At 43.1% G+C, this 72,089-nt stretch overlaps 1 protein-coding gene across 3 annotated transcripts; it reads right to left on the bottom strand.

Annotated features, from left to right (window-relative positions):
* Positions 1 to 15,689: 15,689 nt before the first annotated feature.
* On the bottom strand, positions 15,690 to 62,102 carry PUM3 (pumilio RNA binding family member 3). Of its 3 annotated transcripts, none has more exons than XM_019799525.2 (18): positions 61,955 to 62,102; positions 56,720 to 56,811; positions 55,171 to 55,389; positions 53,085 to 53,220; positions 52,415 to 52,490; positions 50,057 to 50,150; positions 49,731 to 49,797; positions 48,372 to 48,546; positions 47,070 to 47,173; positions 46,003 to 46,081; positions 43,814 to 43,912; positions 42,865 to 42,918; positions 39,413 to 39,493; positions 31,682 to 31,824; positions 23,758 to 23,980; positions 22,142 to 22,229; positions 19,736 to 19,838; positions 15,690 to 15,973 (listed from the first exon to the last, which is right to left on the bottom strand). In XM_019799525.2, exons 2-18 carry the CDS (start codon positions 56,802 to 56,804, stop codon positions 15,841 to 15,843), a joined length of 1,959 nt encoding a protein of 652 aa, XP_019655084.2. In that variant the 5' UTR covers positions 56,805 to 56,811; positions 61,955 to 62,102; the 3' UTR covers positions 15,690 to 15,840. The 3 variants fall into 3 exon arrangements, with proteins under 3 accessions (XP_019655084.2, XP_019655083.2, XP_034502745.1); XM_019799524.2 differs by having other exon boundaries at positions 62,055 to 62,074; XM_034646854.1 differs by lacking the exon at positions 61,955 to 62,102 and having other exon boundaries at positions 19,736 to 19,826.
* Between the last annotated feature and the right edge of the window lie 9,987 nt (positions 62,103 to 72,089).

Raw genomic sequence — 72,089 nt, 5'->3', positions numbered from 1 at the left:
TGCTTCTATTTGGAAACGAGCATCAGCTGGCTGACACCTTTTAGGAAGAGTCAATAAATCTCCTGGGGTTTTAGGCACTAAAAGGTTGCAAACTAACGTAATTACACCTAAAGTGCTATACAGAAAAGCTAGTTCGCGATGTCAGAAGTATTTTCCGAACAGTAAAAACAGGATTCTCCTACAAATACGTAACGCGTTGAAGGTTGGTGGAACCCACTAGCGAGACAAAAAGCGAGGTGGTAAAGCTATATGCGTACCGATGGGGCTCAGGACGTACACAGAGAGTGTGAAAGCTGCCAGGCGTCGGAGAACCTGCAGGTGCAGGGGGACTTTGGGATCTTCCGGTCCTTAGACCCTCAGGTGAGAGGCGCCCTCCTACCCCTGAAGGAAAAGCAGCACCCTCAGCTCTAAAGTGCCGGGACGCCCAGAGAAATCGGACTGCGCAGGCCTTGCTTTTCCCCCAGTTGACTACGCTCTCCCTTTTGTTCTACTCTTATTTTCCCCGATTCTCCTCTCAGCAAGCCCAGCATGAAAACGCTCAGGTTTAACGGCTTCTTTGGGTCTCCAATCCCCATGAAGGCTCCCGTGCCATGTAGAACTTAAAATAAATTTGTGTGCTTTTCTCCTGTAATCTGTCTTTTGCTACACGAGCTCCAGCTTAGAAGGGTAACTTAGAACTCAGAAGGATAGAGGAAAAATTTTTCCTCTAATACAAATACATACGTATACACACATATATATCCACACATATACGTTCAATGAACGACCAGTAGGATAAGATTGCAAAGTTAGATCAACACTAACGGCAATAAAACTACTCTCTTGAATGGTCTCCACCTTGGACAAATTGTTTGCAGCATGTTGGCTTCTACTTTTTATGAACCACCTTTCCAGAATCTGAGCTTGAATTAACAAAATATTATGTCAAAGTTACATCTCACTCAAAAAGTCAAAAACTGTGATTTTAGTAGATAAAGCTCTAGTAGGTCTTTAAATGTGGCAAATCTTTTTGCCCTATTTCTAGGCTTTTGCTAATTGCGCCTAATGCAGTTTTTGCCTCTGGATACTGCAACCCTGTGACCTGGTCACAGAACTAGGCAAGGAAACCTCAACACCACAGATTTACAGGCACCTTCAACACGCATCATCTCCCGTGCTTCCGACCCCAGCCCTCCGAGATTTTCAGATATTTTTATTCTTTTTTTTTTTTTTTTTAATAATTAATTTTATTTTATTATATTATGTTAATCACCATACAGTACATCCCCTGATTCTGATGTAAAGTTTGATGCTTCATTAGTTGCGTATAACACCCAGTGCACCATGCAATACGTGCCCTCCTTACTACCCATCACCAGTCTATCCCCTTCCCCCACCCCCTCCCCTCTGAAGTCTTCAGTTTGTTTCTCATAGTCCATAGTCTCTCATGTTTCATTCCCCCTTCTGATTACCCCCCTTTTCTTTATCCCTTTCTTCCCCTACCGATCATCCTAGTTCTTATGTTCCATAGATGAGAGAAATCATATGATAATTGTCTTTCTCTGCTTGACTTATTTCACTTAGCATTATCTCCTCCAGTGCCGTCCATGTTGCAGCAAATGTTGAGAATTCGTTCTTTCTGATAGCTGAGTAATATTCCATTGTATATATGGACCACAGCTTCTTAATCCAGTCATCTGTTGAAGGGCATCTCGGCTCCTTCCATGATTTGGCTATTGTGGACAATGCAGCTATGAACATTGGGGTGCATATGGCCCTTCTCTTTACTACGTCTGTATCTTTGGGGTAAACACCCAGTAGTGCAATGGCTGGGTCATAGGGTAGTTCAATTTTTAACTTTTTAAGGGACCTCCACACTGTTTTCCAGAGTGGCTGTACCAACTTGCATTCCCACCAACAATGTAGGAGGGATCCCCTTTCTCCACATCCTCTCCAACAATTGTTGTTTCTTGCCTTGTCTATCTTTGCCATTCTAACTGGCGTAAGGTGGTATCTCAGTGTGGTTTTGATTTGAATTTCCCTGATGGCTAATGATTTTGAACATTTTTTCATGTGTCTGTTAGCCATTTGTATGTCTTCATTGGAAAAGTGTCTGTTCATATCTTCTGCCCATTTTATGATTTGTTTATTTGTTTCTCGTGTATTGAGTTTGAGAAGTTCTTTGTAGATCTTGGATACCAGTCCTTTATCTGTGGTGTCCTTTGCAAATATATTCTCCCATTCCGTGGGCTGTCTCTTAGTTTTTTTGACTGTTTCCTTGGCTGTGCAGAAGCTCTTTATCCTGATAAAGTCCCATAAGTTCATTTTATCTTTTATTTCTCTTGCCTTTGGAGATGTGTCGTGAAAAAGGTTGCTCTGGCCGATGTCATAGAAGTTGTTGCCTATGTTCTCCTCTAGAATTTTGATGGATTCCTGTCTCACATTGAGGTCTTTCATCCATTTGGAGTTTATTTTTGTGTATGGTGTGAGAGAGTGGTCAAGTTTCATTCTTTTGCATGTAGCTGTCCAATTTTCCCAGCACCATTTATTGAAGAGACTGTCTTTTTTCCACCGGATGTTTTTTCCTGCTTTATCAAAGATTAGTTGCCCAAAGAGCCGAGGGTCCATTTCTGGGTTCTCTATTCTGTTCCATTGGTCGATGTGTCTGTTTTTGTGCCAGTACCATGCTGTCTTTGTGATCACAGCTTTGTAGTACAGCTCGAAATCCGGCATTGTGATGCCCCCAGCTTTGTTTTTCCTTTTCAACAGTTCCTTGGAGATTCGGGGCCTTTTCTGGTTCCATACAAATTTAAGGACTATTTGTTCCAGTTCTTTGAAAAATGTCCTCGGTATTTTGATCGGGATAGCATTGAAAGTGTAGATTGCTCTGGGTAGTATGGACATTTTAACTATGTTAATTCTTCCAATCCATGAGCATGGAATATTTTTCCATCTTTTTATGTCTTCCTCAATATCTTTCAAAAGTGATCTATAGTTTCTAGCATATAGGTCCTTTACGTCTCTGGTTAAGTTAATTCCAAGGTAACGCATGGTTTTTGGTGTTATTGTAAATGGGATGGATTCCCTAATTTCTCTTTCTTCAGTCTCGTTATTCGTGTATAGAAATGCAACTGATTTCTGGGCATTGATTTTGTATCCTGCCACCTTACTGAATTGTTCTATAACTTCTAATAGTTTGGGAGTGGATTCCTTTGGGTTTTCCATATAGAGTATCATGTCATCTGCAAAGAGAGACAGTTTGACTTCTTCTTTGCCGATTTGGATACCTTTGATCCCTTTTTGTCTTCTGATTGCTGTTGCAAGGACTTCTAGTACTATGTTGAATAATAGTGGCGAGAGTGGGCATCCTTGTCGTGTTCCTGATCTTAAGGGAAAGGCTTCCAGCTTTTCCCCATTGAGAATAATGCTTGCAGTAGGCTTTTCATAGATGGCTTTTATGAGATTGAGAAATGTACCCTCTATTCCTACACTCTGAAGGGTTTTAATCAGGAAAGGATGCTGTATTTTGTCAAATGCTTTTTCTGCATCAATTGAGAGGATCATATGGTTCTTGAGTCTTTTCTTGTTGATATGATGTATCACATTGATTGATTTGCGAGTGTTGAACCATGCTTGCATCCCAGGTATGAATCCCACTTGGTCATGATGGATAATCCTTTTAATGTACTGTTGGATTCTATTAGCAAGGATCTTGTTGAGGATTTTGGCATCCATATTCATTAGAGAAATCGGTCTGTAATTCTCCTTTTTGAGGGGGTCTTTGCCTGGTTTGGGGATCAAGGTAATATTAGCCTCATAGAATGAGTTTGGTAGCTTTCCTTCTGTTTCTATTTTTTGAAATAGCTTTAGGAGAATAGGTATTATTTCTTCTTTGAATGTTTGGTAGAATTCCCCAGGAAAACCGTCTGGGCCTGGAGTTTTATTATTTGGAAGGTTGTTTATCACTGACTCAATTTCTTCATAGTTAATTGGCCTATTTAAGAAATCTATTTCTTCCTGTTTCAGTCTTGGTAGTTTATAGGTTTCCAGGAAGGCCTCCATCTCTTCCAGATTGTTTAGTTTTTTGGCATATAGCTGTTGATAAAAGTTTCTAATAATCCTTGCAATTTCAATGGTGCTGGTCGTGACCTCTCCCTTTTCAGTCATAATTTTAATAATCTCAGTCCTTTCTCTTTGTTTTTGGACAAGTTTTGCCAGTGGTCTATCAATTTTATGGATTCTCTCAAAGAACCAGCTTCTAGTCCTGTTGATCTGCTCTACTGTGGTTCTGGTCTCTAATTCATTGATTTCTGCTCTAATCTTGGTCAACTCCTTCCTTGTCAGTGGGTTAGGCCTGTCCCTCTGTTGCTGTTCCAGTTTCTTGAGGTGAGAATATAGAAACTGCATTTTAGATTTTTCTATTCTTTTGAGTGAGGCTTGGATGGCTATGTATTTCCCCCTTAGGACTGCCTTTGCAGTATCCCATAGGTTTTGGACCGTTGTGTATTCATTCTCGTTGGTCTCCATAAATTGTTTAATTTGTTTTTTGATTTCCTGGTTTATCGAGTCATTCTTGAGCAGGATGGTTCTTAGCCTCCAAGTGTTTGAGTTTCTTCCAGGTTTTTCCTTGTGGTTGAGTTCCAATTTCAGAGCGTTGTGGTCTGAGAATATGCAGGGGATAATTTCAATCTTTTGGTATTGGCTGAGACCTGTTTTGTGTCCCAGAGCATGATCTATTCTTGAGAATGTTCCATGGGCATTTGAATAGAATGAGTATTCTTTGGTTCTGGGGTGTAGTGTTCTATATATATCTATGAGGTCCAACTCGTCGAGTATGGCATTCAAAGCCTTTGATTCTTTGCTTAGTTTTTGCCAGGGTGTTCTGTCTATTTCTGATAGTGGGGTGTTGAGGTCCCCTACTATTACTGTGTTCTTATCTATATGTCTCTTTATTTTGGTTAAGAGTTGGCTTGTGTATCTTGCTGCTCCCCTGTTGGGGGCATATATATTAATAATTGTCATATCCACTTGTTGAATACTTCCTTTAAGAATAATATAGTGCCCTTCTGTATCTCTCTCTATGGCCTCTAGTTTAAAATCCAGTCTATCTGATATGAGAATTGCTACTCCAGCTTTCTTTTGAGGTCCATTTGCGTGGAAGATGGTACTCCATCCCCTTACTCTAAGTCTGAATGCATCTTTGGGTTCAAAATGAGTCTCTTGTAGACAGCAAATGGATGGGTCATGTCTTTTTATCCAATCTGCAACCCTGTGGCGTTTTATGGGAGAGTTTAAGCCATTTAGATTGATAGAGATTATTGACAGATATGATTTTAATGATGCCATTTCTCTTTAAAGTCTTTGTATCGGTTGTGACTTGCTGCTCTGTATCACTCTTGGGGCCTTTTTACCTTTATAGAGCCCCCCTTAATATCTCCTGTAGGGCTGGTTTCGTGGTTACGAAATTGGTTAATGATTGGCGATTTTGGAACGTCTTTATTTCTCCATCAATTCTGAATGACAGCTTTGCTGGATAAAGGATCCTTGGCTGCATGTTTTTCTCTGAAAGAGCTTTAAAAATGCCCCCCCAAGCCTTTCTCTCATTCCAGGTCTCTGTAGACAGGTCTGACGTAATCCTGATACCTTTGCCTTGGTACGTGAGAAATTTCTTTGCCCTGGCCGCTTTCAATACTGTATCCTTGGATCTAATATTTGCGAATTGCACTATGACATGCCGTGGCGTAGGTTTGTCCTGGTTGAGCTTGGATGGGGTCCTCTCTGCCTCTTGGACACGAATGCTTGTTTCCCTTGCTAGATTAGGGAAGTTTTCAGCTACAATTTGTTCAAATATCTCTTCTAGACCTCTGTTTTTCTCCACCCCTTCAGGGATGCCGATGATTCTGACATTGGATCGTTTCATAGAGTCAGTAATCTCCCGTAATCTACATTCGTGGGCGTGGATTTTTTTAAGACCAGCTTCTATTTTCGTTTTTTCTTCTACTAACCCATCCTCCAATTCGCTAACGCGTTCCTCTGCCTCGGTGACCCTGGCCGTCAGAGCCTCTAGTTTTGACTGTATTTGGCCCATAGAATTTTTAATTTCTGTCAGATTCGCTCTCATTTCTGCCCTTAGGGATTCTATATTCTCAGCAACGCTTTCTCTGATGCTTTTTTCAAGTTTACTCATCATCTTGACCATTGTTGCTCTGAATTCCATTTCTGATAATTGGGATACATCCATATGTATTAATTCTGTGGCCGAGGCCAATTCTGTGGCAGAGGCCACAGACTCATTATCTTTTCTTTGCTGGGGGGGACTTCTCCTTCTCGTCATTCTGATGAAGAGAGATTGCAGGGTTGTCCAGAGCCCAAGTGTTGACTGGGACCCAGGCCGTGCGCCCTTGTTTTATAGAGATCTTAGGGATGTGGGCTTCTTCCTTAAAGAGTTTATTTATTTATTTGAGAGAGAGAGAGACAGTCAGCAAGAAAGGGAACCCAAGCAGAGGAGTGGGAGAGGAAGAAGCAGGTTCCCGGTGGAGAAGCCCGATGAGGGACTCCTTTCCGGAACGTTGTAAACACACCCTAATCCGAAGACAGGTGCTTGGTGACTGCGCCACTCAGGCGCTCCGGGTTGTGGGCTTCTTGATTTTTCAGCCTGCCTTCTGGGGGAGGGGCCTGCCTGCCGGTACTCAGAAAACCCTGTTTGGGTAGAGTCTCTGTGTCCCTTGCGAGGGGGGATGGGGATGGGCACCCTGTGAGCCGGTATTTCCGGGCTTTTGTTCTCTGGCGGCTTTCCCTGGCGGTTTGCTATGCCTCTTCTGAGAGAGCAGCAGCGGCTGAAATTCAGCCTCTGTCTCAGAACAGAGGGATCGCGGATCGTTCTCCACTGATGTTCTGGCCACTTTAACTCTGTTTCTGTTGGTGCTGCTCAACCCTGCAGCATCCCGGGCTGTGCGCCCCACACCCGGCGTCCCAGCCCTCACTTCCAGGGCCGGCACGTCTCTGTCCTTTGTGTTTCCAACCCCGCCAGCCGCCAGCCGCCCCGCGCGGGCTCCCGGAGCTCCCCGTCTCAGTCTGGTGTCTCACGGGTGCTGACCGCGAGTCCGCCTGCTCCCCCGTGCAGGTGGCCCTCCAGCCGCCAGCCGCCCCGCGGACGCTCCCGGAGCTCCCGGTCTCAGCCTCGATCCAGTGAGCACACCGGAGCTCCGGAGCTCCGTGAGATGCTTGGTGGTGCACGCTCCCGGCTCACGGACTCAGTCTGCCGTTTCCAGAGTGCGGGTCCGCGGTCCGCCCGCTCCCCGGTGCAGGTGGCCCGCCAGCCGCCCTGCGCGCGCGCTCCTGGAGCTCGCGTTCTAAGTCTGTTGTCTCGCGGGTGCCGTCCGCGAGTCCGCCTGCTCCCCCGTGCAGGTGGCCCGCCAACCGCCAGCCGTCCCGCGTGCGCTCCCGGAGCTCCCTTCTCAGCCTGCTGTCTCAAGCGTGCGGGTCCGCGGTCTGTCCGCTCCCCCTTGCAGGTGGCTACCGCTTCCCGGCGCCCTGACACGGCGGCTCCCTCCCCCTTCTGTTTAGCTTCCGATATCTGTGCGCGGTTTCACGGCTCCCCGCTTCGTACCTCGATACTCAGCGCTGGAGATGTTCATTTGTAGAGATCCAGATGTATCTTCCTGCGTCTCAGGCTGATTCCGTGGATATTCCCTGCTGGTCTGGTACCTATCCAGCTCAACTCAGGGGACCGGCTGAAAAAGGGGTCCCCTACTCCTCCGCCATCTTTAATCCTCTCCAGATATTTTTATTCTTACAGCTAAGCGAACAATGGCTCATAAAAATTGTGACTTACCCACTTTTCTTGGTCAGAGCCGGGACCCAGCTTCAAAGGCGGACCTTCTGAAACCAAACATCTCGGTGGTACTGCCCGCAACACCCCCTCACACTTGTAGGGAATCTTGGTTTAAAAAGTCTTTGTAAATTGAGGGAACAGGTGGCCCGTGTTATAGATGAGCCACTGAGGACCGAGATCACCTGCTCTCAAACGGCAGCAGCCATACGGGGCCCAGGTGCTCCACACAAGCCCGTGGAGTCAGCCACGCTGGCTCCGGGCACTGATGCCTGCTCCCGCTCTGGACACCAAGACTCCTAGACAAGCTGAAATGCCCCCACATCTCTGCTCTACCCAGGCCTAGTGGCCCTGCCAAGTGACCTTAAATTCCTCTTTTCCCGAGCTAACAAAGTCCCTTTCCAACCTGTCTAGCTCGTAGCCTCCTCGTGGAGCAGGCTGATAGACCGGAAGGTGCTGGCCACTGGCAACAGCTAAAGCTGCTGTTCCTACCAGGGTTATTTGCATTTTAAAAGGAGCTGATTTGAGCTCCTGCTTTCTTGTCCTCTGCCTAATGTGTGGGCAGTAGAGATCACTGAGCCTTGCACCATCTTACCCCAGGCACTAGCTACAAATGGAATGATGGCTTACACCTTTGACTACTTTGTTTTTGAGATTTTGAGAGCGAGTGAGTGCGTGGGCGCATGGGCCGGGGGAGGAGTCTGACTCAGGGCCCATCCCAGGACCCTGGGATCATGAGCCAAGCCAAACGCAGACGCTTAACCAGCTGAGCCACCCAGATGCCCCACCTTTGACTACTTTCTTACTGTACATCACTGTTTTAAATTATAAGATACGAACCTAAAAATGGTAATGAATTCATGGATGTTTCTATGTGATTTTTTAGCCAATATATAACTAAAGCATTATTCTGCATTTTGGGGCAAGGGGTGCTGAAATGTTCGATGTTGAATGTGTCAAAGATGGGAACTTTGATTTCCAAGTCATGAGTTTGAGAGTCCTCACAGGGGCTTTTCCAGCAATCCCCAAATGCTATGATCCTACCTGCCCCCGTGGAAGCCTGGCCCTGAGCAAGCCTCAGCTCTGTGTCAGGCCCAGCTGTAGGTCCTTTACCAAATGTAAGCTTATTTTCAGGACTTAACTACCAGCTTCACGTTCGTGTATTTAAACATCTATCCTATCTCCCCATCCTCCCAGCCCCTTGTCACCACCCTTGTTTTTACTAGGGTGGCTTTGCTGATTTCACGTGTGAGAGCATACAGTATTTCTTTGTTGTCTGACATTATCTCATTCGGCATTAATGCCTTCAAGATCCATTCACGCTTTTGCAAATGGCAGGATTTTCTTCTGGTGGCTGAATTATATTCCAACTTATGTATGTATACATATACATACACACACACACCATATCTTCTTTATATATTGATGGACACTTGGTTTCTATGCCTTGGCTATTGCAAATAATGCTGCAATGAACTAAAACATGCTATGGTGAGACAGGCAACAGTCCTGTACTATAAGCATCAAACTTGCTAAGAGACTAGATATTTCTCACTAAAAAAACAGTAATTGTGTGACTGATAGAGGTGTTAGCTAATGCTACAAAGCCATTCACACTGTAACATAAATTTGTCAACTGACATGTTTACACCTTAAACTTATACAATGCTACATGTCAGTTTAAAAATGTTTTAAAGCAAAAAAAAAAAAAAAGCCCACATATATAAGCTCATTTAATTCCCACCTGTGTGCATGATCTTTTTATAAATGAAGAAACTGAAGCATATTGGCTATGGATCTTCTCCAAGGATGCCCAGCGGAGAGAGCCAGGCTTCCAACCACAGCGCGGTTCTAGGCTGGTGCCCCTGCCACGGTGCTCTACTGCCTCTTCTACTGTTAAGATTTTCGTTTTCAAAAGGGGTGTACTTTGTGTGCAAGCACAGAGCAGAAGACACCTCACCCTAGCCCTGTTCACCTGTAGGAGTCCAGCAATCAACAAAAGCGTGGAAGAAGGGAAAAGCAACTACAGAAAAGCGGGAACAGGGGGTACCTGGGTGGCTCAGTGAGTTAAGCGTCTGCCTTCAGCTCAGGTCATGATTTTAGGGTCCTGGGATCGAGCCCTGCGTCAGGCTCCCTGCTCAGCTCCTCCCTCAGCCCCTCCCCACCGCTCGTGCTTGCTCGCTAATAAATAAAATCTTAAAAAGAGAAAAGCAGGCTTACACAGAGAGGGAGGAAAAGATGAACACTGTATTTTACCGTCTGTACTAGGTAGGCCCCGACGCTAAGAGCCACCAGTACTTTATGTATCGCTAAGAAAGCTGCCTGTTAAAAATGACCAGGCTAAGACGCCATCAACTGCAAGACACATCCTTTCAGCTTGTTCACCCGTGGACAAAACATGCATTGTTAGAACTGAAGGAACAGAGTAAGCTCCAAGCGAGGCAGCACCGGGCGGCCAACTAAGGACTTGCCATCCCAGGGACCATGGCCAAGGGAACGGTGCTGATTTGGGAGACCTGGGTCACCTGCACCTGGTAGAGGCAGGACCGTGAAATGTGGGAGGGGAACCCCAGGGGTGCCAGCTGAAAACATAAGCCCACCAGGTTACTAACACAATCAGACACAGTGGATTCCAACAGTTCGATATTTGGAACTAGACTGAGGAATTAAGCAATAAAGACGGAGCAGAGTTGTGGATTTGGCAAGAAAAATAAAACCCGATTTGTCTTTTTCCCCCATGTCGCTTTCTTGCTGTCACACACCCGTCTCTAAGAAGCCTGGTCTGTCTTTCCACCACTGCACACTGCTGAACGTCACGGCGAGTCGTGTCTTTCTGGTAGGTGTATCAGCAAAAATATGCGTTCCAAATGCAGAAGGATTTCTATCTAAAAGCCAAGTCTGTTTCCAAGCATCTGGAAGTCATTTAAAATACCTGAATTATTCATTATGCTTAATTATAGTCATCAAGAGCACACAGTCAGATGATTCTCATAACCTTACTAGACTCCTATCACCTCCCATTCAAGTGGTCATCACCCCGCGGGCACAACTAAGCGCTGATTATTTTCCCTCAAGACATAATTAATTCTCCTCAGAACGAGAGAGCACGGACCAAACTTTCTCATCACCCCATTTTTGCAGCTCTGTCCACTTAGATTCAGCAGTGGGCATGAATCCATGTTTAAAGATTGGGTAAAACATTTCGATAAAAGATTCTACACACTATTCCTCTGTAGGGAGGGGAGTGGACACGGCAGCATATCTGGCGAGGCCGTCTGGGGTGCGGACACCTGCACAGCATCGGCGTCTGCTTGCACACTTCTGCTCCTGTTCAGAAAAGTCATGGGAGTCGTGGGAGGTAATAGCAAGCTTTCTCTCCTGGGTAAGAAAGTGAAATTAAAAGCTTTAGGAATTCACCAGGGAAAAGGTTAGGGAATTTGGGTCACTTCGGTGGTGGCGGTTTCATACTGAGGTGAGAAAAGACGGATTCGTTGGCTAGGGCAGCCACAGCAGATACCACAGACGGGGTGCCTTCAACAACAGAACCTTATCTCCTCTCGGTACTGGAGGCCAGAGGTCCAAGATCAAGGGGTCAGCAAGGCGGGTTCCATCCAGAGGCTTCCCTCCCTGGCTGGTGGACACCGTCCTGTCTTCGTGTGGTCTTTGTGGGTTGTGTCCTCATCTCTTTGTAAGGACACCAGTCATATTGGATAGGGTTCACCCCTATGACTTCATTCTACTTAACTCTTTAAAGGTTCTGTCTCCAAATACGGCACATTCTGAAGCACTGGCGGGTGGGGCGGGGTTAGAATTTCAACACAAACTCAAAGGAGAATTCAGCCTGTACCAGGTGCAAATTATAAACTTGTTTCCTTAGGTTCAGCAAGATCAGAAGTGAGAAAGGAGCTCAAGAAGATTTTTGTATTTGTTTAGCTCATTAGTTTTGGTACAGAATGTTTATGGTTAGGGGCTCAGTATTAATTGCTGTTTTTGAGAACTTGTGCTCTCTTATTCTAAAAATGCACGCATACCCTCACCTTTCCAAGACTCGAGTGATTAACCTGCTATAATTAAGATGTAGTCTTTTCAAAACTTCTTTGAAAATAATAACACGAGTGCCATCTCACGTAAGAGCCAATCCTCTGACGGAGAGAGCACGGGGGAAGCCATTTCCTGCAGGGGTCCTTATTCCACCAGGCGACGGCACAGAGCCCCAGGCTTAAAAGGAAAACAAGGCTCTTCCTTGCAGGCAAGGTCTGATCCTGGGGAAAAGCATGGGGTTGGTGCAATCTGAAAACTGCAAAAAGCTGTATTTGGAAATTAAAGACATTCTCAAATCAAGCTCTTTCCACAAGAAAATAAACCCTCCAGCCAGCCCGGTTGCTTTCAGTTTGGTTAGAACCATTTGTAGATTTCTGCTAAGAATAAATATGGTCCAAACTCAGAAGAACAGAAAGCAGTGGAGGAGGGGACAGGGCAGGGCAAGGTGAATGCCAAGTTCATGTCGGGGAGCAAGCCAATTGTCACTGTGATATATGCAAAATGCCAGCAGTCTGAGGGTCTAGGTGCTGGGGAGAGGCCTGGGATGGAAAACAGGGAGACTACCCCAAACTGGTTTACTGCCACTCCGTATCTTGGCAAAAGGCCAACAGTGTATTCTCTGGACTTGCATCAGCTCAGTTCCTCCAGGTTCAGGGCCCAGGAACGAGAGAGCATGAGGGAGAGGCACTGTCCTTACTGTGAGTGGGAGGGTGAGTTCAAATCTGCACACTGAGCGCTAAGCAGCTGGAATACTGGCTGCCAGGTGGACTTCTCTCCGGGGCACTGAAGGGCCCCAGACGAAAGGCCTACAGATCGTGACATCCGGAGGACTTCTGTGAAACAGCGGCTTCCACACCTGTGCAGCGAACCCTCCCCAGGAGAGGAGGAAACAACTGCCCCTCTCTCATCAGTTTCCAGTGTCTGAAATAGAGAGCCAGAGATCTCTCTAGCAAAGCCTCAAACATAGGAAAGAAACCAAGATAAGCAAAAGTGCAGATAACAGAAGAGAGACAAAGCAAAGTAAAACAAAACGAAGTAAAATAAACATCAAACACAACATCCCGAGACACGAGAGAGAGTTCATCCAAGGCACAAAATAAGGACACTTCAGTGGAAGGGCTGGCAGAGGAAGGAGAGCAAATATGCCACTCATTTCTGGCCAAAACAACAAAAAGCCAAAGAAGTAAAAATTAGAGGATCAAACCAAGCATTCAAATCGCAGTTAACAGGAGTTCCAAAGAAGAAAGAAATCAGAAAAGAAAAAAAAAAGTCAGAGGAACAACGCAAATTCAACTCCCAGAATGGAAGAGCTAAAGTTTTCTACAACGTTTCCAAGTGCCCAGCATGAAGCATGGAAAACAGACACGCGTCATATACCCACGCACAATTTCCTGCAAGGTAAGGCAGCTGGGGATTAAAAAAAGTGCAACCTTCCCCAGAAGCCCTGCCCCCCTCAAAGGCCACATCTAAAAAAAACCAATAAGGTTGGCATTCAGCTTCCACAGCAACTTTACATCAAACAAAATATTGACCAATGTCTTTAAAATTGAGGCAAAATTAATTTCAAACCAGAATTCTATATCCAGCTGAACTAGGTACCCAGGTGTAAAAGGGGGTGAATGAAGACATGCGGACTTTCAAATTTTATCTCCTCTGCATTCTTTCACAGGAAGTTATTAGAGATGTGCCTCATTCAAGAGGGTGTTAAGTAAGAAAAAGAAATCCTGGAAACGGGCTTTCCATGGGAGAAATGGAGGGAAGGCCCAGGATGATGGTAGTGGTTGTACATCAGTTCCTCAGGACATCCCGAAAGCCAGCTGGCTCCGGGGGGGGGGGGGGGGGGGGTGGTGTCTAAGGGAAAAACAGGAACGCCAGCTGACTCAGTGCGTTAGCGTGGAAATTAAGATTCAGAGATGGTCAGGTCAGCACACTTTCGGCAGCCAGTTTCTGAAGCTCCAACTCAAAACGGCCCGATAAACGGGCTTCCTGTCTCACATAACCGCACGCCCAGTAGCAGGGCAGCTCCAGGCGTTGATTTACCCCGCTGCTCGACTTCCCACCTTGGGCTCAGCCGTCATCAGCACACTGTCTTCTACCACAGCTGCAAGACAGCCCAGCAGCTCTAAGCGCCCAGTCTGCACATCCGACGTTGGCTGGCAGGAGAGGGACTCTTCCTCAGGGATTATGGTCTAAGAAAACTTTTCCAGGAACACCACTTCCAAGGTTCACTGGCCAGGCTCCGTAAGATCCACCACTGACTTTATAAAGATATTTATGTATCTGAGAGAGACAAGAGAGCAGAAGAAGGGCAAGGGGCAGAGGGAGAGGGAGAAGCAGACTCCCTGCTGAGCAGGAAGCCCAATATGGGGCTCGATCCCAGGACCCTGGGATCATGACCTGAGAGGAAGGCAGCTGCTCAACCAACCGAGCCACCCAGATGTCCCCCCCCCCCGCCGCCCCCGACCACCGTGGTGAAAAAGTCTTAATCTCTATTTTCCTAAACAGAAAAAAGAAAATGCCAACAACTAATAGATTAAACAAACAAAACCCACAACAAACCCAAATCTGCATTTAAAAACTACACAGAGCTGAAAAGAACTGGAAGACATTACTTCTGGGCAGGGCAAAGCAGGGGTGCAGAGGAATGGGCAAAAGAAGGGCTGATCCTTTGGTTGTGCTCTAATTTTAAAATGATGTATGGTACTTTGTTCAGTCTCCTAGATGGAACAAATAGTAGGGCTTTTTCTCCACTTTCTGAATGTGCCCTTTATATGAAAAGCACACAATGTATTCGTCAAACAAAAGCAAGCTGTGATGTGGCCTTTCCCGCATGCACCTCCTCGCCCCATCCCACCTCCACCCTGAGACCAGGTGGCAGGATCCTGCCAAAGGCCAGTTCCAGGTATCAGCTTTTGTTCCCTGGGCAGGTTCAATGTTTCCGGCAGGACAGTGGGGAGGGTGGAATGCATCTTGTATGGGGAGGTAGTCATGGGCCCCCTCATCGCGTCAGGTAAGGCAAAACAGCTCTCCTGGAACGCAGTGCCAGACCCGAGAGGGTGTCCTGTCCTGCAGGCCACTTAGAGACAGCCCCAAGGAGTCTACAGACCATTCCACACTGGGCTGTTAACCACCAAGCAGTTTTAAAATTCAAGCATCCTACTCATGCTTAAATTTAAACTTCTGCACTGTTAACAAATTTGCATCTCCTTTCTTCTAACGCAAACCCTGTAAAGCCTTCAACTATTTCAGGAAAAGTCTAGAGGGAGAAAGTCTTACCACAGGGAGTTATCTACTTGGAAGGCCTAGCTTCAAAAATAGGGAGATTCCCCCAGTGACCTTGACCTTAACACCACTGTGATGCCCTCATTTCTGTAGCACATTCCCCCCTAGCACTCACCTTACTTGAATGCCTTTCTTTCAGACTAAATCTAACCTGGAACCCAAACCCTAAGGCAGCTGGGAAGGGGGCGGCTCTGGCTGCAGGGCATCCTCTCTCCCTGTAGCCATTAAGGCCCCAAGGCTACTGGAAGTTCCCCCAAGCAAAACTATTCAGTGTCACCTCGCGGCTCCCACCACAGACTACTACCCTGGGCTCCTTTTTGCTATACCCTCCCTTCCTTCAAGGTCCTCAAGTCCCACCTCCTCCATGAAGCCTTCTCAGACTACTGCTTCTGAAGACGTCTTCTCTTCTGAATCAACTCATGCTTCCTACTTGGTATGTATTTGGTTGGTCCCACCGTCTAGGATGGTTAAACCTCTTACGTTACTGCCTCACATCTGATTTGCTCACTACTCAGTATGATAGAGGACTTGGCTGGGATTAAAAAAAAAATGACCATTTTTAGAAAATGTTTTATAAATAGGCTCTTATACAAAAAAGAAACATATACAGAGCACCCAGATTCCGAAGAGGGTGGACCCGAGCCCTTCTTTTCCACACTGGGAAAAGAAGCCAGGAAAAATGATTCTCTCGTTTTTAAGTGTGTCCACTATGCAGCCAGTTTTTCAAGTAGCATTTCTATTCCTTTGCTGGTGCTTTTGTTTTTCTCCAGTGTGGGAATGAGGCCTTTCAGTCCAGCCTTGACTTTGTGTGCAACGTCTTGATCGGAACTCTGGAGAAGGCTGAAGAGAGAAGACAAAGATTAGCAAACAAAAAAATCATGTTTAATAAAAACCCCTTATCATCTGCAATTACAATCGCCACGCAAGGTATAAACAACTCACTGACTTGTGAGACAAGTCTTGTAATGGGAAGCACATCTTCTGAATTCCCCCGCTGAAAGATGGGGGCTGGGAGCCTATGTTCTGAAACGTTTTCTGATCTTGCTGAGAGTCTCTTTCCAGCGCAGGAGCAAGTCCGCTCCGTACAGAACTGGTCCGACATGCACTGTGTTACCTGAGGACTAACACCCTGCCTCAGAAAGATTCCCTGCATGTGTTCTGTCTCCCCTTCCCCACCCCGGTGAACTCAAGAGAACAGAAACCTTTACTTCCTGATTTCACGGCAGCACACGCGCACAGCACGTGGCCGGGAAGTGCTGAGTTACCGAATGAGCACGAGCACAGGGGTGCACACAGGAGAGGAGGAGGGCCCGCTAGGGAAGCGGGGAAGAGCCGGCCCCCTGCCGGCCACCTCAACTCTGTAGCTGACACATGGGAAGGGGTGAGCAGCTCTCCCTTGGAGCCTAATGGCCCAGATCTGAGAGCTGCCTCTGCCACTCGGGAACTGCACAAGCAGGAGCACGCTCTTTAAATTCCCTCAGACTGTTTGCTGACCGATAAACGGGATCAACGACACAATCCACCTTATTCTACGCAGAGAGAGTTTTTGAGGCTCAAATGATCTCGTACCTAAAGCACCTAGACAGAGCCTGACCCTTAGTAAGCACTCAATAAACGTGAGCCATTAAGACAGACAAGTCGGCTCTGCTTTCTGAAACCTTGCTAGAAAGCTCTATCCCCGCAAATGAATGGAGTCCTGGAGGCTTGTAACAGGAAGGCCCCTTTCTCTTTAAACAGGGGCTGAGACACAGGGGCCTGACTGCAGGACGCTGGGGCTGGATCTCCTGGATTCCCCCTTGAGGCTGCCCTCTGAAACACATCCGAAAACCAAATCACATGGCATTTCCCAGAGTCCCTGGTCCTAAGAACGTCCATCACGTGCACAGAGCGGAGGGCGGGTTAGCAGCACCAGGCAGCAGCCCGCTGTTTTGTGCGAGACAAGCAACAAGTACGGCCGGCCAGCTGCAAAGCCGAGAGAGAGTTGTTACAAGTCCCTGTTAGAAGGTAGTTTTTATTTTCTATACCAGCGAAGCACAGTCACATAATCCACAGCAGTAATAAAGGTTAGTATTTGCTGAACATACGTGCTGGATGTACTGCTAAGCGCGCTGGAACCCACCATCTAGCGTGGCCTGTGCGACAACTTGTGATTACCCCAAAGCCAGCTTCACAACCAAGAAAACTAAGTTTCACAGAAGCTGAATAATTTGCCCAAGACCACACAGTGAGCTGGGACTGGAACACAGGCAGCGAGTCCAGAGCCCATGATGACCTCTAAATGCTGGAGAATTCTGCTTCCCTGAGTCATTTTTCAGGCTGCATACAAGGCTGAAACTCTTTTTTTTACCCAGGATGCCTTTTCACTTATTGTAAAAAAGATTTATGGGGGAAAAACACTGCACGAATTTGAAATAAAATATAAAGCAGCAGAGACTTTTACCAAACAAGTCAAGCACACACGACAGTACTCTACAACCGCCCGACACTGACTATTGTATCGATGCACCGGTGTTCCACCTCTGAGCAGTGTTCCACCAGAAACCTGCAGTGTCCTTCTGATGTTTGAGATCCGCCCAAATGGAGCTATGATCGATGAGCAAGCTTTACAAATTAATTGCATGGCATGGCTGAAATTTTTAGTTAATTGTTAATGAAAGGATATGTCAGTAGTATGTGTTAACACTCTAAATGCCTGGTAAAAAAACAAAACAAAACAAAAAAACCTCACATTAAATAAGTCCATTTTTCAGAGAAAGGATTCTGGCTATTCAACATCACCTGGAAAATTAGCTAATTTCAATGAGAAATGAACAAAATGACCTGCACCACCCACATATCTGGCGATCCTGATCTGCCCAAAGAAATGAACGCCCGTAAGGAGTGTGTCTGAGTCTATGTGCTCCAAGTCAAATCATATACTGACTAAAGACTTGTAACATTTACAAATAATGTAGATTAAATTGCATGGGGTGTTGCCCGTGAAACACTGTGGGAAATTCAAATTTAAGATTGGTGTCTCTTTTTCCAAACCTCAGTAACACAGCAGGGAAAAAAAAATCGACAGTGATTGCTTCCCCAAAACAAACAGATCTATTTTAAATGGACGTTGCTAATAGAAGGGTTTCGCATCCAGGAACACAACGCACAGAAACTGACTTCTTGAGGACCTGTGAATTATAAACTCGACATAACTCCGTCTGGAGAATAATAAACAAGTGGAGCACATGCCTTGATTCACAAATCATCAGTTTTCTACCATTTTAATTAGAATAAACAATTAGCTTGCAGACTTCACTAGCAAATGCCTTCAGAATCCTTTTAAGAGTACTTGAAAATCACGAAAGAAAATTGCATGTAAAGTCAGTCATGATTTAAAAAGGAACTTTGTCACCGTTTTCAGAGGGACAAGGCTAATCCATTAAAAATAATGCAATTAAAATTTTGGTCAAAACCATAAATGTGGTGAGACCATCAAATGATACAAATACTGTATGATCTCTCTTATATGTGGCATCTTTTTTTAAAAAATATTATCTATTTATTTGAGAGAGACAGAGCACATGAGTGGGAGGGGGGGCAGAGGGAAAGGGACAAGCAGACATCCCCCTGAGCAGCAAGCCTGACATGGGGGTCCATCCCAGCACTCCAGGATCAGAATCTGAGCTGAAGGCAGGCACTTAACCAACGGAGTCATCCAGGTGCCCCTCTTACACATGGAATCTAACGAAAAAAACAAAAAAACAAAAAAAATCCCAAACCGACCAAGGTCGTAAATACAGAGAACAGATCGGTAGCTGCCAGAGGCAGAAGTACACATGTGGGGGGGAGAGGGTCCGGGAGGAAGGTGTGGATAGGGATACAGGAGATCAAAAGGCAAAAAAATAAAAAATTAAAAAAAAAAATTATAAAAATTTTAAAGAGGGAAAACAAACCAAAACAAAAAGTGATGTGGTCTCTTCTGCATCTGTTCTCAGGATGGTGGAAATGGGCTGCAACAGGCTTAGAGCTTAGGACCAGGGTAGGAGTTGTGATATTAGCCGAACTAATGGCTTATTATTTCACATAATATGTATTTTAAGCCAAACAAATGCTAAATGCAATAGGTGAACTAGTTGCTATAGATCTTTTTTTGAGATACGCAATTAATAACGGCAAAAATAAAGCTCCAGAACACATGCACGTGGCAAGTCCTATGAATTACAGAATTTATAGCAGGGATCCATAATCTGGGGAAAAAGGAGGCAGTGAAAGGGATCTCTACAAATTAATCACATGTAAAGGGCTTTCCTGAGAGGGCAAGAGAAAGAATACGATCACATTTTGGTTGAAACCATAAATGGGGTGAAACACCAAATGAGACCTTGTAAATGGCACAACTTCACAATCCTTGGATCTGGAAGACGGCGGACGAGTAAGGACCGACTGGAAGAGTTTCACTCGGCTTCTACTATTTGGTACACTTGTCTAGACCCTGAGTGACTATGAGGAATACTGAACGATCAGGAACAGAGATCGGAAGCAAGAAAGAAGGTGAAGGAAGCGTCTTCTGCGTGACCAGGCACTCAGGAGGGCCGTGCACAGAAAGGCACGCACCATACGTACCTGGAAAGAATAATGGCACCACGGTTGACGCTGGCCCAGGACTTCAGGTTCTTCATACCAACATGCTCGACAAGTGTTTTTGCAAAACAACCTGAAAAACATACTGAAACTCCGTGAACATTATACAAGATTTAAACTCCCCATCTCCGTCCCAACTGCCCTTAAATCTGCAAAGATGTTTTAATAAAAAAGTGAATAAAAAGAGTTTTCACTCAACCTCCCTTTCACACTAAAAGTTCCAGCTCTGATTTATTTAATGTCTTTTTAATATAGCTATTTCTTTCAACTGTGGTCCAAGTCTTAAACTATGTTTAGCAGTAATTACTCAAGACAAACAATGAGTTCTTATAAAATGCTCACTTGCTCGGGTTTGCATCGCTTCGTATTCTTTAACCCTGACGTGAAAGGTCTTCAGGAAGTCAGTGTTTGACAGCAACACCTCATGCCTGGATGGAATCAAGGTCTCCCTCCTGGGAAATGCTCACTTTGGAAGGTGCCATGAAGAACACTAGTGGTCAGGTGACTGTTCGGCAGCCACCTGGTAATTTCTCTCCACAGAGCTGGACATTCACCCATCAAAAATATTATTCATCTTTTGTTATTTTTTTGTGTGTTATTATCAGATTCCCAAGTTCTTGGTATATAATCTTCAATTCACAGTGCCATTTAAGTGTGACTAATTCTTGGACAACGGAGAAACTCTGAAAACTAGGATTTGGTGCAGATGAAGTGTGGACAACCTATCTTGAAAGCAAGTATCTTGGGTGGGTAGCATGTATAATCCACCCAAAAATACCCAACTGTGAGGACCCTTTAACAGCCAAGGGGCCTCTGGCTACGCAGCTCTACGCCACACGCTAAAGAAGGACCGTAATCAGCTAGTGAGGCAGGCAGTGTTTTCCAAAGGTGAGCACAAGAGTATTTCTAGAATGCTGCACATCCCCACCCCCAGCTGGAGGTGGAATCAATGTCTTCTTTTGAATGCTGGTGGGCCTTTGTGACTGACCTAACCAAGGGAGTGTGGAAAGAGTTTCATTCAATAACTTCTGAGGTTAAATCATAAAAGCACCGAGCACCTGCTTTCTTCTCTTAAAACCCAACCATGGGCTGGGGACTGAGGCTGTTGGACTGAGCCACTGCCAGCCATCGTCTAAGTGGATACTCCGACCCCAAAGAGAGCAGCCCCAAAGGACTGTAAGCAAAACCAGACTTCACCAAACCCTGATCTGATGTTGTTCGAGAACCACCAAGCTTTGAGGTGGTTTGTTACACAGCAACAGAAAACCAAGACAGCTCTAGCCACACTGGTTCAGTGCTACACGAATCTGATACACACGTGAGGTCCCTACAGGCATGTTTTAGGGCTGTCAGTGTAATTAATTAAGGAAAAATATCACTAGAAAATTCTTTGGATTTTTAAAAGCAAGCCAGCCAACTTTTCTGACACGAACTCAGCTCAACTGTGCACCAACTTCTTAATAATGAAAAATGACTTACTACGTTATTTTTTCTTCAACATTTGTTACAAGAAGCTTTCTCCTTCACAAAAAGTTTGCATTGAAAACCAGCCCCAAGTGTTTATTCTTAAAGGCAGAGTGAGAAGTGACAGCTCGACTGCCAGATTGATTGCCTCACTAGCCATTAGAACTGCAACTTGCCTCAAGACATAAATTCATGATCTGTCACTTTTCTCGGACACAATGACAGAAAGCCCAAACTGTTTGAACTCAGTGCAGGGAGATGTCCTTAGCAGCTAAAATGCTGGATGGAGCTCGAATTTAGTAACAGAAGGTCTGGTCAAAGACAGGGCCGAGAAAGGAATGGTATGCAACTTTTCAATTCAATTCAAAGATGCTGTCTCCTCCTCTTGAGAGCTGAGTTTCCACAGAGCAGCTGTGAGGGGTGTGAAAAACCACAAAGGCCAAGGACTGGCTTGCTCTGTGGTCACATGTATTTCCATGCCAAACAGGCATCAGTTCAAGATTCTGATGAGGACAATTTTCTTCTGCTTATCCCTTCCTCCACCCTAGAGATAGATATCCTGCTTTTCAACTGGGGTAGTGACACTCACAAATGTCTTCCAACCCCAGCTCTCACCCCCGCCAAGGAACAGAATGGCATTTTAGGGCCCTGGCTGTACCAGGTCAGAAGTCTGAGGTCGCAAGGGAGGAGAGGCAGTGAGGGAGGGTGGGAAAGAGAAAGGAAATTAAAGGACTCCAGGACATAAACTTCCAGCACTTACTAAAGCATTATCTGTAAGCACTAAATCATTTCTTGTCCTAGACACAATTTCTAAACACTCAACAAATTTCATCTGAACATAAATGGTGGGCATCATGTTCAGGGCTGCCAGGGATTAGGAAATTCCACAGATGATGCAAGAAAAGTTCATGTTTTACAGTCTACCTTCTCTTCCACTTTCCTTCATCTTCTCATCTTGTTCTATTAACCACTTCAGAACTAGATGTCCCGCGGGATGCTCTGCAACATGAAGCTGGAAGGAAAACACAGAGAGCTGTTTTCAGCCACGCCCTGGCCTACCATCCGTCTTCAACCACGCACAGGTGAGGACACGGCCACGTGGGAACTTCCACAGTGCTGAGGAGGTCTTTACCGAGAATGACCATGCATACCCGGATCTGGTCCAATCCCCAGACTGACACGCAGAGGGATGGTTATTAAGGTAGCCACTGAAAAGCACTCAAGCCAGGCTCCGGAGCTCCCCACTGAACAGCACCAGCCCAGTGCCCGTGTCAAGATCATGCCGGCCACCATTCAGGTTGCAATATGCAGTCCGGGGCACAAATAAACCTATGGGACCAAACGTTACAGCAGAGAAACACGGAAAGCTGGTGCTGAATGATGTTTAAATATGAACTGGTCTCCCACACCAAGGATCTCTCCTTATGGAGAATGGAGACAACATCCCATCTTCTAGGGAGAAAACTCATCATGGGTACATCTTCCCAGCTTGATAATCTGCTCTGCTCTATGAGGGCAGGTACAGGGCTTCAGGAAGGCCCATGGGCTACATCAGCACACAGCAGGCTCCGCACACACGTCTGGTCACCAGGCTTACGACCTAGTGCAGGACAAAGGCCCTGCACGGTTGGCCTTCTGCCCTCCTCTCTTCCTTCTGCCAACTGATCTCCTATCCTGAGCCCTGGAGCCTTCTGTTCTCAACCACGCCAAGCCGCTTTCTTCCTTCGGACTGCCTACAATCCTCTGGTCTCGGCAGAGCTTTCACTGCCTCGGGGAAGCCTTCCTGGGGACAGGCTGGCTTCCGTTCTCATACAGTCCCACAGAACCCACAGGCTTCCCTCACAGCGCTTATCTCAATCCTAACTTAGGTAATTATACGTGTACCTGTTCACTTAAATATTGTGCTCAACAGAATGGTAAGCTCTGGGGGGTGGGGACAGTGCTGATCACTGCCTCGCACAAATCAGGTACGTGAATCAATGAACTTCAGATGTAAGGCAGAATTATTCAAGGGCCAAAAACATAGGCAGGCGCTATCAGAAAGAGCATTTTTTTAATGAGAGGGAATTGGGGAAGACTTCCATGAGAAGGATTCTGGGGTCCTTGCAGGATGAGTGAGGCCTTCTGCACGGACAGCACAGCAAAATGGAGACACGGGTAGCATCCAGGCTGAGGGAAGCATCTAGGCTGAGGGAAGCAACATTTGCAAATGCAGAGAAGTGCCAAAACCCAAAGCAAAATCAAAATAGAATTAAGAGCATAGAATATGCTAGAAAGGCAGTCTGGGGCCAATCGTGGACAACAGAGAGCCACATTAAGAAGATTCTGTTTCTCCTCTTCTGTAGGTAGTATGAAGTCATGGGAACATTTTGCGAAAGTGTTGTAATGGCACCGGATTTTGAATTCACAACAATCAGATGTGCTGTCAGGATGGGGTGAGGTGAGACAATTAGCGTTCGAATTCCTTTACAGCAACATTCTCAGTGATGGGGGTTTTTGCAACATCGCCGCTTTCCACCTGTCTTGCAAGAGCACGTTACCTCTCCGTCCTTGCCACCTGGGTGGAGCTCTGCCGCTGCTAAGCTGGCGATGGCATTCATGGCAGGCTGAACGTCCCCAGTGGCGGCTCCCAGAATGTCAGACACCAACACACACGCGGACTTATCCAGCACCAGTTCTTGGGCGTGTCCTTGCAGGTAGCTTAACAAAGCGGGAGAGATGGCCTCTAAGAGCTCTCGTCGGCGGATCGCTGTATCCTTCTTACTGCAGGAACATGGTGAATGAGGCGTTAAGGTAAGATGAAAGGCAAAGGAAATACAGCAATCTTATTACCACAAAACCCTCTAAGGCTTAAAACAGTCTTTGTCAAACGTACTGCAATCGTCTGTCCTTACTGTGCATGCAGGCAATAAGCAATTTAAGGGTGGGATACCTCTCTTCCATCTTTGTGACCCCAGCATCTGAATAGTGCCTGGCACAGAACAAGCACTCGGTAAGTGAACCTTGCCTTACGTAACACCACAACAGCCCAAACCAATCCAAAATCCAAACAGCAGCAACAATTATAACACAGGATTAGACCACTTTATGGACTCTACTCTCTAGCATACTTCACTATGTGATACCAGGAGCTTCAAGTGAAACTGACTTCCGGGGAGGATGGTGGGGTAGGAGGACCCCTCCGCCCATGGATACCACTAGGTAACACCCACATCAGTGTAAATAACCCAGAGAACGACCACAGGATCAGCACAACAGACTCTCCATAGCTAAATGTAGAGAAGAGGCCTTATGGATGAGGGCAGGAAGGGTAGAGGCACTTTGGGAGCAAAAAGGACCTCCAGGACTGTGGAAGGAATACAGCGGGTGTGGAGAAGGGAGGGAAATAGACCCTCATATCAGGCACCCCATGCACGGGGTGCCTGTGTGGGGAAGACGACTCCCCATAACATTTGGCTTTGAAATTCAGCAGGGCATAATTTCATGAGTTCTTACAATCAGTGGGGCTTAACACCTGGAATTTTAGAAAATTAGCATGCTTGACTTGGGAGAACTGGAAGGGTGGGAGGAAATGGGAGTCCCTGCCTTAAGGAGATAGCACAGCAAACAGCTCTGTGGAGACACAGCCCAGAAGCCAGCAGTTTAAAAAGCATCTGGAGTATACGGGAGTGCAATCTGTTTACTATTCTCACAGCCTGTGATGGAGGGGCAGGGACCCTTGGGAGACTTCTACAGGAACAAAGAAGAGTGGTCACTTCCCTTCCCTGTCCCCCAGCCAAGATACATGGACACCTGTGGGTACCCTGCCTGGACAACACTCTCCGCCTGATTTGCTAATAGCGTGCCCCACCCCTGAGCACATCTGCAGCACAGCCCCTCCAGCTAGGCCTCAGCTCCAGGGCCCCTCCCACAGGAGAGCAGCGCCAACCTTGCTAACACCGCATTCTCTGGCAGACCTCCCTCCTCCAATGCGCCCTTGGCCAGAGACCATCCAAAGCAGCTCGGCAAGCTGACAGGGGCCAGCACCACTCGAAAGCAACTCCTGGCCCGGGGAGAGGGGAAGTGAACCACATACACCAGCCCAAAGCAGCTCCAGCAGTGTCTGGGGCAGAGAGCTGGTCTGACTGCAGGCTCTGACCACCAACAAAAGTTTCTAAGCGGACAACACCGCAGTTTGGTGCCACTGCATCTCTGGCAAACACCTGGTGTGCCTCAACTCAAGTCCAAGGCGGCCCCCCACTGGCCCACTAACAACACAGGGACCAAACACCGCCCACGACAGGGAAAGAGAGCCCCTGCACCTAAGTGGAATGAAGGAAAAAGTGGCTCGGCCACAACAGTAGCGTGCACATAGCACACAGACTAGGCACCCCCGAGGGCCAGGTTCTGGGGACCAGGGGACACCTCACTGCAGGACACTACAGGACCTCTGCCTCATAAGGCCACTACCATCAAGGGCAGGAGACATAGCTGACTTTCCTAACACACAGAAACAGACACAGTGGGGCGCCTGGGTGGCACAGCGGTTAAGCGTCTGCCTTCGGCTCAGGGCGTGATCCCGGCATTATGGGATCGAGCCCCACATCAGGCTCTTCTGCTATGAGCCTGCTTCTTCCTCTCCCACTCCCCCTGCTTGTGTTCCCTCTCTCGCTGACTGTCTCTATCTCTGTCAAATAAATAAATAAAATCTTTAAAAAAAAAAAAAAAAAAGAAACAGACACAGAGAGTTAGACAAAATGAGGACTGTGTCTCAAATGAAAGAACAGGACCCAAATCAGCAAGAGGCCTAAATGAAACAGAGGTAATAATACACCCGATAGAGAATTTCTAGTAATGGTCATAAAGATACTCACCGGACTTGAGAAGAGTGGAAAAGCTCAGTGAGATCCTCAACAAAGAGACAGAAAACACAAAGGAACCAATCAGATATGAAGAGTATAGTAACTGAAATTAAAAATATGCTGGATGGAATAAATAGTAGACTACTATTCTACTAACAGAATAGATCAGTGACCTGGAGGACAGAGTCATGGAAAGCAATCAAGCTGAAACAAGAGAGAGAAGAAACAATAATAAAAAATGAAAACAGATTTAAGGGAACTCAGTGACATCATCAAGCATAATAGTATTCACATTATAGGGATCCTGGAAAAAGAAGAGAGAGAAAAGGGGCAGAAGACTTACTTGAAGCAGTAACAGCTGAAAAATTTTCCAAATCTAGGAAAGAAAACATACCCAGACCCAGGAGGTACAGACAGCTCCCAACAAAATCAAACCAAGGAGGTCCACACCAAGACAAGTAACAATTCAAATGATGAAAAGTAGTGATAAAGAGAGAATTTTAAAAGCAGCAAGAGAAAAGAAAACATTTATATACAAGGGAAATCCCCAAGGCTAGCAGCAGACTTTCCAGCAGAAACTTGACAGGCCAGAAGCAAGGGGCATGATACATTCAAAGTGCACAAAGAAAAAAACCTGCAACCAAGAAAATTACTCAACAAGGTTATCATTCAGAATAGAAGGAGAGAGAGTTTCCCGGGCACCACTAAGCCAGGCCTATAAGAAATGTTAGAGTGGACTCTAAGTGGACCATAAGCAGAATTAAGTAAAGTAGGAAGCATAAAAGTAGTAACATTATGTAAATCTATAAAAATCAGTCAAGGGAGTCACAAAATAAAAGGATGGAAAGTATAACACCATATACCTAAAATGAGAGGGGGAGGAGAAAGCTACCAATTTAGCACTTTTAGAATGGGTTCGAACGAAGTGACTATCAACTTAACATGGACTGCTGTATGCATAAGATGTCATATATAAACCTAATGATAACCAAAATTCAAAAAACCAGTAATAGATATGAACTGAATAAAGAAAAAGGAATCCACGTGTATCACTAACCAAAACCAGCAAACTGTGAAAGACAAGAGCAAGAGAAGGAACCGAAAACTATAAAAAACCATAAAATTAGTAACAAAAGGCAGTAAGTACATATCGATCAATATTTACTATGAATGTAAATGGACTAAACACTCCAATAAAAACACACAGGTTGACAGAATGTATAAAAAAAGACCCATCTAAATGTTGCCTACAAGACTCATTTCAGACCTAAAGACATGCACAATGCTAGTGAAGGGATGGAGAAACATCTAGCATGCAGATGGAAGTAAAAAGATAGCTGGGGTGGCAATACTGAGATCGGACAAAACAGACTTTAACACAAAGACTGCAACAAGAGACAGATGAGGATACTGCATCATTATTAAGGGGACAATCTAACAAGAAGATATAACGATTGTAAATATTCATGCACCCAATGTGGGAGCACCCAAATACACAAAGCAGTTAATAACAGACAGAAAGGAAGTAATTAATAGGAATACAACAATAATACAATAATACAACATTAGGGGACCTTAACACCCCCCTTACATCAATGGACAGATCATGTGAACAGAAAATCAACAAGGAAACAGTGGCTACGAATGACACATTGCACCAGAGGGATGTAACAGACGTAACAGATACATTCAGAACATTCCAATCTAAAACAGTAGAATATACATTCTTTTCAAGTTCATATGGAACATTCTACAAAGTAGATCACATATTAGTTCACAAAACAAATCTCAACAAATTCAGAAAGAATCACGTCATATTATGTATCTTTTCTGACCACAATGCTATGAAAGTAGGAATCAACCACAAGAAAAAATCTGCAAAGAACACAAATACATGGAAGTTAAATAACATGCTACTAAACAATGAATGGGTCAACCAAAAAATCAAAGAGGAAATGAAAAAATGCTAGGAGACAAATTAAAATGAAGACACAAGTGGTGCTAAGCGGTAAATACATAGCAATAGCGACCTGCCTCAAGAAGCAAGAAACACCTCAGATAATCTAACCTTACCCGTAAGAGAGCTAGAAAAAGAAGAACAATGAAACCCAAAACCAGTAGAAGGAAGGAAATAACGAAGATCAGAGCAGAAATAAACAAAATAGAAACTAAAAAACCCCAATAGGACAGATCAATGAAACCAGGAGCTGGTTCTTTGAAAAGATGAACAAATTGATAAACATTTAGCCAGACTTATAAAAAAAAGAGAGGGCTCGGCGCGCCTGGGTGGCTCAGTTGTTAAGCGTCTGCCTGCGGCTCGGGTCATGAGTCCAGCATTCTGGGATTGAGCCCTGCATTGGGCTCCCTGCTCAGCGGGAAGCCTGCTTCTCCCTCTCCCACTCCCCCTGCTTGTGTTCCCTCTCTCGCTGCCTCTCTGTCAAATAAATAAATAAAATCTTAAAAAAAAGAGAGGGCTCAAACAAACAAAATCAGAAATTAAAGACGAGAAGTAACAACCCACACCACAGAAATACAAAGGATTACAAACGAATCTTATGAAAAATTAAATGCCCACAAATTGGACAACCTATAAAAAAGGGATAAATTCCTAGAAACATATAACGTCCACAAACTAAATCCGGAAGAAACAGGAAATTTGAACAGGCTGACTACCAGCAATGAAACTGAAAGAGTAATAAAAAAATTTCCAACAAACAAAAGTCCAGGATCAGACGGCTTCACCAGTGAATTCTATCAACATTTAATTAAGCGTTAATACCTATTCTTTTCAAACTATTCCAAAAAATGGAAGGAAAGCTTCTAAATTCATTCTATAAGGCCAGCATTACCCTGATACCAAACCAGACAAAGGCAACTACAAAAAAGAAAGAGAATCACAGGCCAATCTCTCTGATGAACACAGACGCAAAAATCCTCAACAAAATATTAGCAAACCAAATCCATTAATACATTAAAAAAAACCATCCACCACAATCAACTGGGATTTATTCTTGGATGCAAGGGTGGTTCAATATTCACAAATCAATCAACATGACACATCACACCAACAAGAGAAAGGATAAAAACCATATGATCACTTCATTAAATGCAGAAAAAGCATCTGACAAAGCACAACATCCATTCATGATACAGCCCTCAACGCGGTAGGTTTAGAGAGAACACACCACAACACAGCAAAGCCCATATATTAAAAACCCACAGCTAACATCACCTTCAATGACAAAAAACTGAGAGCTTTCCCCTAAGATCAGGAACAAGACAAGGATGTCCACTCTCAGCGCTTTCATTCAGCCGAGTATTGGAAGTGCTAGCCACTGCAATCAGACAGCATCGAGAAATAAAAGGAATCCAAATAAGTAAGGAAGAAGAAAAACTTTCACTATTGGCAGATGACATACTATACAGAGTAAACCCTAAAGATTCCACCAAAAATCTACTAGACCTGATAAATGAATTCAGTAAGGTTGCAGGATACAAAATCAATATACAGAAATCCACTGCATTTCTATACACTAATAATGAAGTAACAGAAAGAAAAATTAAGAAAACAATTCCGTTTACAATTGCACCAAAAGAAGAAAATACTTAGGAATAAACTTAAACAAGGATGTGAAACACCTGTCTGAAAACTGTAAAACACTGAAGAAAGAAACTGACGGTGACACAAACTGAATGGAAACATATTTTGTGCTCGTGAACTGGAAGAACAAAGTCCACACTCCCCAAAGCAATCTATAGATTTCATGCAATCCCTATCAAAATACCAACAGCATTTTCCCCAGAACTTGAACAAATAATCCTCAAATTTGTATGGAACTACAAAAGACCCTGAATAGCCAAAGTGATCTTAAGAAAGAACACAACTGGAGGTATGGCAATCCCAGATTTCAAGATAAACTACAAAGCTGTAGTAATTAAAACAGTAAAATATTGGCATAAAAACAGACACATAGACCAATGGAAAAGAACAGACAGCCGAGAAATAAACCCTCAATTAATCTTCAACAAAAGATTGTGAGGCAAGAATATGCAATGGGAAAGGGACAGTCTCTTCAACAAAGGTGTTGGGAAAAGTGGACGGCTACATGCAAAAGAATGAAACTGGACCACTTTCTTACACCATACACAAAAATAAACTCAAAATAGATTAAGGACCTGTGAGACCTGAAATCATAAAAATCCAAGAAGAGAACACAGGCAGTAATTTCTCTGACATTGTCCATAGCAACTTTTTTCTAAATATGTCTCCTGAGGCAAAGGAAAGGAAAGCAAAAATAAACTAAAAATAAAAAGCTACTGCACAGCAAAGGAAACAATCAACAAAACTCAAAGACAATCTACCGATCGAGAGAAGATATTTGCAAGTGACATCTGATAATGGGTTAGTATCCAAAATATATAAAGAACTGACAAAACTCAACACCAGAAAATCAAAGAATCCAATTAAAAAATGGGCAGAAGATATGAATGGACATTTCCCCAAAGAAGCCATCCAAGTGGCCAACAGACACATGAAAAGATGCTCAGCATCACTCAGCATCAGGGAAATACAAATCAAAACCACAACGAGATACCACCTCATTATCTGTCAAGATCAATAACATAAGAAACAACAAGTGTTGGTGAGGATGTGGAGAAAAAGGAGCCCTCGTGAACTGCTGGTGGGAATGCAAACTGGTGCAGCCACTGTGGAAAACAGTACGGAGGTTCCTCAGAAAATTACAAATGGAATCACCTCATGATCCAGTGATCGCACTACTAGGTATTTACCCAAAGAATATGAAAACGTGAACTTGAAAAGATACATGCACCCTTATGTTTACAGCAGCATTTTTTACGACAGCTGAATTATGAAAGCAGTCCAAGTGTCCATCCATTGATGAATGAATAAAGAAGAGGTGGTATATATGTAAAGGAATATTATTCAGCCATAAAAAAAGAATGCGAGCTTGCCATCTTCAACAGCATGGATGGCTCTCCAGGGTAGAAGGCTAAGCGAAATAAGTCAGTCAGAGAAACATAAATACCGTATGATTTCGCTCACATGTAGAATTTAAGAAACCAAATGAACAAAGAAAAAAAAAGACAAAGCGAAAACCACTCTTAACTCGAGAGAATAAACTGTTACCAGAGGGGAGGTGGGGGGGGGGATGGGTATAACAGGTGAAGTGAATTAAAAAGCACACTTAACGCGATGAGCACTGAGTAATGTACAGAACTGTTCAATCAATACATTGTAACCTGAAGCTAATGTAACACTGTATGTTAACAACACCAGAGTTAAAAAAAAAACACAAAACAACCTTAAAAACATTCCTATAGTTTAAACTGAACAAATAAAGAGAGCAAAATCAAACCAAACTGCATACACTGAGCACCTACTATGTGCCAGGCACCCAGAGGCATTCTTTTGGGACGATACTTTTATTTCTTTTTCCAGATAAAAAGAATCTGTCAAAATTACAGGCTTAAAAATGGGATTTACCTTCTGAGTTTTAGAGAAGCAGCACGATAGAGGGTATGCGTGCATGAACAGATTTCTGGAAACAAGCTACTTACGTAGCAGAGGAGCAAAGGGCTCCAGCGCCTCGATTCTTCTTACCTGTGTGCGTTGCCATCTCCTTTCTGCAGGACCTCAATGATCTCTCGCACCGTATGTGCAGGATCTCTGGGGCTCAGCAGGTACAACAGGACCTTCCTCCCATATTTGTCATTTACTATGTTAGGCAAGGAACTAATAATTTCCTGGAAAATTAAGAAACAAAAAACTGAACCTATGTGCTTAAAATAACGTACACTTGAAATCTGAAGGGTACAGAAGGCTCCACGCTTAACTATTTTCTCCCACGCACTTAATAGAAAATGTGGAGCTGATTTTGAAATCTTGTCCTTAAAGCACAAAGACTGACGCTCAGAACACAGAACTGATCCTGGATTGTGACCAGCATTACTGAACAAGCCGTTTATAGAACTGACCGAGCTCAAGGACTTAAAAAACCTTTACAGGAGCTCTCTTCCTTTACTGTGACCAATAGTTCTCAGGCCACTGTTACTAGGAACGTGGCTTGCTGGGGTCACCGAGCAGATATAATTTGCAGCTGCTCTCCACATAGAATCAGCATCGATAAAGAACATTGTTATTAGAATCTCCCCACTGAGATGTATGTAAAGAGAGAGAAAGGAACTCTGTTATATGAACAAGCGAATAAAGGCTTTTAAAGTTAGTTGCTTATTCATGGCAAACGAAGGCTGTTTAAGTATTGCATTGAAAACAAAAATAGGGGGAAGGGGAATCACGGAGCAGTTACAAATAATTACACTCTATGACATTTCCAATCAACTTCCCAAGAACAATAATCTCCTTTTCTAGTTTGTGTGAATTGAAGTAACAAAGGGAATGTCATCCCCACCCCAACTAAGCTCCTGTGTAAATGTGCTGATATTTCCAGACAGAGAAGTCACGGTTTAAAAATTCCTTTATTCCTAATAGAGAATCTGCAACAGAAAAAATCGTCTGTTTTTCCCCTCTAACATTCCTAATTCTTGCAACAAGCCCAAGAGATACTCAAGGCCCTACATGTTTGCGTGGCACAGGCCCTGCAGAACTGGCTGGGGCCACGGAAAGTCAGTGGCAGGGCTCTGACTAGTCTTGGTCCCCTGACTCCATGGAAAGGAATTCCCCATGAGATAACATATACTCATATGTGCTCTTTTCTTAAATAACCGTTGATTACAAAGAGATTAATAATTTAATGCAAGGAGCCAAGTTAAAAATGAAGTTGGTCATCGAAGAGATCCCAATACGACAAAATCTGTGACCCCAAGGTTGGTGAGATGCAACCCCAGAATCCATACATCAGTTCTCTTTTTTCAAATCCCAACCTTCCCATATTGTCTGCATGAAAGTATATCGTGCTTCCTAAAATTAGTCATAGCCGCTAACACTTGATAAGCACTGAGAGGCACCAGACCCAGTGCAGAGAGGAGGACGCCCAGCAGCCCAAATACCATGACGATGCCATGACAGAGGGCTACAGTTCCTTTCATTTTACTAATAAGCAGCCCGAGGTAATTTAGATAGGTAAAGTGACTTGTAGATGTGAAAGGTCACTTATCCGTGACATGGCCAACCCAGGGCAGGATTGCTTCTTTGCATGATTCTAAGCCCCACCGTACTCCTACTTTTGAAGAAGTTTAAGGTCACACATGAAGATCTCCTCATACAACATAAAGGTTTTCAGAGAAGAGATGCAAAAGATGTAACCGCCTCGAAATGAATATGGATTTCAACCACCCGGGGAAAAAAAGCACTTCAAATTTCAGTAAGAAAGGAAGACACAAAAAAGTGTCCATGCCTTATCACGAGGGAGGGAGCTCTTTCGTAATCTCAAGGTAAACATGTCTCAAAGTGGGCCCAGGATATGTATTTTTGATAATGAAGCATTTAGTACCACAAACATAGGCTACCTTTAGTGTGGCTTTTCCGACTTAAGGTTTAACCAACTCCTAAAAGACAGATGCTTTAATTTGTTGAAAGGAGAGAGCGAAAATGATATAAAGCTTAAGTCAATTTCTACGATCATTAACCCGCCCCCACCAACGCTGCTGTCCTTAAAGAAAACCAGTCTGGGGTATAGTATCTTTAGAGCAATTGCTTTTTTGAAAAGCAAAAAACCAAAAAATCAAAAAACAGAACAAAACCAACGAAACAAAACCTTAGGGGAGTATGCAGTAAAGAGCTATAAATGGCTGCTGTTTATTTCTAATTAACGTGTTTTTCCTTTGGTGTGAAGAGGAAAAGGGGAGGCATGAAGCCAGCAGTGTATTCCTCAACGTACTTAACCTTCTCTGCGGAGGCTACACTTAAGGGCTAGTACAATGCACACGGCTTGGGCAGAAAGGGCTTCACCTCAACACAAGAAGCTAGGGCTTCCAAAATACACACAAAACCCAAGCACAAATACTACTTAGGACTAGTCCCCAATTTTACTGAGCTTTTCCTTCCTTAAGTTTGTCATTAAGAAATTTAGAATCTAAACTTATGTTCTAAATGTAAGGTTTTTAAGAGAGTGCAATGTTTATAAACTAACAATCATATGAAACTAAAAAAAATCTTTAAAGATGTGGTATCATTAGGGGCGCCTGGGTGGCTCAGTTGGTGAAGCTGACTCTTATTTTTGGCTTGGGTCATGATCTCAGGGGCATCGGATGCAGCCAGGTGTCGGGCTCCCCGTGGGGCTCTGCGCTGGGTGCGGAGCCTGCTCGGGATTCTCTCTCCCTCTGCCCCTCCCCACCTTAAAATTCTTAATTCTCCCCATCTCACTCTCACCCAGCTTTCCTACCATCAAAAACATTCATCTTAAAAACAATAAAATAGTATGAGCATGGCTGTATTTTGGAGTACTAATTCATTTCTCTTTAACCTGGATTACAGAGAAAGAGGAGAGAGACTTCTAGATGATCCCCCTAAAACACTAATGAGTATAATAACATGTAGACACAGGTAAGGGGTAGCTATGGTACAGGTGACTGCGTGCTGGCTTTGATCTTTGGGTTCAAGCTGTATAGCCTTTGGCAAATCAGTTAACCTCCCTGCCTACCGACTCTCTCACCTGTAGAAGGAAATGAAAGACCTGCCTCACTTGTGGGCCGTGGGTCGTTACCAGGAGCAAATGAGAAACTTCACACTGCAAACTGAAAAATGCCATAAACTAATTATGTTCATATTAAAGACACACCTCTCAATTTACAGGCTCTTCAACTAGGGAGATTAAGGAAAGCTGCTGGGGTCATGATTTTCGCATCTTTGCGAGCGAGAGAACCCTAACAACAAAGGTTCGATTTTAACGGTTTTCGACTCAGCTATCCCTCTTGCAAGAATTAACAGAGAAAATCCCAAGCCCCATTTGTTGTGACTTCTCTGTGTGCTTCACTCCAGAGCAGGCGTGTGGACCGAAGCAGAGCTCAGGAAGAATAAAACCCCTCCCTCCAAAGACACGTGTGTCCAGTTCTGACCTCCCTGTGTTAGACCCTTATGAGATCCACAGGCACGCTTGTTTTGCCAACCCTCTTTTAAAAACGAAAAGTAAAGGTGACGGTAAAGGGTGTCCGCTGGAAGCAAGGTCGAGCACACGTCTTGCCCTTGCGGTGGAAGGACGGCTTGCAGAGAGGAGCGCACAACACCGAGAACAGAGCGCGTGCTGCGCAGCCTCTCCGCGGGGCCGTGCGTGGGGCCAGAAAGAGATGCACACCGGCCTCAACCTGCGAGAGCCAATATCTACAGGGACAGGCACGAGAAATGTAATAAAAAGTGAAAACTGCCAATGAGAGGTAAAGAATGGAGAAGGGCAAAAGGAAGATCACTAGGCAAGGACCGCAGCCCCTTTAGTGTTTCTTTTAAAACTACGGTGATTCTGTCAAAGTACACCTCTTTGACTTTAATCAAACAACTGGCAGATGGAGTTTAATGAGTGTCATTTCAGTTTGGCAAGATGAAAAAGTTCTGGAGGTTGGCTCCACAACAGTGTGCTTACACTCGATACTACCAAACTTAAAAATGCTGGGAGTTTCTCTCTCAATCCCTTTCACCAAGTTGTCCATCACCCTCCCCCTCCTCTCTGGCAACCACCAGGCTGCTCTCTGTATTGATGAGCGTTTCTCTCATGTTTGTTTATCTTGTGTTACAAAATGAGTAAGTCACAGGGCTGTAAAGTACGGCATAGGGAACCGAGTCAGCAATACTGTAATAACCTTATATGGTGACCCATGGTGGCTGCATTTATTGTGGTGAGCACAGAGTAATGATGTAATTGTCCAATCACTATGCTGTACAACTGTAACTAATAAAATAGCATATGCCAATTTTACTGCAATAAAAAAAAAGTGTGCAGAAAAAGAGGGAAAGGTTAAGATGGTAAATTTTATATCGTGTGTACTTTACCACAATTCAAACAAAAACAAAACCAGGAGACTCTATCACCGTGGAGCTCAAACTCCTTGAAGCTGGCGGCTCCCACCCTGGACAGGGAGCTCCAGCCTCTCCTTCCCACACAGCCCACCCCCCACACCAGGCGGCCTCCTCATGCACCTGCCTGGAGCCCGGGGCCATCGTGATCAACTGCTGAATGAATGGATGGCAAAGACAAAGTAGAGGAGCTTCGGGGACCGGGAGACCAGGGCCGGCGGGGAGATCAGAGAACACGATCTGGAGACTCAACTGGCACTTGTCCGTAAAAGAGAGAAGGCGGCAACGTGTTGATTAGGCTATGATTTCAACCTGACATTTCAGGAAACCCAGTTGCTCCGAGCAGAATGCTTAGCAACACGAAGCCATCTTGGCTATTTTAAAAAGCACCGCATAACGCAACAGGTTCTGTAGCGGCTGGGTGGGAAATACGGCACGTGCCTCTATATAAACATATGGGCAGCGGACCTGGCAACTATCGATTGCGCTAAGTAAATGCCTTAGGAAAACAAGGAGATATACGAGAATGCTCACAAAATGTGAACAGCAAAAAATAATGAAAATTTCAATGTTTTAAAAACTAAACCATCTAAGTCTCTATCAACAGAAAAAGGGTAAAATAATTTACGGTACACTCATAGTAGAAAACTATCTGGCACTGCAAGTCAGTGATTTAGAACAGGGTGGGCCAACCATGGCCCATGGGTCAAATCCAACCTGCAGCTTGTTTCCACACGTCCTATGAGATAAGATTGGTTTTCATATTTTAAAGGGTCACTAAAAGCAAACAAACAAAACATAAAAACCAAAAATAGGCAACAGAGATCATATAATGGCTCAAAAAGCCTAAAGTAATTACAATCTGGCCTTTAAAAAAAAGAAAAAAGAAAAAAAAGACTTGCCGAGCCCAAAGAATCTCACAAACATAAGGCCCAAAGCAAAAAGCAAGCTGCAGAAGAAAACATACAAGACATCGCTTACACAGAATTTGTAAACCTGCAGAACAGTACCATACTCATCTACACATAGCAAAAGGATAAAGAAATGTATGCAAACAATAAATAACAAAATTCATCACAGTGGGTATGGGGGGGATGGGCAATTGGGGACAGGTACACACAAAGCTTGAACTTGAAGTGTTTGCCAAGTTTTAGTTGTCAGATGGTGGGAAGCTGGGTGTTTGCTGTATTATTCTTAGTACCTCTCTGTACATTTAAAAGATAATATATTTTAAAGTACACAGCAATACTTAATCACTTTCAAACAGCAACTGGTCAGTGTACTGTTTTCCTTTTTAGAGGAACACTGCTGTCAAAGCAGATGCATCATACCAACAATCCCAGGGGTAAATGGATCAAATTTTATAAGCATGTTTATTCTGGAAAGTCAAGTGGGTGGGAAGAGATGACGGCTCAGCTGACCAGGCTGTGATTTCGACCTGACATTTCAGAAAGCCTGGTTACCCTGAACAGAATGCTTATTAGCAACGCTATGCTTCCGTGGGCATTTTTAAAAAGCACTGAATACGACAACAGGTTTTGTGGTGGTGGAAAATACGCAAGAGCATTTGGCATTCCCGGATTTTATCACGAGCTATGTAGTTTGATGATACACAGAACCTGCTGAGCGTTTTGTCCGTTAGAAGCAAGAGTCCCGCACATCAGGCCCCTCTCAGGGAGAGCTGCCCGAAGCATGAGAAAGTCATTAGGAATGTGGCTCAAGTAGTTGTGGGAATCAAACCGATAAGCACGAGGAATTAAAACTGTTTCAGCGGCAACTTTACGTGGGATGAACGTGTGGAAAAAATGAATCCAGCAGACAATAGTGGCAAATCCTGAAGGAAGTCTGGTCTCTCTTGAAATCCATTTGGAACACTTATGCAAATTTCAGTTGTCGTGAAAATATTAAACAAAAGCAAACTCTCAATAGCGCAGCCTGTTTCCATTTTCATGAAACAACTTTATTCATTTTGCCAATTTATGGCCTCACATCTCTGTCACCAGAATGAAAAACAATCATTATTGATTGGAGTCAAAAGGGTAATAAAGTCACAAGGAACATGCCAAAATACTCTGTCTGTGACTTGGAAGTCTTGCCAACTTGTTTCTTCCCACAATCCCATCCCAAAGAAAGTCATCGCAATCTTAAAACAGTCAAGGGGAAAGTCGGAACATGACAGCGAGGGCATGAGAAATTCACACACACTGGGACCCACGGCTGGCACCTAACCCTGCCCCAGCCGGCTTGTTTTCCCACCACACCAGCTCCGCTCTTCCAGAAAGGCTGCAAAGAGAGGCCAGAGCACCCCCAAGTGCCAACAGGTAAAGTCTCTTTCTGACCACCTACATGGCTTCTCCTAGCTCATGGGGTGGGAAAGTAGTTTTGTCAACTAAGATTTCCCAAAGGGCCTCATCTGTGGGCATCCAACCAAGGTCTGCGTCGTGCCTGGATGAATGATTTAAGTCTGTGCAGGTCGCATGGTTTTAAGACTGTTTCTAACTTTGGTCACTGCTACCAATATTGCAAATGCTTATCCACACCACCGCAACCTCCATCACAAAGCCTGTGCCCCTTGCACACTAGAAAGAGAGGAAGGGAAGAAAGGATCACATATGCAGAAGTCAGAAATGGAGGCAAGCACTGAAGAATGCAGTTTTCACTCTGAAGTGCTTTTACCAAAAGTTAAACGGTTTTTCTGAGGGCCCACTTAGGGTTAAAGGACCTGCATTTAATTATTACCCCTCTGCCGTCACTGTGCCACGCTCAAAGGAATTGCTGAAATGAAAAAAGGAAGCTGGTCTGTTAACTTTAGTAAGAATATTTAATAGGACTCGGAAAAAGCTTTCGCGAAAGCTCTACGGAGTATCACAACTGAGTGAGTTTTACCAGTGTTTCTTTTCCAGCTCCATGCAGCACTGACGCGATGATGAACTAGGGAATTGTGCGGAGGTAGTTTCGCCAAAGGGAGAAGGAGAGAAAGGACACCCTCTGCCTGTGAGCCCCTGAGTAACTGCAGGATTACTACGGCATGAATTTCTGATCACACCTGAACACTGCACTGCTCATTTTTCATTTAGCACATCATGTGGTCAAAAAGCCATGTGATCCTAATGTAACCAGTCTTTTGCAAATTTAAAATAATATTAATCATTAATATCAAGTTACAAGATTGTGGTTTATATAGGGAAAAAGCAAATGCCCCCAAATAGAACTGAGACAACCGAAAAAAACAAAAAAAACCCCAAAACCCCAAAATACCAGTGGAAAGCACACTTCAACATCTTTACATACACAGGTGTAAAATCAAACAGACATGGCTGTAAGCGATGTATCAATTTAACAATAGGCAAGATCATCAGAATTACTTACTGATATGATTATCTGCTTCACAAGCTTAGTATCATCGATACAATCGAACGCCGCCAGTAAGACCAAATGGGAGTACTGGCCCTGTAAGAAATGGAAGCCAGGGGAGGTGAGAAAAATGGACCGCTTCTCCCTTTTACTCCCCACAGGGAGGCGCTTTATAAAGGTTACCAACCTGACAACTGTCTAACATAATACAAACAAGACAGATGAAAGCCATTCAAAGGAATTTCCCCTCTTATCAGGACCTAGTTAATTATATTCTAGGTTGATTTAAAAAAGAACAAAGAAAAACAAAAGCGCATTCTTCAATATCAAATAGCCGAGGCTCATTTTTTTTAACTAACCAGGATATAACACCTCTCAAAAACAGGTATCCTGTTAATAAATAACTTCTTGAAAATTACACTAAAAAAATTCAAGTGTAAGTGAAAAAAAACCCCTAAGAATGTAAAACTTTTAATGTTGAAAAATAAAGTATATAAACTCAGATATAATCACATATATGATACAAAATATACATAACACGTGTACAAAGAAAATGATGGAAGGAAAACACTGTAATGTAATAGTCTCCTCTGGGTTAAAGGATTATAAACGATTTTTCAATTTTTTGGTATATTGTCTAATTTCTTTAAAATAATCCTATATAATCAGAATAGAAATACTAAAATAATAAACTAAAAGAATATACTTAGATACTGACTATAAGATAAAAGTAACTGCTTTTAAAAAGTATGGCAGCACGGGATCAAAAAATATATGTTATGACTTTCACAACGGTCATCTCTTGAAGCAAAAGAATTACTTCTGTGATGCTGACATTGTTCTAAAGTTTAAGAACTACTTTACAACAGAAGAGAAGAAAATGTGTTTTCAGAGCTTGTGGCACTGTATCCTGGATAACGACCGCAATCTTTTACTTTGAGAGGGTATCTGACTTCTGGTAACACTCATTCAGAGGCAGGTCTAAAGAACATGGCAGGTAATAATGTTTCAATTAGAAACAAACTGGAGAAAAATAACAAAGGTCTAACATTCTTACCATATAACCAAAGCTCTACTAAAAAGGGGCAAAGAACATGAAGAGTCAGTTCACAGAAAAAAAGGGACAAGTAGCTTTAAGCATATGAAATAATACTCATTAATTAAGGACAATAATTAATGCAATGAAATAGTACTTTCCACCTATCATCTAGGCAAAAGTGAAAACCCCTGCTAATATACTAATTTGGCAAAGGTCTGGGGAAAAAGCAGGCACACTTCTTGTCCTTGGTGAGAATGTACTGTAGTTCAACTTCTTTGAAGAGCAACTGATACTTATAAACATTTAAAATGCATGTGTTTTCTGATCTAACAATTCCATTTCTAGGGATCTATCTTACAGACGTGCTTCCACAAATGCACAAAGGAGTACTTGAGTACTATTTGAAATAAGAAAAAACTAGAAACTATCCAAGTGCCCAACAGTAGGGACTGGTTTAAGTGAATTATGTAAGTCAGACAATGAAACATTATCTAGTCATTAAAAAGAATGAGGTAGGGGCGCCTGGGTGGCACAGCGGTTAAGCGTCTGCCTTTGGCTCAGGGCGTGATCCTGGCGTTGTGGGATCGAGCCCCATCAGGCTCTTCCGCTATGAGCCTGCTTCTTCCTCTCCCACTCCCCCTGCCTGTGTTCCCTCTCTCGCTGGCTGTCTCTATCTCTGTCGAATAAATAAATAAAATCTTAAAAAAAAAAAAAAAAGAATGAGGTAGATAAAATGTAAGTATACTGAAATAAAACGACCCCTGAGGTGGACTGCGAGAAGGAACTGATATAGAGAACACGTGCAGAGTACACAACCACTGGTCTCTGATTTTTTTAAGTGCCACATGCAGGAACATGCCCAAACAAAAAATATCTCTGGGTGAACACAAGAGAAACTGGAACAGAATTTAAGTGAGAAAAAGACAATTCTACAATTTCAGCTGGAGCTTTTAATACACTTTTCGGCAACTGATAGAACTAGCCAATGATAAATCAGTAAAGAAAACACTGATGGGATGAACAGCACTATCGACCACCCTGATTTAATTGACATTTGCAGAGTATCACTCCCACCAATTCCACAAAATAAGTTCTTCTCAAGATACTGCAATAGACCATATGTCGGGCCACAAAATTAGTCTTTAAAAATTTAAAAGGATCGAGATAATAAGAGTATGTCAAGAATCCCCAATACTTGGAAATGTAAACATTTCTAAATAACCATAAACTAAATCCATGGGTTGTTCTTAGTTTATCTCCCCTTTTTGGAGGCAAGGCCTTGAGTGGTAAAAGGCACTGCGTTGTTAATTTCTTGTTACCGTCATAATGCCTTGCTGGAATCAGGTTCTCAGAAACAAAAAAATAAAAACAAAAACTGTTTATACAACTAAACTGTAAAATTAAAACAATCTAATTTTATTATTTAATGATGTCTTTTACTATTAACACTTGGCAGAATTTTCTATTAACATTCTATTTTTATTCATTTCTAATTTAAAATATTCAAATTACAATGTTATACAGAAAATTTACTTAATGGTGAATAATGAATAATAAAATCTTGTCATACGCTGGAAACAACTCCCTAGAGAATCTCTTCTTTCATTTTGTTACAGAAAAGTGAGCCACCTTCCACATGGCCTTCCATGCTCTCCCCCGTCTCCCGCCCTACAGAACACAACAGGTATGTATCTGGTCACCCAGCACTGACTCCTGCGTGTTTGAAGCAGCACTGACTAAATCAAGTATTCACCAGATGCTAGCAGTTCTCACTGGATTTTTCACAGGAAACAGTTGTTATCACCAGTTTTAGTTCCCCAGTAAATGAGAAGCTTAAACATACAAAGTGACTCAAAAATGAAAACACATTTACTACTTCATGTACAATACCAGAAGTACTATGGAAAACTCTTTCGTATTTAAATACACAGAAATACTATTTTTTTGAGGCAATTAATCCCTCAGAAACATCTTTTCGTATCCCCTATCATTTCATCTGGAGAGCTGTTACAGCATCTCCAAAGGATCCCAAAGAACTATACAACTTAACAACTAGAATTTTCTCTGCTGACTTTACAAATTTAGTCTAGGCAGTAATTTTCATGTTTAATAATATCATTGGACAAATTCACTAAAGAAGTAAATATCAGGACTTCAAAAAATATCTACTAAAAATGGAAAACTCACAGTAGGATATTAAATGAAAAAAGAAATCTCAGTTATTGTAAATTTAATATCATTAAAATATAGGCATATGCATAGAAAAAGACAGTAATAAAACAATGAACAATTTTCTTCTTGGCAATTTTCTGCAGTTCTCAAACTTTCTGTAATAGACATGATTTCATTTTATTATTAAAAATAACTAAAAAAAAAAAAAGCCAAAACCAAACAAAATCATAACAAACTGTGGTTTTATTAAACTTACATTAGCCACCTTTTCAATGTAAGTCTTCATTGTTTTCACAATCACTTTCCTGTCCTTAAAAAAGGAGAATTAACTCATGTTATAACTTTTAGTGACAGCTTAACAATTATATAGTCACAATTTTATATAATACTAAAACTCCCACCAGTCTGGCATACTCTTCACTAGGGAAAACAATTATGAGCCAGAACAAAAAAGTAGCAATACACTTTAAGTCCTTTCAGAACTATTACAACCTTAGACCTCTTTGTGACAAGGCACTGGGACAAAGATCCAGAACTAGAAGACTACTAGCTGGAAGGCAAACCTAGTGAAACTACCTTCTTTTAAAACAGTGAGAATGGAGAGAACTCCTTCAGTGTCTGAACTGGCTTGAAATGCCTGAGAGCGCGGCATAGACGGTATGCGATACTTAACTTGCTGAACAGAAATTAAATTTGTATTCATTTAAAAAGTGGGCAAAGTACAACTCATTTAAAGACAAAATTCTACTGACCAAGGAAATGAGGATCATCTCTGTGAAACTTCTGTATTTAACATGGATCTTCACCTTTTCCCTCAAAGTACTGAACACCCACGTGAGCAAATGTGTGGCTAGCTGCTCGTTATCACCTCCTGCCTCTCCCGCCCCCCATGAAGATCATTAAATGAGGAACCAAAGAACCCCAGGCACCAAAACTTCTACAAATGTAAGCCTGACACAAACATCATGTTTACTTGCTCAATGGGTCCCTTCCCAAATAAAGACAACTCAAGCTTTTTGTACTTCAGTGAAAACTCTCAACAAAGAAACCCTAGGCCCTAAGAAAAGCCAATTCCTGGGAGGTCCCGAGGCGCAACTCGGCAAAGATACTGCTGTTTATACACATCAGGGCAAAGACCACAGGACAGGGCAAGTCTAAGGGTAAGGGAAGGCACTCCAGCTCCAAGGGCCCAAGGGCCCGCTTACCTTGGGTGTGCCGTGCCACAGGCAGTTCATGGCCACTCTAGCGCCATCATGTGTGTGCGCCAGGTATATCACGGCTTCGCGGATGGCTTCGATCATTTCCTGGGGAACAAATGCCACCAGGCTTCATTTTTTTCTTTTTTCCTGCCTTTTTAAAATCTGTCTACTGAGGGGCAGTTATGCACGGAGGATGAAAGACAGTACAGGCAGTAAACAATTTTTCATTTTGTAGACAAGCATGCAGAAACAACTTTTTTCTCAACATTTTTTCCCCATCAAGAGCAGCAAGTAGTGGCAGCAATTTCTATTAAAATACCTGAGTTTCACCAATATCTATTCAAAAAAGTACATGTATGTATAATATATTCTAAAAGATTTTTCAAGAAAAGAAATCTAGGAAGTGGCTGTGGTAAGAAGGGAGTTTTTAACAGTAAAGCCAGAAAAAATAAATAAAATGTTTTTCCCTAAGAGAATCGTGTATATAATGAGTAGAGAACCAAACACTAAATTTGGCTGAAAAAGTTTCTCTTTTTCACTGGATTACTTCTAGAAATCATTTTAATAATTCACCATAAAAACAATTAAATAACATTTCCCTAAGAAAAATCAGCCTATTAGACTGGGCCCTCATTTATCAATGACCCCTTTAGTAAAAGCCCAGTCAGTAATTTCTTACAAGGTAGTTCAGCTCTTTATAAACTTTCTTCTTCACTGTCAATGTACGTAATTTCTTAATTCTATCTGGAAAGTCTAGTCTGTAGATGCAAATGAGTTCTGACAGCTAAAAGCTGCAGGGCCCTACTTTAGTCTGTTCCTGACTTAAAATTTTATAGTAAATCAATAAAATAAATACAAAGTCTCCGACCACAAAAGAGAGAGGTGGGTACGTATTTTCATCAGTAAGGAACAAGCGATTTCATCCTTAACTATTGTGTAATCCTTTCCCAGGATGGGTCTCAAAAACACAGCTCTCATCTTCTATATCTAAACTCATGAATCTATTCAAAGCTACCCAGTTGAAGAGTGAATGCTCCCAGGGCCAGGAAAGATTTGCCTCATTACTGTATATTCACACTAAGTTCCCAATGATTTTTGTGTTATTAATACATTCAACACTAAAAAAAATATTTTCCACCACTGAATATATCCAAGTGCTCATATTTTCACTTCTCAAAATATAGTCCTGCCTTAATAAACCAGACCTGTCAGAAACCGTGCTCTGCAGAAGAGAGCGAAATCCCTGACAGAGAAGCAGCAGCCGCTGTGTTCGCTGGACCACAAGCTTAGGTGAGCAGCTCCTCTTGGAAAAGTCTTTTCTCTACGTCAATTTTGAGAGGGTCAAAATTCTTATGAATGTTCAATCTGGCATATGTGTTAAAAAGAAGTGAGGGTCATTATTTCAGTTATCCCTTACTGCTGAAATGAGGACAAATGGGCAATGAGTTCAATTTGATGAGGCAAGCGAAGTTAAGGGGACTGAATGATGAATTCTCATTTGTATTCCCATCACTGACTTGAAGGGCAGTGCAAATTACCTTCACTCTCTGCTCCTTATCCTTCTAGCATATAAGGTCCAGTTTTTCATGGTCCATTTAGTTTTACATAAGTGTCCTCCCCTAACCTTTTAACGCTGACATGATTTTTGTATCAGCACAGGTGAATTTCAAACCACCTGAATGCCAAACATCTATTTGTGAGTTAACTTTCAGTATGGTTAGCTTATTATAGTTTCTGGCTTATAATTAAAATATAAAAATCCAACAGGATTGATAAAACTATGGCTAATTCCACTGTCTTCTGGCAAATATCTAAATGGAACCAGTAGGCTTGTTCAAAGGATGTTTAGTGCCTTATCTTTTCTAAATAAGGAAAGAGGGGCACCTAGGGTGGGGGTGGGGCTCAGTCGGCCAAGCGTCTGACTCTTGATCTCGGCTCAGGTCATGATTTCGGGGTTGTGAGATGGAGCCCCACGCTGGGCTCCATGCTGTGCGTGGGGCCTAAGGTTCCCTCCCTCTGCCCCTCCCTCTCTCTGTCTCTCTCAAATAAATAAATTAATTAATTAAATAAATAAGGGAACAATTCTTTAAAATTTCTAAAAGACAGGTACATCAAAGCAGCATTTTACATTTTAACATTTTAACATAGAGGCTCCTCCTCTATGTTTGGTTTAAAAACCAAAAGCAAGAACTTACTGATCTTAACTTTGGGGGTGCATAGGTAAAAAAGTCCAAGAATACTTTGTGCACCAATGAGTGCTTAATCACAGCTTCCCTGAAAAGAGAGAAAAGGGAAAAGAGACCAGGTCAGACCTAGCACTACATACAGTAACAGAGACAGAGGCGGCCTAGTTGTCCTAAACTAATCAAAGCCAGCGAAATGGTTTTAGCAAATGTCATCTGTCATAAAGCAGAATACATCTTTCAGCAATATACCAAAAACAAAACAAACTTTCAGACTATAAAAATCTTTTAGTAGCCTCTACAATCAAAACCAGCATACAAATTTCTAGTATCTAGTCAGCCAAGATTTATCATCATTCCAGAAACATTCCACCATCTTCAGTAAGGACATCTATGCTTTTACCCAACAATGGACACGTGATTAGAAATCCATATGTGCACTGGTTTTTTTTATGGCTATTTTCTTTCTGTCAAGCACCCTTCACAATGCTTAGCTTCATAAAATAATTTTAGCACAATTAAAACATGAACAGAACGGAACAGCATCAGCAACTGCAATAACCCCGAACTGATCCAAGCCTCCCAGTGTGACACTTGCGGAATGCAGACGGACAGTGAACGCTGATGATCAAGCCAGCAAAGCTGTCAAGCTGACACGGAGTACGTGAGTGGCCGGCAGACACAGCTTGCCTCTATGGGCAAAGCACTGTTCCTAAGTGTTTTGGAAATATTAACCCATTTAATCTTCATAAACCTCCATGGAACGTGTACTACTATTATCCCAATCTCATAGATGTGGAAACTGAGGCACACAGACGTTATAATGCCCAACGTCATACAGTTTGTAATGGGGGGGGCCCACCAAGATTTATACCTGGGCAGTTTGGGTCCCAAAGGCTATGTCTTAACCACTCTGCTATGGTACAAATGCTAACAAGGCCACACGCCTGAGCATCTAAGCTTTAAGATCCAATTCAAATAACACAATCCATTTTGGAAACCATCTACCTTTTCTACGCAAGGGTTATATAACATTTTCTTCTTTCAAATGCTAAGAAAAGACAAAACAGCTTTCTTACTTTTGGGCCATTGGAGTTAGAATCTGCTTCATTTCATCCATGATAAGCTCTAGTTTTTCTGGCTGTACCTCTAACACTTTGTCCAGGGTTGGGTGATCTGCTGACTGCAACAAGAAAAATCAAACCCCTCTAAATTTAATCATGTTTCTTCAAATTCAGAGCAAAGAAAATCAATTATAATTATTTCAAATAAACATACTATAAATTTCAGATTTCCCATATTTATACAATGAAAGCCCCACTGTAGGTACGCTCATGGAGTAACCTGATTATCTGATTCTAACGCTGTACGCCCACCAACGTATTTAAAGAGCCAGCCCAAACAACCAACCAGCTCAACCCGTCAACAGGCGCTAGCACGTGCCTAATCAGAAGAGCAAGTAGTCAGCTCACAAATTCTTGCCACCATACGTTTTGTAATTAGGTGGTTATTCCTACTGTGACAGTTACAAAAGAAACAAAGCACTCTGTTCAACCCAGGAGCTGAACCTGACTAGGGGAAGCAAGCCAGGAAATAACCCAGATCCCAGGAGACAGATGTGTGCGTTTAAGTCCCAAGGTCTGAAATAGACCCTTTAACTGTCCTAGTCCCCCTTCCTGGCCTTTTTCTTTTTTTTTCTCCCCAAAGATTCCATTTATTTATTTGACAGAGAGAAAGACAGCCAGCAAGAGGGGGAACACAGCAGGGGGAGTAGAAGAGGGAGAAGCAGGCTCCCAGTGGAGGAGCCCAATGTGGGGCTCGATCCCAGAACGCCGGGATCACGCCCTGAGCCGAAGGCAGACGCCCAACAACTGAGCCACCCAGGCGCCCCTGGCCTTTTTCTGATTCAATCCCTGTACTACATCCAAGGCTGGTTCTCTCTACTCCTTCTCTTCCCTGGATACAACCAAGAAAAGGACAGTCCACATCACGAAGACACACAGAAGGCTGCAACGGGGAGCCCGAGGCACTTCAGAGCTGGTTAGGGAGCGGGGACAAAGCTCTGCTAATTATGAAGAGTCTCTACCTCAGTCTATCAGAAACGGACGTACTGAAGCATTACACAGAGCATCTGGGAGGGAGTACCCGTGCGGTTTAATTTAAAGGGGATTTAGAGACAGTGCTCTGGGAGAGAGAGAAATCTAAGTCCGATCATTTGCTCACCACACTGGAGACAAAATAATCTAAGAGAATAAAGGGTAGGAGACAGTCTTTTAATGGGCCAGCCAGAGCAAAACGACATTCTGGAAACAGGGCACTGGAAGGTCAGGAACCGCACAGAGAGAAAGTAGAAATGCTCGTAGAGCTTCCTGGGGTGTCACCTTGTAAAGCTGAAATGTGTTCCCGTACAGCTCCTCGGCCAGCATGTTCCTCTGCTCCAAGATGGCCTTGTCATTGTACGCATACTCCACGACGGCCGACGCTTCCGCGTGCCGCAGCATCTTCCTCACATGGCCCTTAAAACTTCTCATGATCTCTGCGATCTGCGCTTTACTCCTAAACCCAAGGTGACCGGGGGGGGGGGCAGGGAGCAAAGATCAGTGACAAGAGAAAGCCGCGTGGCAACAAAACAACACTTCCCCTGAAGCCGGCCCATCAAAACGTGGGGTCCATGGGGCGGTGGGCCCTGGAGACACACGCATGTGATTAGGACAGCCGAGCGCATTGTCTTTCCACCCCCAGCTTGCCAGCTTCGGCAGCAGCCAGCCTGCTACTGACGTCGGAGACCTGACTCCACTTAGCAGCTGGGAGATCCGGAGCAAGTTACCGGAATTCTCTGTGATTAAGCTTCTTTGGTCACAGAACAGAAAGAACGCGGCTGAGGTGAGGACCGAGTGACCTAAGATGCACAGGGAACCGTGACCGGTGCAAGCAGGCGCCCGGTGTCCCTTCCCCATGTTAGACTGTTGGGCAAGAGAGAGTAAAAGTCGAAGACGCAGGGAAGCATGCAGACAACGTACCTACGACTCTCGACTCAAACAGGGCGGAATCACAAGTATCGACGTTACATCCTAACATAACCACGCAGCTGACGACTACAGCCAGAAATACTAGGAAATTTTGTCAACCTAACTTTTCTATGTCGGAGAGCACATTTTGGCACCTTACACTCAAAAAAGGAAGTCAGGACAAGCAGCAATTCCAGCTAATGTAGGAAATCCTCCTACCTTGACGTTTCCTCACCTACTGACCCCGCTGATTCCCCTCACCTTCTCCCCGCCCAGTCCTCCACCTTCTGAATAGGGTATCTCTTCTTCCAGGGCGTCAAAATACACTCACTAGAGTGGTGACGGCGAGGCCATCACTTACACTACGTCAATCATTGCTTTTAAGACCACGCGCCCCAGGGGGCGCCTGGGTGGCACAGCGGTTAAGCGTCTGCCTTCGGCTCAGGGCATGATCCCGGTGTTATGGGATCGAGCCCCACATCAGGCTCCTCTGCTGGGAGCCTGCTTCTTCCTCTCCCACTCCCCCTGCTTGTGTTCCCTCTCTCGCTGGCTGTCTCTATCTCTGTCAAAATAAATAAATAAAATCTTTAAAAAAAAAAAAAGACCACGCGCCCCAGAAAGATCACAAGCGTCTGCCTAGGGCCATTGCTATGATCCCAGACCAAGTGCATGACTGGTATCCCCACCTTTAAAAAACCAATGACAATGCATTTTATAAATAAAACAACTCACCCGTACATGAGGAATTTCTTCACAATATTTCTGGAATATTTAGCTTTACTTAATTGGACCAAATCATCTGAAAAACAAAATACATTACAATGATTTGCTAGCCTCATTTCAGTCCTCCAGAAGCAAAGAACTATGTAAACGCACAATCCTGGGAACACAAACTACTCTTTTCACTTGTCCCACGCAAAGAACAAATAAAAACAAAAAAGGTCCTGCAGAGGACACACGGCTTTTCCTCAACACAAATTATTTTCTTGGGTATTTCAAGAGAAAAACAGGGACTTCTTATAAATGATCACAATTAATCTTCCACATGTAAGAAATACCTCGCAGCTCTTCGAAGGCCTGTTTTCGCTGCTCCTCATTACCGAACTGAATGTAACACTGGATCACACGAGTGGAATCGTGCGCAAACGCCATCTGTAGAAAGGCCAGTTTGGGTTTAGACTAATTCTCTCTGAAGACGCATGTTTCTATCACAGTATTAACGTTTTACTACTACTGCTTTTAGAATTCCTTGCTAGAAAAAAGGCAGGATCTTCATGGATAAAATCAAACCCTACGTTACTCAGGAGAAGAAATAACTTGTTTTAATTGTACAAAATGCCATTCTTTGGTTTTGCCACCTATCATACAACACTGAGACAGGGACAGATTTAACCATTTCGCACGATTCCTATTATTATAATTAAAAACAAACCAAATCAAATCAAACCTGTCTAATGATTATACACACTGTATTTCTCATTTCGCTGAAAGTTACTTTCCCTAAGGGAAATTTTCCAATTCAAAAATTTTGTTACTCTTGTGATTTTTTTTTCTTTTGCTTACATAAGCAATCTAAGAATGTTTGGTCTTGGCAACCAAAGGTACAGACAAAAGACAGATCTAAGAGCCTTGCTACATGAATAAGTATATCGACATACACGTTGGCAATTATAAGCTAACCTCTCCACTTCTCACATCTTCATTATAATCCCTGAACACGTATCTGTTTTATTCCTAGAAAAGTTGCTGTATTTCAAAATTCCACCCCCTACTCCCCAACTACTGGATAAATCAGATCCTCACTGCGGGACTTGCTGATCAATTTTCTACAGCAATAACCACAGTCAAGCAAAATTATTTTTTTACATTACCAGTCTAGTTTAATAGTGCTTATTATCTGTTGCTCATCCTGTCTCTAAAATTTTTTAATTCCAACAAGTCAGAAGATGAAGGTGGACCTCCATCAAAGTCATGCATTTCAGAAGAATTTCCTTAAGGGAGGTTTGTAGAGATACTTTTGATAAAACTAAAAACAAATTTTTTAAGAAGGCTGTTTTGTGCAGATACTGATTACTTACTATATAACCAGGATTGATGCCTCAAGTACATTTCTCTCATTTACTTATTTATTTTTTAAAGATTTTATTTATTTGACAGAGAAAGAGACACAGCAAGAGAGGGAACACAAGCAGGGGGAGTGGGAGAGGAAGAAGCAGGCTCCCAGCAGAGCAGGGAGCCTGATGCAGGGCTCGATTCCAGGACCCTGGGATCACGCCCTGAGCCAAAGGCAGATGCTTAACGACTGAGCCACCCAGGCACCCCTCTCATTTAGACCTCAAAGCAACCTTAAGAGTGTGCTGTTGCTATGTCCACTTTGCAGATGAGAAAAGCAAGTTTATGAGAAGTTAAGGAACATGCTATCTCTGTGATCCTGGGGACGAAAATGTCCATCAGGGACGAAGACATTAAGTTAAAAGAGACAGAGTATGCAAGGTTAGCACCACCCCAGCACACAGTAATCAACACAGACGGTGTCACTGTCCAGAGGCACACACACTTTAAGCAGCAGAGTAAGGATCTGAACACCACATTAACACCCAAGGCCACAGGGTATTAACCTAAGGGTAGCTGGGAAAGGATGTTGAGGGTAAAATAGTTATAAATCAAGGATAACAGACTACTGCTGGAGCTGAAAAGTTCTATCCTAAAAAAACCTTTCTTCCTGGAAAAATAAGAGAGCAGCTGCTAGGAACTTGCTTATTGCAAGACATTCCTTCAAACTGCAGTACTGCATCTGATTAGACCTATGTACGTGGTTTGGCAAAGACACCCCTCCAGGGTCACCAAAGCTACTAAGTATGTTGTGTTACAAGTGAATAGTCACTAAGTATTTATCCAAATACACAAGCGTCAACAGAAGTTTATTATAAAATACAATTTAGCAGCAACAATGAAAATGAGTTTAGAACTCCCAAATCTGTATTTTAAAGACCTCTGTATGATGTTTGCAAAAGCAATGAAGAAATGAAAGAAGTAATCATCTATTTACATCATATATTCAAAAAAGTCAGCAATTTAGAACTTATGAAAGCATATGGAGTTCAGAGCAAGACCTTCTAACAAATACTATTGAACTAATAAATTCCTCAAGGTAACTTTAAAGAACACTGATTTACTTTAAGTCAATTTTGAAAAAATGACATAGCCAAATACTTGATACTTTAATAATTTCTCGGCAGTAAGGTCCCCACTATTAAAGTTTTTATTTAGTCATTTTGTAATACATAAAATGTACTTGAAATTTGTGGCCACACACATTTAAAACAACAATTTCACTGATCACGAATGGTCCCTAGCCTTTCCCGTGGGCCAATTTCAACTGTTAACACACGCAACTATGAGCCTGCCCTACTTACAGTTTTAATTTTCCCTTGAATCAACTTCTGCAAATCACCCATCAATTTCACTCTCTTTTCTTTGTCACAGTCTTTTCTATAAATGAGAACAAAGAGGGAAACACAGCTCAAGTAAAGACATTATCTTAAACAGGAGAAACTAAAACCCTCCAGTGTACGTTCACCCAGTTAGGTGTGATTTTCTCTTCGGAGGCAGTAAACCTCTGACATTAAAATTACTATTCCAGAGCAGCCAGAGAAAAGTAATTTTCTCAAAGACAAGAACTCATCTCATAAGGTGTAATTTTATGCATCAATTTAAATCTTCATGGCCAGAACCTCGGAAGTAAAGAAAATAATAAAACACGTCCGAGACACCAAACACTTACGTATCTCAAAACCGAGCCGGTAAGAAATTGTCTTTCATTTTCTCAGAACTGTCAGGAAGAATTTCCAATCCATTTTAATTCTCACACATTTTCATAAACATATCTGACACCACCCTCACGACTCCACGCACTTCTGCCACGCGCAGACGTCCAACACTGATGTGTCTAGCAAAGTGCTGGGGGCTCCCTGAAAAACCGCAGGGCTGTACGGCCCAGTGCAGGACGGCTCCGTATTCACGAGGTACACTGGTGCTGCTCCATCCTCTCAAAGGACTGACCATGATGCCACTAGGTAGCATTACCTTCGTAAGCTCTCCCAAATCTGCTTCGCCCGCACGACAATGTCATAGTTGGTTTTGTCACTGAGTTGCCTGCTTTGCTTTAGTTCTTTCTTCTTCTTTTTGAAGTCATCCCATTTAGGTTTCTTGGCTGCTGATTCTAGTCATTAGAGAAATTATTCTAGTCACTAGAGAAATAAATGACGTTCAACATTCTGAACGCCACAAACCAGTACAAACTAGGTACACAGGGCAAGCACTTATCAGAATCAATATTCACTGTAAAAATATCATTCTCTTAAACTTAGACTTAATTTCATTTTCTGAACGGTTCATACATTTTAAATTTGGTTGACAAACACCACTCATTCATTCAACAGCTACACACGGACTCTTAATAGGACACCTGAGGAAAAAAAGAAAATTAAAAGGATTGTAAAAGCAACTGAAAAATGTTAAGCTTCCTTTTCAATTGTGAAATGAAAATTCTACTCTAAAACACTACAGTCCTTGGACTTTAGGTACGTATAACCAGTTCCTACCATAAACAAAATCAGTTCTTAAACAAAAATTAGTCCAAACTAAAACAGGGAAAAGTGTATTAAAATTTTCAGTACTCTGTTGTTATCTATCATTTAATTCTCACAACACCCTATTAATATGCCCTTTCTCATATAGGCAGACAAAGGCACTAAGGAGTTCCTTCCGTTCCTTGTCCAAGGTCACACAAGTCCGCAGGGATGGCACCAGGGCCCAAACCCAGAGACAGCTCGGAAACGTCGTGCTCTGCTACGTCTTACTCCGACAGCGCCTGGTCAAAATGTCCGTTTTTTACAGAGTAATGCTCTGTAAGTCTGATAACTCTCTATTAGCAGTTTTTTGTCTTCAAAAGCTAAGTATCTTACCAAATGAATAAAAAAACCCATTGAGGCCAAACAAAGAACAAGTTAATAAAATGGGTATTATTTATAGGAGTGCCCTGCAAGGAACCCTTTGGAGAATTCTGCCTTCTAAACATCTCCCTCTCTCGGATTAGAAGATACACACATTATAAAAAAACTTGGAAAGTGCAAAAAACAAAATTCTCCTATCATCTCAAACCTACATATGACTAGTAACATCTTATTTTCTTCCTGCCATTTCCCTATGTTTTATATTAATCTTTAAAAATTCAGAATCTCACTGCTTTGCTTCAACGTTAATTCTCTGAAAGCATTCTTCCACAAAACTAAATTATTTCTCAAGAACGTAATTTTTAACGGCTATACACTTTACTACGATGTACTTAATTATTCCCTTTACTGTTTACTTATCGGTTCCCTGGTGGTAATCAAGAGACTGAAGGAAACAGAGGGCATATTTCCTGTTCATATCAGGGCAACGTGCATGACACAGCACGACGAAAAGAGAAGGGCTGACCTAGAGCTCATTTAATTCCACAAACTTCTGGGTGCCTTGACATCTGCCGTGCTAGGCTGCCTGCAGTATATATAACAACTTTGGGGATCTCTAGTATCCAATCCCCCCCCATTGCTGATATAAAAATACGAGAAAATAAAATCAGAGTTCCGTCCTGACACGTCAGGAACATAGCTCCCATAGAAAAGAAAACAGGGCTACATGAGGATAGGTCTTAATGTGAGAACGCCATGGGTGTTTAAAATGCAGGGCCAAGAACTCCAGCTTAGTTGGGGCCTGTACCCCTATTGGTTGTTACAATTGTTCTTTCCCATCTCCTGGCAAAGTGCACAGAAAACTCAAATATCTCTCTGTTGAATCATTCAACCAATCCATAAAATTTGGCCTACAGAAAGGGATGTTTCATGGAGGTTCTTCTGTATGAAGCTGCTCCAGCTTAGCTGAACTGCACAGCTCGAATAATTCAGCAAGGGTCTATGAAGTCAGGTACTCTAAGCACCAGAAGACAATTTTGACCAGGGAAGGTGCTTTCCGGTGCTTGTTTAATACGGGCTACCCCCCGCGCCCCCAAATGCTGCCTGTCAAGGAACAAGAACGGGAGGTCTGTACCAGACTTCTAGAGCCCCCATGCTCAATGGTTCAGGCAGGGCAAGGCTTCCACAGAGACTATGCTGAAGGAACCAGTGCTTACCATCACTTTTACCATCTGCCTGGAATTTTCTCTTCTTGTTGAATTTATTTGCCTGCTGGAATTTATTCTTTGGTATTTTATCCCCTTGCTGCTTATTTTTGAACTGCTTTACATCTTTTTTCCCAGGTTTTGTGGCACATTTCTCAAAGTTCTTAGATGTGATTTTAGGTCCACCTTCCTTGCCAACCCTCCTTGGAAACGTCTTTGATGAACCAGAATCTAGGGACAATAAGAAAAAAATCATCCCAGGTCAGTGATCCTGAGCCTAGATCTCTTTTATCCATCGGGCTGTGTTTGTTACACAAAACTACACACTCTTTAGTGAAACGTACCTTGTCCGACTCTCAAATATGGAGAATGGGATTTTTAAAAATCAAAACAAAACTTAAAAATTTTCTGATTTAGGGACTCTTGATTTTGGCTTAGGTCACAATCTTGGGGTCATGTGATCGAGCTCCGAGTCCAGCTCCATGCTGGGCATGGAGTCTGCTTAAGATTCTCTCCCTCTCCCTCTGCTGCCCCCCTCCTTTCCCCACCGCCTACATGTAGGCACTCTCTTTCTCTCTCTCAAATAAATAAATTTCTGATTTAGAAATTATAATATAGATTCACTACAGAAAATTGACAAACTAGAGAAATGCATCTTAAAAACTACCCATAATGCTATGGATAACCATTGTTGTCAGTCAGGTGTATTTCTGTTTTAAGCATATTAACATTACTTAATAAGATAAAATATTTATATATCTTTTATTCTACTTTAATGACTTATTGTTCAAGTCTTCATATATAATTTTCAATGATTCAATAACAATGAATCTCAAAATAAAATGAACACCTAAAACAGAAATACCATATTAAATCACATATCAAATTAAAATTAAAGATGTTAATTTATTTTTAAAAATTCTAAGAATGTTATTATTTTATTAAATATCATATCAAATTAAAGACATTAATTTTTCAGAATTGCTAGTTCTGGAAAAATGTCCTCAAAGCCTATAGTACAGTCACTTGATAAAAATCATTAGCTAACTAAGCTTACAAATGAAATGAAAACCGCAATAGCAATGCCCTAAGATTGTTGCAAGAAAAAAAAATGCCTTAGGAATCACTTAGGGATTTACAGTCTCTGACTTTTTTGCTCTGCAATAGTGACACCTGATGGAATAATAAAGACTCCACAATTAGAAACACTGAAGATCCAAGTATTTGGTTTACCAGTAGTATGCATTGATCAGGCACAATTTATCAAACATTAACATAACATGTTGCAGCAAATTAATGAAGAAAATGAGGCAGATGCCTTCCCAGCTGAGATCAGGGGTCTCCCCTGGGTATAGCATCCTCTGATTATTCTGGCAATTTCTTAAATGTCTTAGTTTCATGGGGAACATGCAAACTGGGACAGAGTAACTCCTACTTTTTCCTAATCCTAACCCATGAACACAGACTGCCATCTGCTCTAGGCCACCGCTTCCCACCAACCCTCCCTCCAAGTAGAGGGGCCACCACCGCTGGGAAGCATGGTTTCGTGCGGCTATCTTACCATTGTTTTTATGAAATCTGTTTTTTTCTTGTGATGTCTTTGCACCTTTTCCTGTGAATTTTTTTTTCCCTTTAACTTCCATCATAGCAGTTCTGGAAGACAAAACCAAAACCCACAAGGGATCACTGGGTTGCTCTCTGCCAGTAAGAGGCGTCCACCCATGCCACACTTCGCCCCTGGGCTTCACAGGCGCAGGACAAACCACCTGGGTCCGCCATGGGCCCATGAGTCCAGGGACTATGCAATCTGTGCTTCTAAGATTGTAAAAATGAAAATAAACAAGATACCAACACAAAAACTAAGAACACACACACCTTGGCTAGTGTGTGATATATCTGGGGACACAATTCAACAATAGTTCTGGGTAATAATAGACCATTATTTACGTTAACTAGGATACAAGTGTCAGTGTTTGTGTTTCTCATAACCTAGGACGACTTTGTGATGAGAGACTGACAATACCACCACTTGATTTCTTGGTTTCCTTCCTAAAAAGTCCAGAACAAACAATACGCTGCACTTATCATATATTCAAATTAATGAAAGAAAATCAAAGATTGCCTACAAGTCCCCTATGTAACCAGTGTAGCTAAAACAAAAACCTGTTTAATTTGCTGTTTTTTTAGAGGTGACCAGTAATTTTCAGTGATCTCCAAAGTGAGATTATGTTGGACTATTTAATATTTCATTTAGAGGAAATCTAACAGGTCACTTGTTGGTACAGAGACCTTACCATGCACAGGGCATACAACAGATAACCCCTTAATTACCCAAGGCTCCTGAAAGCAGACAGCAAATGCCATCTGGCTATTTCTCTACCTTCCAAAGTTGTACATTCAATTCATTTCTAAAGTTCTAAAGTTGACTCCCCAGAGCACCTGAGAAATTCCTCGACAGTACTAGATATTTCTAAAACAAGAATTTTCCAAGATTTTCCAAGAATTGGAAATTTTCCAAGAAAAATAATTTTACAAGATTATTAGTGGGTATAAGGAAAAAAGAAGGGTTCAAAGATTGCATGGATTTGAGAAATAGTGAATTAAATGAAAATAATTAACTAGACTTTTCTAAGAAAGGCTTTTCAGATTCTTTTCATTTGCTAACTGAAGCCCTCGATCACCAACCACAGGCTAAAGTACGCAAGATTTTCCAACCTTAGTTGACTCACTTTTTCTTGAAACATCTCAAGGGACCAGTAAGGTTCCAAAGAACTCTCTGGAAAGTGCAGCTTCGTTTAGGCTTTATCATTATAGCTCTTAACCATGGAGGGACCCTGAATTACTACCTTTTCCTTAAGTCACTGGCAACTGGAGGGCCATTTTATCACTTGGCTGCTTTATCACAACCACACCTGCATTTCTTAGTTCTTCTGTGCTTGTATTCATCTAAAAACGCAGTCATTTACAGATTTTCTCGGTACATTTGTTTTAACTGTTTATTTTGAAATAATTTCAGTTTTACAGGCGAGTCTGGAATGATGAATAGAGTTCCAGTACACTCCTCAGCTTCCTCTAAAGTTAACATCCCACCCCAAGAGATAACATTAGTAGGGTATTATGATACTATTAACTTTGGATCTTGCCAGTCCTTTTTCTGTTCCAGGATACACTGTGTGTAGTCATCAAGTCTCCTTAGTTCCCACCAACCTGTGACAGTTTCTCGGTCTTCTTTCTCATGACCGAGACACTTCTGAATGGTACTGGTCAGGCACTTGGCAGAAAACTCATTTGGGGTTTGCCTGAGATTTTCTCACGATTAGACTGGGGTGACGGATATTTTTGGGGAGTAGCACAGATGTGAAGTGCCCAGACTGGTGATATTAACCTTGATCCTTTGGTTAAGGTAGTGTTTGCCAGATTTTTCCGCTGTGAAGTTACCATCTGTCCCTTTCCATACTTCTGAGAATCAAGTCAGCAAGTTTAGGCCACACCAGGGGAGGGGAATTAAGCTCCACTTCCTAGGGGGAGGAGTCCTAAGGAATTTTGTTAAAAACCTGTATGTTAAGATCACCATAGCAACTAATAAATCCCAAAAAACCCAAATGGGGTGATATATTTTGAGATTATGCAAATACCCTAATTGTCTCCCTCTGATTTTAGTGTTCTCCAGTGGATCCTGCCTGCAACAATTACTGTAGTGTTTTCATGGTGATTTTCTATTTCTCTCATTATGTCTATCTCTAATATTTTTAATTCTTCTGCAGGGAAAATTTGTCCCTTCGCCTCCATTTATTTATTCAATCACTTACTTACCTCGGTACGGTCTCGCACATATTTTGCTACTTGGGGTACAGCCTAATCCTATAGTGACTTTGATGCTCAGACTGTTCCAGCTTTGGCCAGTGGGAAGTCTCCCAGGTCACTTCTGCGTCTTGGGGACATGACCCATCCTATTTTCCATGTCCTTAATTCCTAGCACTTGTTCCAAGTTCATCTTCTACTTTCCCTGAAACCAGCCATTCCTCTGAGGAACCCTGGTTCCCTTTGAGAATGGTAGGATCTGAGTGCTAGGTGTGCTTCTTGTCATTGCTTCTAGGTCCTTCCACCAGACAGGGCTGGTAACACACATTTGTATACTAACCTATGTGGACACAAAAGCCTGTATTTCTTTTTCTGTGAAATAAGTTCATCCTAAGGTCTCTAACTCTAAGTCACTCTAGTCTTTACTTGTAACTCTTGCTTTACTTGTAACTTTTTGCTTGACAGTGAGAAACTTGCCTCCCAGTAACCACCACTGATTTGTGCGGCTCACACGTAGCTTCAGAATGCCAAACCTTACGGCTACGGAAACAAACTTACCAACCATAGTACAGAGTTTACCTACAGCTTCTTTTCTTTTCCCTCACAGTTTCCACTCAAAATCCTGTTCTTCGAAATTACTTAGGTCAGTTCCCCCCACCACCCTGGTGAGTGAAGTTATTTTGTATGTTTGTACAAGTTAGATTTATTTATTTTTCGCAGTCCGCATTCCATTTCCAGACACGCAACTTTTTTCATCTGCAGTCAAGTTCACTCTGGTGTACAGTGTTGATTCTGACAAATGCAGGCAGGCCTCCCCCACCACAGTACCTTAGAGAACGGTTTCCTAACTCCAAAACGTCCCCAGTGGACCTCTTCTGCAATCACCCCCTCCTGGTCCCCCTGGCAATCACTGCTCTGTTTTCCAACCCTCTAGTTTTGCCTCTTTTCAAATACGTCATAAAAATGAAATCAAACTATATATAGACTGCTGGGTCTTGCTTCTTTCACTTAACAAAATGTATCTGCTTGGGGATCCTGTACTATCAGACCCGACTATCACATTCCTGCGGTTCTCGCAATTGTCTCTTTTTCCCTTCTCTCTCTTCGAGATTCAGGCTGTATCTCTTACTCAGATTGGTTTTTAATTGTGGATCTAATCTGCTGTGACCACACGTTGCTGCCTGATTAATCTTCCGAAAAGTCACCGATGTTGTGCCATCTCCCTGCTCCAACACCTTCGAAGTCTCCCACTGACTCCATGAAACATTTCAAACTCACACTGGCATTCAAAGCCATTCAAAGTTTAGCCCTAACATACCCTTACCACAAACAACACACAGGAGCCAAACTTCCTCACTGTTCTTTTTCAGGATCCAAACTTTAAAGCCATTCTATTAATATGAATCCTACCCATTCTTCAAATCCAGCTTAAATGACAATTTCTTATTATTTCTTCTCCATTTGCCACCTTTCTTTCCCAAATGATTCTCCTTCTTAATCCTTTTTGGAACACTCTGATGGCCTTCTTATAACTTCACACCATCAACCTGAAATATACCGCATATAAACACAGTACGTACTAGAAAGCTATTAGGTTGAAAAAAAATGTATGAAAAAGAAATTCAAGTGGTGAAATAGAAGCAAACAAAATTAAAACACGACATACCTCAGCGTTATAACCGAATTATATAGGAAGTGTTCACAACCACAGGGCTGAGGGCCCAATTTTGCCTTGTGAAGTGAAATAGCAAAGATTTCCCGGACATGGGACAGGTGACTGATCCCACCCCCTCAGCAGGATTTGCGCTGCACTTTGAAAGAGGTAAATATTCAATATCAAACCTCTAAATAGTGGTATTTCTCAAGTCTTACCCTCTCTCTCCACATTTCTCCCTAAGTGATCTCATCCAATCCCACGACTTTCTATGCTGAGGACTCTCATATTGTTTCCCACTAGGAACTTCTCCTTGGGTTCCAGACCTGCATTTCTAACTGCCTACCGGACACCTCTGTTTATCCGTCTTACAGGCACTTTATCCTTAATAAGACCAAAATGAAATTCTCTAACTAAATCTCCACTGCAGAGCACCCCCAAACAATAACATCCTTATCTACTATCCTCCATCCTACTCTTCCCCTCGGAGCCAGTGGCACATCACCCACTCCACGGCTCAGGGAGAAATCCAAGACTTACCCCTGACATTTTCCTCCCCTTGTCTGCTATGTTCAATCCTTCCATAAGTTCTTGTGAATCCCCTTTAAAAATACCTCTAACTCTCCAACTTGCATCTGCACTACCACCACCCTAATCCAAACCATCAATACTTTCCTTATATACTCAGTAATAATCAAAATGATACACAATTCTTAAAGAGAACCTGTGTCTATCATGTTCCTTCCTTCCTTAAAAGCCTCCCATGTTTCCTACAAATGAGAATTAGAAAAGGGAATGTTTCCCCATTGTATGGAAATAAAATCTCAACCACTCATCATGGCCTTTAAAGTCCTACAGAACCACCCTACCCCCTCAACCTTACCTTGTACCGCTGTACTCCTAGCTCACAGTGGTCCCCTTTCTACAGCTCCCACGCCAGGGACTTAGCTCGGCTTAGTTTTCCCTGGGCTTCCGGATTTTAGAGTTGCCTCTCATCCTGCTTTAGGTCTCAGCTTAAAGATCACTTCAGACACCCCTATCCTCATCTCAGCCCCCAGGTCATTTCCTTCCCAGCGCCGATAACTTGCAACTGTACATTCAGGTTGTAAACTCGGCACCCAGCAAGCACAGGGCAAAGTGGATGTTTGCCAAACACACCACAGAACGGCAGAATGCAAGCAGCACGGGAGGGGATTTCAGAAAGTGAAGGGAGTTCAGGCGAACCTAGCACTGTCAGGGCAAAGCAGTAGAAAGAGGAGTCGCCAAGCTCCCGTCAACACCCAGACTCCCACAACGTAAAAGGCCACAGACGACCGTCCAGCAGGGGACAGGCATAAGCACCTGTGCCCGCTGTGCCGCTCGGAGACACGCTCCCCCTGCAGCGCGAGGCAGGGGGCGAGCGAACCCCTCCGGGGGCCGCGGCCAGTCCCGCCGCACTCACCGCACACGTGGGGCACAGGCAGGCGTGAGACCGAGGCCGGCGCGGGTCCACGCTCCGCGGCGCCACTTCCGCTTCCGCGACTTGCTCCGCCCCTAGACCCGCCTTTTCCTTCTTCCGCAGCAGAGCTGGGGTTAAAGGATAGGAATTAGCCAGGAAAACAGAAATTAGGCATTTCTATTGGTCCGGTTTTATGACCTCATCTATAGGCGCCACGCCCGGATTTTGGCCCTTGAAAGTATCCGTCGGGCGATCACTTATCACCGGCCCCTGAGAGTGACGTCATTAACCCTGTCCCACCCCGGCCGGGGGAAGAAAGGCCCCTTCTCGCCCAGTGGTCAGTTGTTGAAGCGGTCTCGGGTGGCGCCTGAGCTGATACCAAAATAATTGACTTTGTTAGAATGAGTTCATTTGTATCCTCTCGGGCAGTCTAGCGTGAAGGATAAAATCTTGGAAGTCGGTTTGAATTTTAACCCCCCCCCTTTTTTTTTCGCTTGCTAGCTGAGAGGCTTTAGGCAAATTACTATATTTCGCTGAGCGGTGGTTACCAGATCAGTAAAATAGAGATCGCTAAGTCATTCACAGAAAGCGCTTAGCACAGAGCATGATCATGGTAAGCGCTCAGTGAATGTCATTTTTAACGTCTGCTCATTTCTCCAGACTGCAGTTAGCTCATTTTCCACCCCAGGAAGTGAGACTGTAGTTAGGATATTATCCCAACTTTACAGATGAAGAAACTAACACCACAAACTTGGTTATGATTCTTGTCGTTGGATTTAAGGCCCACTGGGATAATACAGGATGATCTCATCCGAAGGTCCTTAACTTCAGGACATCTGCCAAGAACTTTTCCCAAATAAAGTCACTTTCACGGGTTCTGGGGGTTGGGACACTAACATGTCTTTTGACCACCTGGAATGTTGAGGAATTGGGACATGATCTTAAGTATGTCAAGCGTTAGGTTTTACTGTCTTGCAGACCACACCGTTTCCTGTCCCTTAAGGCAAGAGACTGGCAATTCACTAGACTGAGGCACGCCGTCATTACTTCTCAGGCGCCCGTCCCTCCACTCAGCACATAGATGTTTACTAACTACTTATTTTTTGCCTTAAGTATTATAAGTATGTTTGCATTTCGGCTCACTTAAGTCTCATAAGAACAGCGGAAGTAGGTCTTCTCCCTTCAGTTTAGGGAAACAAGGGGATACACGGTAAAGTTGCTCAGGTGAGCCTAACTCTAAACTCAACATGGCTGCCTCTGGACTGCTTTCCCTAATCCATTAGTTCTCTAGTAAATGCTCAAGAGCAGAGATAAACCGTAAGGGTGTATCCCAGGGTATCCCAGAGATACCTGGAAAGGGATACGTTTTCCTCCCTCCCTCTCCTCTTCCTCCCTCCCTCCCTTCTTTTTTTGAAATATTTTATTCATTTGGGGGAGATAGCACAAGCAGGGGGAGGGGCAGAAGGAGAGGGACAGACTCCCTGCTAAGCGGGAGATACTTTTTCTTTTTAAGACCACAAATGGCAGCACCCCATAACCTCTCAGACATATCCATGTAAATATCTTAAACATATACATCAAAACCCTACTGTTCATTAGTTTTTTCACGAGGAAGAGAAAAAAATCACATACATAAGTCCTAGATTATTATTAATATGCTATTTATCAAGTCCTTTGTGCTGCCAAAAAATGAATTGACTTGAGTGTTTTTGTTTGGAATGAGTTGAAAGTGTCTCCTGGTTTTGCGCAATAGCAACAAAGAAAGCTTATCTTGTAATTTTGCAGTTAACAAGGTTAAGCCCATTAATTCTTCAAATATCTAATGGTCTAATGTCGAGCATTGGGAATATGTGTATTCCTAGAAGCATAAAATGCTCTTCTTAAATGATAAAGCATACAAGTTAATCAGAGCAGCTAGACTTCTGCACGCCCAAGAGGTTTTATAGCACTGTAATTAAGAGGATTGGCATTGGAATCAGATGGATCTGGCTTAGAATCCAAGGTCTGTAGGACCATGGACAAGATAGTTAATTTGTATGAACTTCAGTTTCTGAATATACAAAAATGGGGACTGTAGCACTTATCTTTTGGGGTTGCTGCATGACTCAAAAATAATAACTGTAAAGTTATTAACCAATAGTAAATGTTGAGTGATGCATAGCTTGAGAGAGGAGAAAGACACAGAGAGAGAACCAAGCTGTATCCATTGGAAATGCTTTTGGCTGCAAGTAATGGAAATTTCAGCTATTAGCAGCTTAAGCAGTAATTCTACACAACAAAAAATCCAAGGCAGTAATTCTTCACACTCCAAAAATTCTAAAAAATTTCGTTTTCTACCTCAATGACACAATGACGTCAACAAAGACCCCAGCTCTTACACAGTTTCTGGGCTCCACCATCCTCAGTGTGCTGACTTTTAATGTTCACACTTGTTGCTTTTATTTATTTTCTTTTCCCCCCTCTGTACCTGTTGTTCACCCTCACCCATTCCCCCTTGTCCCCCTTGTCTCCCTCACTCTGGCAACCACCAATCTGTTCTTTCTCTGAGTTTCGATTTTTTAGATTCCACATAAAAGTGAAAGCATACAGTATTTGTTTTTCTCTGACTTATTTCACTGTTGTTTTCTGAGGCCAGATGTACTCAGTTATAGGATTTATATCAGAGTTTTGGACTAGGAGAATGGGGAAAGGAATGAAATTCACTTTTTCCACCCAATAGGACTCTGTCCTTTTATCTCAGAAGGAAAAGACCAAGCAGGATTTACCTTCTATTTCAGTGCCTGGACCTGGGTTACATGGCCACCCTCAGGATCAGAAGCCCATCACACATAATGTTAATCACGGCATTTGGATTTAATTATTTTTCCAGTACTCTGGTAAAATTAAAGGTCACTTGGCGAATAGGCTTCCATCCCACAGTAGGGATTTAATCTGCAGTTTAAACTAATCTGGTTTAAAACTTAAAATAACTATGGTAAGCTAAAACTTAAAATACTTGTAGTATTCAGAGTGGTGGATCTCAATCTTGGCCACACATCAGAATCATCTGTAGAGTAAAAAAACAAAACCAAACCAAACAGTAATGCTGATTTAATTAGTCTGAAGTGGGACCTGGGCTTTGAGGATTTGGAAAGTTCCCCACGCTACCATGTAGCTAAAATTAAGAGCCACTTGTTTAAAGAATGGATTTCTAGTTGTTGATCTGATTTTCTAGTTAACTGAGGATTAAGCCCTATAACCCTCTGGTCCCTCCTTTTGTGCCACTAGAATTAAAGAATTAAATGTGTAATACACTTGTTTCTGTAGGTAGAATGTCTTGGACATAACTGTATCTTTCTTGCTGCTTGAGGTATCCATTAGTTATATGATATTAAGATACACTGAAAATGGTTTAAATTTGAAATATATACTTTCAAATGTATTCTGGAAAATGTTTGCTTTTTTTCCCAATTTCTCATGATTTTGTGCAATTTTTCTTTTTCATAAAAATAAAGTGTTAGGTGTTAGCTCCCACACATCTCCCCTTTCCTAAAATCAGTTCTTTAGAGATCTAATTAATGGATTTTTAACTAATTGGTGTTGTTTCTCTGTTTCCCAAATGCGTAAGCAGGGATAAAGGGCGTGTTATTGATATAAAGCATAAGTGAGATTTTGGCAAAGATCGAGTTTTATTTTCAGGGCCTATTAGAATCACAAATCCATGGAAACAGAGCAGTTGCCAACACGTTTTCTTTCAGTAAAAAAGAAATGCTTCTGAGTAGGGTGGGTTATGTTTTTCAATACAATAAATTTGCTACAAAGTGTACTGAGATAGTCTAAACATTAATCGTGCATTCATCATGTCCCGGTTGCTATCTCATAAACACAAAATCGATCTTGGCCCCGATTTACTTTCTTTGGTGCGATGCTTACGGGCAGCATAAAAATAACATGACCAAAATGAAAGTTTATCTGATTGTAGTATAAAGTACCACTTTTAATGAAAGATCATGTCCACATGTGATGGAGAAATAAAACCCAAGGTTAATTAATGTCACGTAAAGCCCACAAATTATCATTTGTATATGGAGGCCTTACAAGGCACTATGGTTTTATAAAACAAAACTCCTTAAGCAACGTGTACCAGTTTCGGCTTTTAGCTAGAATGAGAACAATTAACATGTTTTTAAGTTTTTGTTTAAATGAAAAGAGGTATTTCCTTTGGAAAGCAGTGACTGGTTTTAGCTGCTGATTGCCTTGATTTAAGAGCAGTAAAGTCTTGAAACCAAGCATATCGATAATTATTCATTTTCTAATTGTTCCCTCCATTTAACTCTTTAAAACTAAGTCTGCATTAGGAATTACAGGGATGATAGAATTACCTACCCAAATTTCCTCCTCCTTTCGAGATAAAGAAAAAAAGTAATCAACTAGCCTAAACCCATTGTGTCAGTTTCAATTCTCCAGGAAGCAGATGCCAAGAAATAGAGTTAGGAGGCCAAGAAGTTTATCGGCGGAAAAGCCCATGAGGGACGAGAAGAGAGGAAAGAGCGAGTCGTGGGAAGAGCCTCAGACCACGTGCTGACCTGTCACCTGTAAAGGGAGAGACGGGAGGGCCAAGGATGTGGTGGCCCGATGTCTGTAGTAGAGCTCTGAGAATTCTGAGCCGTCACAGGGCTCTAGAGCAAAAGTGCCCATTAAAGGAGACTGAAATGTGCAGGAATGGTCCAGCTGTCGTACCCGTCTGCACTCAGGCATTGTTTGCGCAACCCGGGGACAGCACGGTCTCAGTGTGGATGCCGCAGTGGAGTGTGAAGTCGTGGCCTCTGGAGGCTGTCAGCCAACCATACCTCTTGGAGCAGGTTCTCTCTCGAAAGGAGATCAGAGCAGTTCACTCCCTGGCTGCCTGGGTCTACCCCTTGCACAGCACCCGTGTCAGCTGTTTATATGGCACCCCATCATCAGACCATGGATGAGGGATCAGGGAGGGGCGCTGGTACAATCATGTGGGTGACATGGAGGCCTGTGCTCCCTGTTCATACAGCTAACTCGCGCCCTCTGGTCTGCCTTGGACTCAGTTCCCGATGTATCATTTCTGTCGTACGTTGCTGGGCCCATCTGGCTTTGTGAATTGACAGGCAAGACAGAACTGGCTCTGAATGAGTAACTCTGGACGGAGGCTCATGGGTATGCTATCGTCAAGTATCCTAGCTCCATTAGGGCTCAGTAACATGCCAGAAGCTCTTTTTTGAGATGTGTCTAATTCTCCATTGCAGATGGAATGACATTGAGCCAGAACCCCAAGGTCCTGTGATGTGATCTTCCCGATGGGGTTACCATGAACTCTGCCCTGCACTTTTTCTCACCACCACCACCTCCACACCACAGGGTCTGCCAGATGATGGGAAAGGTACTTTCACTACAGCCTGGCCATGCTGTGCAGCTCTTTCCTGACCCAGGCCCTACTTAGAGCTGGCACCCTTCCCTGTCCTCTGGGGTATGCCCTGGAGCAGGATTCCTACATGTGGAATATGTGGCCTCCAGAACCAGAGGAAGCCCACCAGGCACTGTACTTGTTATTTTGTAATAGGAAATGCAAGATACAGCAATGGGTCTTTACGGTGGCGGGCACTTCCTGTCCTAGCCCTGACCTTAAAAATGTGTACCTCCTTCTCTTCAGCCCTAGCTTTGAAGTGGCTCGTCCCTGAATCTTTATGGGCTTTGTCTTCTACCTTCTGGAGCACATGTTCCTTCCCAGGGTCGCCAGCATACTAGCCATGTATTTATTTTATTGATGTGATGGATCAATGTGATGTTCCGCAGGTTGTCCAGATGGTCCAGATCTCTTCGGACTATATTAAGACAGGAGGTGGGCGAGCTAACATAGCCCTGGTACAGAACTGTAAATGAATATTGTTGTTCATTCCAACGAATGTGAACTGCTTCTGATCCTATTTTCCCATCTATTTTTTCCATCCTATTTCACCATCTGCTATGGCAAACTCAGGCATTTCACCTTTGCTCCCCAGGCTTTGGAAAGCCACGTGGCAGTGTGTTTGCCCCATTCCGCGGGGTCCTTGCCAGGGTGTTAAATCCCATGTCCTGAGAAAGTGACTCCAAGTCAATTTCCCTGCTTGTTCACTTTTATCTTCCAACCCCTTGGTCAAGCACCCTCAGAATCCACTCCCTGGCTTCTGTTCTGCTCCTGACAGTATATGCTGGCCAATTCTCTCAGGTCTTCTGGGGGCATACTCCCTTTTCTCAGTCATCAGGCCCAGCATGTCCTCAGGTCGGTGACACTGGGATTGAACTCTAGCTACTGGCCTGCCACCTGGGAGGGGCAGCTGAGGCAGCCCCAGGGGGCAGGGTATGGGGAGGGGAGCAGGTGTGGTCTTGTGGGGAGAGGTGTCTGCAATGTCTTTCTGCACAAGAAAAGTCTAGCTCTTAATTGGAAGGTGTGGGACACCTTTGTGAACGACCAAAGACGCCTCTGGCTCTCCTACTGGCCCTTTACTACCTAACTGCTTTCAGTCTCTCATTATCACTCTGCAGGGAATCCTCCAACTCCACTCTCCTTAAATACATTGTACCCCCTACACTTTCAAATGCCTGAACCACTGTACTGGCAATCCCACTCCACCAGATGTCCCCCTGGTCATCAGTGGTGACTCTTTTTTTTTTTTTTTTTTTTTTTTAGCAACTGAGAGCAACCATCTCATGCCAAGGACTAGCTGTGCTTCACCTACCATTTGGATTGTGATCCTTCTTGCCAGCCATGCTGAATAATCCAGTCTCAAAGCCCCATCCTATTGCCAGCTTCCTGGAGTCATCCTGGTAACATTTGTGTTATTTCAAGTTTTCTGGGAAGCAAAAACAAAGGCAGAGTTAGACATGTAAGAGATCTATGCAGGGAATATAAAGGAAAGTGGGAACAGGGTAAGTGGGAGAAACTCTGACTGCAATGCGGGAAGGAGGGATTGGTGGGAGGAGACCCAGAGAAAGGCTGAGAAAGTGTCAGCCAGGGTGGAGGGTGGCCCCAAAGCAAAGTGCCATTGGAAGAATGCCAGCTGGGCAGTAGTGTGGCTCTTGCATCCTGGTCATGCTCTGAGCCTGGCCGGCAGTAGCCCTGGAGGTTGGTGGCCTTGGTCTGCAGACCATGGTCGACCTGAAGGTGTGAGAGCTGGAGGCTTTCAGCCAACCAAGCCTCTTAATGCTCACAGCAGGCCCACTCTTGTCGGGAGATGGGGGTGGAACTCTCTGCCTGCCTCCGTCATATGATTAGTTCAGTGGCAAGACCGGGACAAAAACCAGAATCATCCCTAGGGTTTGAGAAGACTAATCCTTTGCTCTTTTTATATCTTTTTTTGGGGACAAGATTAATTTCTGCCATATATCCTTCAATGAATCATTTAGTATTTAGCAACTCAAAGCAAAAGGCCCTCATAAAATCTCCTTGGACAATAATTAATATAAACTCTTGAACAAAAATACCTCCCAGCATTGAAAGTTAGGTTTTGGGGAGCTATACAATCCAGGGTTTGTCTTGATACATCTTTGTCGAGATTTAGTATATGTAAGGCAGGGCGCTCTTGGTGCCTGTCTACAAGATGGGGACACTAACATAACAATCTAGGATTTTAAATTTGGTGGCCAAGAACTTTGCATATATTAATATCTGTTTTTTTCAAACATCACTGTATCATTTCAGAAGAATTTGTTATATGAGAGCCAGGAAATTGTCTTGTTTGCAGTAACATCTCCAGGGCCTAGAAGTCTGGCACATATTTGCTTGGCATAGTATTTGCTAAATAAGTGTTGTGGTCCAACTATAAGTTCCTAAGTGTAGGGACCAGAGTCATCATATTCCCTGGCACACAGTTAAGAACTTGTGTCAACAAATTCAGCAACCAGATTTAATCAGTGGCTACTCTGTCCTAGGCACTGTTCTAGGCACTAGGGATGTATTAGTCAACAACACTAAGACTCCCTGCCAGTAAGCATCAAACAGCAACAAAAAAGAGCTAAGCGCACTCTAGGATATGTTACAAGGACTCCCGTGAAAAGAATAGAGCTGGGTAACGGGAGAGCCAGGCTGGCTGGACAGATTGCTGTAGTAAATCCAGTGCTCAGACTAGGTCCCATCGAGGAGAGATTTGAGGGAAGACTTGGGAGTGTGCCAAACATCTCTAGGAGAGGAGCCTTCCGAGCAGAGGAAAGACCTAGAACAAAGGACACAAGGCAGGAGCTGTCATCACACATGACCGGTGTTTTTGAGGAACAGGGAGGAGGCCAGTGTGGCTGGTGTCAGCTAAGGGAAAATTGTAGCAGGAGACAAGGTTAGAAGGAGATTAGGAGCATGTGGCAGAGAGTGAAAGGAATATTAAGCCATTTTAAGGACTTAGGGTTTTACTTTGAGTGAAAAGAGGAACCACCTTAGGGTTATAAGCTGTGGAGAAATATGACCCGGCTTATAACAAAACAATACACTTTGCAGAATTAATGAGTATGTGAAGCCAATATGATCATCTGATTCTGTTGCCCAAGAATAGGTTCTAGAAAGCTCAATATGTGTTTCTCTGATTTTTCCTGATAGTCACATTCTCCCTCTCTAGGGAGCTGTTGGTTTTAAAGCCACTGTATCATTCCTGCTTTCAACAGCGGCAGGAGGACTTGCTGGTCAACCATGTAATCCCGACGAACATTTGGATACCCCTTGAGAGTTTCTAGAACATTTTTAATATTTATTATATCACTCAAATTATTATGACAACTATATGTGAGAGGCATTAGATCACAAATATAACAACAGGAGTTCGGAGAGGTGATTATATATATATATATATATATATATATATATATATATATCTCCATCCCACAGTCACACAGTTAATAAATGGCAAAGTCTGAATTTTGCCTCCTCATCTAGTGTCTATGGGGCCACATTCTAGGTCTGAAAGATGCAAAATGATTTATCTTCCCTAGGCAGGCTCACAGTCCAGGTGGGAGGCCGGGATAGGAATAAACAACACTGTGGTATTTATCAGAATAAAGAATTAGAGGCAAGGTGCCAAGTCATGGTGTGTTTAGCAAAAAAATCCACAAAGGGGATGATGGTTGTAATGTTTGGTAAGCCTCGGATACGCTGAAATGGGTGCATGTGGGGGGGTGGTGTTCAGGTGGTGGGAATCGTGCCAGCAAATGCTTGGGGGTCAGGATGAACACTGTATCCCCTGGGAACAAGTGCATAGACACAAACAGTTGGAATCTCCATTCTGAGTGGAAGTTAGAGGAAACAGAATCATAGCAGGTAGGAAAAAGCCACATTATACAGCATCCCAGGCCACAGACTAGGGACTGTCTGTACTTGCTCCATGGGAAGTGACCAGTAATTTCTGAGTGGAGGTGGTAATGTTTGCAAATTTTTTTTTTAAATCTCTTTGAACTTTTGAAGAAAGCTCAACATAGCAAGACTGTACCAAGATGGTTTAGTGGGGGTAACCATGACAGGCAGTGTCTTAGAGTGAGTTCCTCCCGAAGTCAACCCCAAAACAAAGATTCAAGTGAAAAGAACTGATTTTGGAGGGGATGCCAGGAGATACCCATAAGAGACCAGGAGAGAGAGAGAGAGAGAGAGAAAAGAAGGCTGCCAACCAAGTGCTCCTTGTTAAGCTATTTACCACTGTGGGTAACTAGAGAATAATCTTGTTGGAGAACTCTGGGAGCCCATATAGAGCACACTTTGGTAGTTTCCCACCCAAGGGGTACAGGAGTTGGGGTGCTTACGCATGAGCTCCCACCAATTACTGGCTGAGGGCTGCTCCTGGGGGCAGAGGCTGTAGGTCCCCAGCACTCAGCCTGGCACAGGGGAACAAGACGTCATCTGGCAGCCTCGGGAGAAACCCTCAAAGATACATCCACTGGCAAGGGGGGGATGGGCAGTGTGCAGTGAACAGGTGTGGGTGGCAGGTATGGAACGGCCCCTGGCAGGATCTGCTACAGGCAGGAGTGACCGAGGATTATTTCGGCCCCCCCGAGCAGAAAGTGACAAGGGTCCAGACC

This window comes from Ailuropoda melanoleuca, chromosome 17 (genome assembly GCF_002007445.2).
Source record: "Ailuropoda melanoleuca isolate Jingjing chromosome 17, ASM200744v2, whole genome shotgun sequence".
NCBI lineage: Eukaryota > Metazoa > Chordata > Mammalia > Carnivora > Ursidae > Ailuropoda > Ailuropoda melanoleuca.
Note: the sequence above shows the minus strand (reverse complement) of the source record. Positions and strands in the feature narration are given on the sequence as shown.

Excerpts from the sequence above, each read along its gene's own strand:
- PUM3 (XM_019799525.2), bottom strand. The coding sequence starts at position 56,804 with ATGATGGAAGTTAAAGGGAAAAAAAAATTCACAGGAAAAGGTGCAAAG. Across the intron at positions 49,798-50,056 it reads GGCCTTCGAAGAGCTGCGAG|ATGATTTGGTCCAATTAAGT; the intron begins GTATTTCTTACA and ends TTTGTTTTTCAG. Across the intron at positions 31,825-39,412 it reads TGAAGCAGATAATCATATCA|GAAATTATTAGTTCCTTGCC; the intron begins GTAAGTAATTCT and ends TTAATTTTCCAG.